The sequence below is a fragment of the Parasteatoda tepidariorum genome, chromosome 4, assembly GCF_043381705.1.
Source record: "Parasteatoda tepidariorum isolate YZ-2023 chromosome 4, CAS_Ptep_4.0, whole genome shotgun sequence".
Classification (NCBI taxonomy): Eukaryota; Metazoa; Arthropoda; class Arachnida; order Araneae; family Theridiidae; genus Parasteatoda; species Parasteatoda tepidariorum.
In genome coordinates this window covers 42,854,554-42,919,645 of record NC_092207.1, presented here as the reverse complement: position 1 = coordinate 42,919,645, position 65,092 = coordinate 42,854,554, and the positions used below count along the sequence as shown (strand labels likewise).

At 28.4% G+C, this 65,092-nt stretch overlaps 2 protein-coding genes and 1 long non-coding RNA gene across 3 annotated transcripts; 2 read left to right on the top strand and 1 right to left on the bottom strand.

Annotated features, from left to right (window-relative positions):
• Window positions 1–8,005: 8,005 nt before the first annotated feature.
• On the bottom strand, window positions 8,006–9,677 carry LOC107444561 (zinc finger protein 227). The gene has a single exon (XM_016058725.4). The coding sequence runs from the start codon at window positions 9,369–9,371 to the stop codon at window positions 8,301–8,303; it is 1,071 nt and encodes a 356-aa protein (XP_015914211.1). The 5' UTR covers window positions 9,372–9,677; the 3' UTR covers window positions 8,006–8,300.
• Window positions 9,678–9,873: 196 nt separating this feature from the next.
• On the top strand, window positions 9,874–36,239 carry LOC107444546 (protein odr-4 homolog). The gene is made up of 11 exons (XM_071179715.1): window positions 9,874–10,174; window positions 11,109–11,258; window positions 16,241–16,336; window positions 16,452–16,540; window positions 17,364–17,400; window positions 23,152–23,472; window positions 24,611–24,730; window positions 26,563–26,650; window positions 28,592–28,774; window positions 35,075–35,164; window positions 35,995–36,239. The coding sequence occupies exons 1-11, from the start codon at window positions 10,079–10,081 to the stop codon at window positions 36,066–36,068; spliced, it is 1,344 nt and encodes a 447-aa protein (XP_071035816.1). The 5' UTR covers window positions 9,874–10,078; the 3' UTR covers window positions 36,069–36,239.
• Window positions 36,240–41,920: 5,681 nt separating this feature from the next.
• Window positions 41,921–43,588, top strand: LOC139425498 (uncharacterized). The gene is made up of 2 exons (XR_011636692.1): window positions 41,921–42,223; window positions 43,329–43,588. It is a non-coding gene; the product is annotated as an uncharacterized lncRNA (long non-coding RNA).
• Window positions 43,589–65,092: the final 21,504 nt, after the last annotated feature.

Sequence of the window (65,092 nt, the reverse complement as noted above, 5' to 3'; positions counted from 1 at the left end):
CGCGAAGTCGATCACTTTACGGTAGAACAGTTTAACAAGGACCAATACCGCACACCCTCGGTCCCTACGCAGACTGATCCAAGTGGTCACCCACCCGGATCAGTCTGCGTAGGGACCGAGGGTGTGCGGTATTGGTCCTCGTACACCCTCGGTCCCCATGCTACGAGGAAAGTGGAAAGCACTCAAGCTTCTTAAAATGCTAATTTTAATTTGTGCATTTAACTTGAGTTATTGTTTAAGACGTATTTTTTTATACTAAATTCAATAAAACCAATCTTGAAATTATCTGATGAATAGCTTAGAAGATATAAAGGTTTTATTTTTAAAAAATGTACAAATTACGCAACTGACATTGTTATCTAAACAAATGATGTTTTATTTCTTTTGTATTTTTACACATTGAATCGAATGAGGCTATACACAAGTCACTAGATCGAGTAGCTCAAGGTTTAAAAGGATTGCGTATTAATAAAATACGTTTTTTACTTATGGACACTTTTTCATTGCTATTTAAGAGCTATCTGAGCGAGGAAGGTATATTTTCCTACGTAATTTTCTATGCTGAATTGATTGAGATAAAATAAGATTTAACAGGGTGCGCAGCCAAATTTTTCAACTAAAAATCAGCAAAAACCCCGTGATCAGCAAAAATTCGAGAGATTTTTCGGTTCTATTCCAGAGGGCAGAAAATGAAGTCTGAAATTGATAATATCTTGCAAAATGAAGCAGAGTTGCACATGTGAGACAAAACTCCTTCCCACTGAATCCAGCTCAGTATACGCAAATGTCGATCCGCAAGAATTTCCTCTAACATGTAATACGAATGGTGTTTTCAAACACTACGGACCGACGGTACGTCGATATAGGTTGGGGTTGAATTAATTGTGAAAACGTTGAAAAGGACGATGTCTTTTTGCATAATTCGTGGCGAAAATCAGCATGGTAAAGAAAAAATATCTCATTTTGGGAAAGGAAAAATAAGCACTTTTTAAAAACGCCCATTGGAAAAAGCACCTTTAAGGGCTTTTAAAAAACGAAAATCGAAAATAAGCATCTTTAAGCACTATTTAAAAACGCTGCGCACCCTGTTTAATAAGATGAATAGTTAAAAAGTCATAAGGGTTTTGTGTTAAAAAAAAATACAATCTTGTTCTTGCACTTATATGCGCATCTCATGTTGCTACACAGCAAGTGAGATATATTGTTTCCCATGCTTTTTTTCTTGCTTAATCGAATAAAAATAAGCGGAAATCAAAAATACTAATATTTCAGAAGACGCAATGTTTTTTTTCTCCATTTTTCATACAGAAAGTATTATTTTTTTGACTAATTTGAATATTTTTGACTAATTGATAAAGTACTATTTTGTGCTTATCAGAAAGAAATTTCTTATAATTTCAAAGCTATTTATCCCATCAACTTGAATTTTATTTCGGTTAATTCAGCATGAAAAGATGCATCGGAAAATGTTCTTTATATAGCCTCTAGGTAACAATATAAAAATTGTACATAAGTAAATAGTTCTTTTTACAACTAAAACACATTTAACTTTTTAACAAATCATCCTCTTGTATAGTCTCATCCAATTCAACATAAAAAGCTATCTAAGAAACAATCCCCTACTTGTTTAGGTAGCCAATACCATAGGCTTTTGAGCTGCACATTAGACGACGGTCTAGGAAGTATCTTCCAAAGACATATCACAATTTTGATCTGATATTAGAAACAAAAAATCAAATTAAAAGTCTTGAAACACATAAATAAATGTAAATTCAAATCAATATGAACTATCGCATACGTTCATGTGCTGAAATTTTGGTTATAAAAGAGGAATGGTAGCAATATTCACAAGGGTAATAGCGGCTATGGCTATTCGTGGTGATAAATTCTATAAGATTCACCAAAAATGGGCAATTAAATCCTTCTCTTATTAATAAATTTCTAATTTATGAAATTATGAGGGTCCCAAAAATGCTCTTAAAGTGGATCTAAATTGATTCTATTGTCATTGCTGCATAAAGACAACGTGCAGGTCAGAATCAATGTGGGGCAGCGAAATTGTGAAGGTAAGGGTTAAGCATGGGGCCACAAAACAATAACTTAGTGGATTGCACTTTAATTGTGCAATGCATTTATTTTGTTTTAATCCACTGTATGGTAATAAGGAGGGATCTGCAAAGCTGTGAGTCCACTCACGATTTTTATTTGAAATGTGTATTGAGAGACATGGAGGGCCGGTGAAAGAGGCTGGCAAGGTTATAATGTCCAGAAGCTCCCGGGGCGCTCTACCGCCGGCACAGCTGACATGATATCGGACTATCAAAGACAGTAAGATCAATGTGGAATCTCAAACTTGTGAATGCATGCCAGCGTGAGTGACACGTGAAAGTTGTGAATCAGATGTGCCACACAAGGGCAATTTGAAATAAAGATTTGTAAATTTTAAAATATATATGCCAAATACACTTTTAATTAAAAAAAATGCATAATATTTCTTTGACTCGAGTTTTTTGAAATTAGAAATAAATGTGGTGAAAGTCTCTTCCTTTAAAAAAAAATAATTTTCTTAATGTTCCAAATTATAATGTAATTCTATTATTTAAAAATTTTACATTTACCATTAGCCACATTATTTGCATTACTAAAACATATATTTGGCCAGGGTAGCCTGGTTGGTAAGGTGTTGGGCCCATGTCTAAAAGGTCATGGGTTCAATCCTCACCGGCCGAAGACTCCTCGTGTACTGACAGGTGCATGCTAAGTCTGTTGGGTTATAAAGTCCTCCATGGTCCCATAACAAATCATACCTCTGGGGGTACTGAATTGGAGATTAGTGTCTCTCATTCATTCTCTGGTTCAGGCCAAAATTACGATCTGTGGATGAATGAATGGTTCACCCTATAAAAGGGTTGTGAGTGGCTGATGTCGCATTCTTGGCGCCACTGAAAAACAAGAAACGCACCCTTTGCCATAAATTTGCTTGATTTTACCAGGAAAGCTTGCCACTTTTAGCAAAGTGGCATTAGAAACATCAATTTAACATATATTTTATATTTATCTGATTTGCTTTTATAAAATTCCCCTATAACTTATAATTAGAAATAACTTCAAATAGCTTACTATCAGGTTTGTGGAGTACTTTATAGGAGTTGTAAGCTTCCAATTTCTGAGGGGAGCGAAATTAAAATATCTAATTATAGTAGTTCATCAGATTTCCTACATCAGAAAAATTAACATCTTTTTCTTTCCTTCTATTACATATCAACAAAGAGATTAATTTTAATTTATTAACTTTTATATAACAATTTAAATCGCAGGTGATTCATGACTTTTGAAGATTCGTAATTATTGAAGGAGTCACATATCCACCATTACCCATGCCAATGACATTCACCAATAAATAAGAGTAAGAACATATTATTTATATTAAAAATTGCAATTGATCAATTAAATAAAGTAAAATTTTCCGGAGAACTAAATCTTTCTCACATTTTAATGGGCAAATTAGCTAAGAATTTTTTTATTTTTTTTTATGTTCAATGACATGTTGTGGTATATTTGAAAATCTCTGGGATAAAAAATTTTGATCCATAGTTTTGAAGTTACAGATAAACAAATTTTCCAGTTGCAGATATTGTTGAAATCATGTTTTCTTATGAAGGTAAACTAATATTGTATACATTATGTTTTTTGTGCAAAATAAAAGCTCTTGTTAGTTATGAATTTCGTATTTCATGCAGGGTAAAATAATAGTAATATTTGAAAGTTCCACCATTTTTTTATCACACTATCAACTAGGAATACTTTAGGCAGTTTTATACTACTTGTAAAAATTTCAAGCACTTCTCTATAAGCTAGAGAGAGCATAAAATTTTTACACTTGGTTCTTTGCTTAAAAAAATTGATGCATGGTATTTGAATACATTTTCGTTGCTCTCTCTATTCCTGTTCATTAAAAATTTCAAGGAAGCAACTGGGATAATTTTTAACACGCCAGATGTTTTTAATTGAAAACTTACCTCTAAAGTCAGCTTCTTGGAAATGTTTCCACAGTGGGTAGTAAATGGAACAAAAATATATTTAAAAAATTATTATTATCATAAATTATAACTATACAAGGTACTTATTAAATGGTTAGATTTTCCTTGCATAATTTTAGAAAATAACATAAAAGTTAGTACAAAATGTGATTTAAGAAAAAAATTCTTGACAAACCTTTAAAAAAAATGCATTATTGTTTATTTGTAGATACAATTTTAAAAGCAGCAGCAGTCTGAGAAAGACTAGATTCATCCTTTTTTTTAGAATAAGTGAACAACTTCTCTATGGTTCTCAGAAAACAAATGTTTGACAAAAGTAGATAAAAAAATGCCTCAAAGATTTTATCGTTAAATTTTGCAACCACTGTCTTCTGCTTTCAAGTTCCGGAATCTTTTATCACTTTTGATCTTTTGTTCCATTTCCATGATTCTTCTCCCTGGAAATGGTTAAATCAAGCAAAGAAATGTCTTAATTCTACAACCATATCCTTCCAACAGTTAATATATGTAACACAAATAAAAACAAGAAAAATTTACCGGTTATTGTTATGGGTTTCATAGATCATAGCTACTAACATACTCAAATTACTTAACACAGTCACTTATAAAAATAATTACTGCTAATAAACTATTCCTAAATGGAAACACTTCTGTCCCGATCTTGTCAACATTATGACCAACAACTCTTGATTTTTTACAGAGCTCTCAAAGGCTGATAAGTATTGCTATCTAATTTCTTTTTTAGACTCATCAAAGTAATCTCAATTGAAGGTACAGAATTGTGCTATATGAATCAGTGGCAAGCGATGGGTGAAAGAAAAGAATAATTTAAGTCCATTTTCACACCAATCCTCTTCAACAGCTCAAATTAGACTGATACAATTCCAACTTAAAGAACATGAGACTGATAAGTATTCTGTTACTTAAGACCTTTTTAAATTTTTTTTTTTAAAAATAGCAGGAAGTGCAATGAATAAAACTTTTAACAGCCTTCCATCTGAGCGATATTGCCTTGTCCACTAAACTCTCTTTCGTGTGGAGGTGGTGGGTTTGAAACCTGGATGTATCTTCACGCTGTCTTTCTTAGAATTGCGCAATCAGTTCTTCTACTTGACAAAAGCTTACAAGCCATACTTACGTAACAGAGCACATAAGCCTGCATACGTATGAGTACAAATAAGTAAATAAACATTCATATATCATGTTTAAGTAAATAAGAGCTTTAAAACCTCCTTTTAATATTACTTATTAAAAAGTTTTTTTTATTGCTTTTTAGCATGTCTTTTAAAAAATGCAAAATTTGTTAATTGAAATAAATAAAGACAGTTAAAAGAATACTTGATTTGAAAAATAATTCAGATTAAGCTAATAATTTTAATTGTTATCAATTTGTTCATTATTTTTTTAAATAGTTACTTTGTCTGTTAATGTATAAAAATTACAGAGGTTACAGTTGTATAATAAATTATATATTTCATTACAGGTTACAAAAATTATTATTAGTTACATTCCTACAGCTATTATAAATAATATTTGAACAAAATGGTTTTCAACAATAATTTAACAAAAAAATATTGATTAGAGAAGTAATATCTATGCTACTATTTAAGAAATAAAGTAATTCATAAAATAGTTTTTTTTTTTCTTTTCAAATGGGTATGACAAAATAAAAATTTATAAATTAATTCCAACAGCATTATTCTGGTTTTTGTCTATATTTCCTTTTATAATTGATCGAAATAATTATTTTAAATGCAAATAGAATAATTTTTTAAATAAAAATTTAGAGGTTTTACGATTGAAAGTAAATTTGAATAAAAGAAGATGATAGATATTATGCTAACAATTAAATATTTGTTATTTTCCCCGTACTCAGTTTTTAGAAAAATAACAAAGAAGAATCTTTCCATGAAAGATGAATATAAAGAAATTCTCAATTCCAGTGAACTATTAGTTGGGTGTCCTGAATAAAAAGCTGCTTTCTTCCAGACTGAGGTTAACTAGGAGTAAATGGATGTTAAAAATTCTAAATATGTATTAAATCAACTTAATTATCACAAATGCAGATGTTGGACAAGACTCTGCAGTATCTAATGAAACATGTAAAATACAAGATCATATAGCCAGCATTATTCTAGAATGTTAATTATCTTTTGTCTAAATTATTTTGACTTATACATTTCTACTAAATATTCTGTATCCATTTATCTGTCAAGATTTTTGATAATTTTCTGTTTGCGCACAATTTAAGTTTAGAGAATTTTTCAGCATCAACTCAATTGATTTTTTTCCAGTTTAAGTAATCGTTAAAATGAATATTTAAAAATATAAACACAGACAAATCTAGCTATTAAAATACCCCTGCAAAAGTACTAATCACAAAATTTTATTACTTTACAATTTTGAGAAAAAAAATCATAAAAATTTTTAAACTCTTCTTCTTTTAATCTAATTAAATGTCATTATTTTACACCTTTTATAGGTAGTGAAAACAATATTCTATCATTAAAAGTTTATGATCAAAGAAACATTGAGAAAACAGAAAAGTCTAATGTTTATCCCACGGTAGCAAAGAAAGAGGCCATTTAAGAATAAAAATCATAAAATGAAATTGATTTATGGTCTTTCCTTAAGAATGTTTTTTTTTTATATTGTTCCAATTTTCAAAGGATTTCATCTGTATTTTTCCAGACACAAAGAAATTTATTTTAAAATCCCTTAAATCAGTAGTTAAAACATTTATTTGTCATAAATCAGCCTTCTCTGCCCTTATTAAGTCAATTATGACTAAACATGTTTAATCTCACAGAAAATTGCCTGGTCGACATTATTATTTTATATATTAATAAAATTTCATACTTAAAAAGAGATTTTTCTGCAGAGGGGCTAGGTCTCTATTAATCATATCAGTGTTTAATAAAGACTTTCATTAAGTAGAGCATTGTTAAACAGACACTTAGCTGTATAGATATATACATAAAATATCAAGTTCTGTTTCAACTCTTAATACAAATAATGTACCTACTAAACTCAAAATCTTGTTGAATAGAACCCGAAGTTGTAACAATATACTCAATATTTTTTTCAGTGTTGCCCCTAGGAATAAAAAAGAGCAGGGTGCTTCTGCACAGAAAAGGGCATTCCCTCAGCACCGTAAAAATTCATCAAATGTGTAATATTATGCAATAACTGCATTGATCCTTAATAATTTTTTATGTGTATTTCAAAAAGTAATATTCACTCATTATCAAAATAGGAGAAAAATTTGTAGTTTATAAAAAAAATTTAAGACATCCAAAAAGACAATCACTGCACAAAATTCTTTAAAAAAGTAACCTATAAATTATGAAACATTGAACACTTAAAGGTGCATTTATTTTTTAAAAAAGGTATTCATTTAAAAAATATTAAAATTAGAAATCACTTAAAAATTCATTAATACACCCCACCTCCCGAAAATGAGAAATTTAAGCAGTTGATATACCAAAACAAATATTTGTAATTATAAACAGAATTAAACCTATAAAGACAGATAATTTTATCAATGTGTAATCATTATTTTAAGAGTGACTTAATTTCTTAAAAAATGGAATATGAATAAATAGGTACAGTTTTTAAGGGATGGCGGCTTATTTTTACAAAAAAGGCAAAGAGGGAGCTTCAAAGGGCTGGCCCTAAAAACACTTAGGGCAAATATTGTTTTTTTAAAAAAAGGCTTACTAACATTTTTTTATTTGTATAAAATTGTAAGAAAAAAAAAATTATCCGAAGTCTCTAATGAAAATATTTTCCCATTTTATGAACTATCTTGTCGCTTTGAAGTGCAAAATTTCTTATTGTAATTCTGTCCATTCCTCGAAAAAGAGAAGATAAAAAAAAAAAGAAAAGAAAATGGTACAAAATTATAAGAGTTAAAACATTATAAGGTTAAATATTTTTTAAGGTAATAAAAACGAAAGTAATAATTTAAGATTTTTAAGTTTTTATTCAACATGCACAATAACAGGCATTAAACAAATACAATAATTTTAAAGTCATTATAATTTAGATTAAAAAAACAACACCAATTCACAAATTTTACAATTCAATAATTCGTTTAATGTATGATTTTCAATATAAATAATTGACTAACATGAAAAAATACTGATTATATAATTTAGTAAATGAAATATTTGCAGTATTTAATAATTGAAAGCACAACTGGAAATTTTTTCTAAAACTCAAATCAATATTTACATAGTATAACTGGTATCTACATTATTAATTATCTACAACATTTTCAGAAAAGTAATTTTTAAGATGAACAAGCTCATGTTTCTCTAATTTATCTTCTCTAAGAAATTTTTTAGGACAATTCAAACAATAATGATATTTCTTCTCTTTCATATGAGTAGCATAATGCCTCCTAAGATTACTCTTTTGAGTAAAACCCCTAGAACAAATGTCACACACATGCTTTTCCCCAGTATGTATCAACCGATGAATTTGGAAAGTGTAATTATCAGCATAGCTTTTACCACAAATATCACAAACACATTTTTTTGTCGCGAAATGCAATCCATAATGCCTTTTTAAGTTGGACTTTTGTGTAAAACCTTGGAAGCAAACATCACAAATATATTTTTCCCCAGTATGGATAGCTAAATGAGTTTCTAACGTACATTTATCAGTAAATCGCTTTCCACAAACATTACAGCCATGAGGCCTATATGCTGAATGATTTGTATAATGCCGTTTCAAATTAGATTTTTGGGTGAATTCTCGAAAACATATATCACAAACATGCTTCTCTCCTTGATGAATCTGCTTGTGCATTTGGAATGTATATTTGTCAGCAAAGCCTTTATTGCATACTTCACAGACAAAAGGTTTTTCTGCACTATGAATTAACCTATGTCGTTGTAGATTGCTCTTATTAGCAAATCCTTTTAAGCATACTTCACAAATAAAAGGTTTTACTCCAGAATGGAGTAAATAATGCTCTTGAAATTTTTCTTCCGTTGCAAAACCTTTTTCACACACTTCGCATATTAATGTTTTTTCACGCACATTTTTGTTTTCTTTGGAACAAGTGGGAATATGGTCAGTATTACCTTTAGTGCCATTAAATGCTTGTATGGCTGCTGAATGCATAAGATAATGCTCTTGGAACTTATCTTCATTTGCAAAACATTTCTCACACATATCACATACAAAGGGTTTTTTACGGATAGCTCTCATCTGCCTTGAACAACTAGGCATATCATCTATATTTTCTTCCTTGACTATAATATCTCCCGGACCAACGACTTCTACAGCTACCTCTAAGCACATTTCTTGGGGTATAGACATGTTTACTTATTATTTTGCACACTTACAATTAATAATTTCTTAATTTTTTTATAAATCATGCACGCATACCATGCAAACGTTAAACCTGAAACGTTTCTCTGGATATAGTTTGTGTTTCGTAAACTCATAAAAAAATAGTGATTAACGGCAATTCAATTAGACAGTAAATTAAACTTGAAAAAAAGAGGGAATAAAAACAAACTTTTAACTTCAGTTCAATTTCAACAATACACACCTGATTTCAATTCAGTTCTTTCCACAAAAAACGCCATTAAATGCTTGAAGAGCAGTTTAGTTGTACTAGCCTCAACCTGTTTTGCAAATATTTTGCAAAATCAGTTAGATTGAAATACTTTCGTAAGCTCTAGAAGATAGTTTATATCTAAATAAAATTAAACTTGATTAACAATATCATGAATAAAAAATTCTGAGAATTGGTTTGCGCGGTTTTTTAATTGGTTCGCAAAATCATGAAAAACTTAAACAATACTTAACTGTACTCGATATCGATTTAAAAACAGGAAATTATCATTATTTGTTTTTGTTCCGCTTTCTCTTTTTATATCGTCTGTCGCCGCAACGTGTTGATAAACACGTTGACAGATTGTTTTTATTGATTATTATTAAAATTGATTTAGCATGAAATAATTATAAAATTTCCAACTATAGATCTATGATCTTTTAGCCTTTGATTTAAATAAAATACCATGGGGAGACTCATTACTTATGATAATGTTGTTCTAGAAAGTTTGAACACTTTGATTAAAAATAAAGTTGTTCAGACTGGATTGATAATTGGGCAGGTAAGTTAAATATTCATGGTTTTAAATGCATGCTAACCCCAAGTTTCTTCTTTACATGCCGTTTTTTGGTTACGGTAGCATCATTACTAAAATTTTTATGTATGATACTAATTGTAGTGATGTTAAACGCTTCAATGTGATTAATTCCTGGCAATGATCAATTATTTTTGGGGGAAGATTTCCGTGTCAGTATCTTTGCCTAAATGCTGGCCAAGTTTTGGTGACTTCTGGGCTCTGGACTGAAAGAAACTAAAAATAATAATAATATTACGGAAGTGGGCTAACTCGTAAACACTCCCAGGCAAACTACTACTTATTTTTTGAATTTTTGAAAGTTAAAAGATTCTTTGTCGTAGGTCGTAGACGCGAACTGATGCCGATGCAGAAATGATTTCCGTATCCTGATCTGTGGCAGAATAATCGTCAATTCTTGGAAACTTCCGGGCAATGGTCCCGCAAAAAACTAAAAAAAAGAAAAGAAAAACATCACAGAAAGAGACCAACTCGAAAGGTATAACTCGTAGCCACCCCCGGGCAAACATCTACATGTTTTTTTTTTTATTTTTAAAAATTGCAAGTTTAAAATCTATTTGGCACCTTGGCAATTGTAGTTGACGTGACAGATCATGGTACAGAAATATCCCTGTCCCCATTGATAATAGTAATTGTTTTAATATTTATTCATTGAAATTTTGACTCAATTGTATATTAAGGGTTTTTTACAGTCTTACTGTGAAAAAAAAAATGATTCTTTTGAATAAGTCAATGTGCTGGAAGTTTTGCATTCTTTTGCTCAGATGAATTTTAAAATAATTAAAATGTGTCTTATTAATTATTCCGTGATTGTATATATTATTAATATTTAAATTTAAATGTTCTCAAGTATTTCTTCCATGTACATTATTCTTTACTTATAACTATATAACCATTTTAGAGTACACCTCAAAAAGATATTGTTCTGCGGTTATGTCCAACTCCTATGAAAGATGAAATTGAGGGGGAAGAAGATAGCTTGCAAAAATCAAAACAGAAAACTGCTGCAAATGATATTGATGAGAGTTGGATTTGCCAGCATGCTAAACAGGTATGTTTATATTAGGGGTGCACAACCTTTTTGAGTGAAGGGCCACTTGCACAGCAGGTTGGCTAACGAAGGGCCGCACATGTATTTAGACATGTTAATGACAAATGTAGTAATGTTTATTTAAACATTCGCGCTCTATTTTTTTATCAATAAACTTAGTAATATATTTGTAAAAAATTAAAGGTGTTCCATTATTAGAAATCATTCAAAAGTAAAAAAACCTTAACTTTTTTTTTAACCAAAAAAAAAATTGCTATTTTTATCATATGAACAATAGATTTATCAAAATAAATAAACATTGAAGAAAAGAAATGGTTTTTTTATCATATCATGCAATACGAAAATTCATTTTAGAATTAAATTCTAATAAATAAAAAAAAACTGCAATGCCCACAAAATGAAAGTAGGAAATATTTAGTCATAATTAAGTAATATAAATTCAAATTAAATATTTTAATTGAAGAAAATTTATAGGTTTAAAATAAAAACAAAACTGTGATAGCTCAAGATAAAATTCAATGCTTATTTTGTAATGTACTTTATTATTTCATTTTATTAATTATTAAATTTTTAAATCGTAAACATTTTCCTTTTTTTCAATCGAAAAAGATCACTTAAGCAACAAAAAATTGAAATCTTAACTGCAAACGGTGAGCAGTTTAAAAATTCACGTTTTCCTCCATTTTATGAATTTCTCAAGTTGCAATAACATTGCATTTAAATTAGGGGTGTAACGAGTATTTGGCCCTTCTGTGAAAAATTCAGTTGGTTGAATGATCTGTCAAATATTCGGCAGAATATTTTTTAGAAATGTATTTTTCTAAGTTTTTTTTATTTTTGAATTTTTATAGATATTACTTTTTTTTAAATTTATAATCAGACAAGTCAATTTTGTCCTTTTTTCGATACTTTGAGAATTGAGAAGGATTTTTTTCCATATTTCGCTGTTTTTATTATAACCCAGCATTTTAACAGAACGTCTCATACTATTAATTTATTATCACTATTTCCCTGTACTGTAATATAAATAACCAGTAACATAGAAAAGTATGATTTTCAGTATTAAAGTTTTGTTTCAGGAACTAAGAAAAATTTGTTTTTTCTGTTTTTCTTTTTTTAGGTATTTTTAATATGACGTAGCATTTTCTTTGAAAATAAAGTTACTAATAAAATTTATTTTATAGCAATTTTGTTTCTTCTAAAATTATGGCAATGAGAAACATTTAAATTGAGATTTTCGGCATAAAATTTTCTTTTAAAAAATTAAGAACTTTTTTTTTTCTATCTTTTTGTTTTCTTTAAATAAAAAAAAACTTTTTTTAGACGTTTTCCTTATAACGCAGTAATTTTTAATAGCATTTCTGTTAACTTAATTCTTTTTTCTTGGCTTTTTCTGGTAATTGAAAAACTGAGATGTTCAGCTTTAAAATTTTTTTCCAAAAATTAAGATCGATTTTTATGTTCTCTGTTTCGCTTTTCAACATTTTCAAAAACATTCTTGATTGACCTTATTTTTTGGAGTTAATTTATGAATACATTTTTCCAGGAAATATTATTCTGAGAATTGAAATTTTAGTTTCAGTGTTGCTATGCTGCTAAAAGATTTTGCTATTTGGCCCCAAGTGTACTGCGTTCAGTCGATTTTTTGTTTGTTTGTTTGTTTTTTTTGCCGAATATTTGGTTTTTGACCAAATTGCAATTCATTACCACATTCGACCAAATCATATTAGTTGCGGGAAAAAAAGAAGGAAAAATAACTAGGATTTACGATAAAACTGTACCGAAATACCGTGTCAAAAAGTGATAATTTAATTGTGCGATTAACAATCACATGTCGTAATAACATCATAGTTAAATAACGGGATCATCAAAGTCATGTGGAAAAGTATAGAAATAATAGGTGGGAAATTACTTATATTTATGCTGAATTGAGCACGAATAAAGCTTGTCAAATGCACGATTTAAAATTTGCATGTCGTAATAGAATAATTGAAATTTTTTATTATACGTGGGAACGCATAGCAATAACTGCCGAAAAAAATTGTTGAAAAAAAGAATTTAAAGAAAAAAGATCAAAAATCACTTAGATTTAAGATGAAATCATCACAAATAAAGTGCACCAAAAAGTTATTATTTAAATGGGCGATCTGAAACTCGCATCGTAATAAAAATTCGAGATTTTCGAAATCACGTAGAAAAGTGGAAATAACTGTTAGAAAAAGAAATAAAGAAAGCGCTTTAAACGTACATTTACTAAAGAATCTGTTAAAATTGATTGTGTCAAAACGTGATGACTTAAAAGTGCGATTAAAATTTTAAAAATTTTAATCCCATTTTTAAATTTTTTTTATTGTGTTTAGAAGCTCTCGCGGGCCGCACTTCAGTAGTCGAAGGGCCGCATTTGGCCCGCGGGCCGCAGGTTGTGCACCCCTAGTTTATATAGTCAGAAATGTTGTCACACTATAGTAACTATCATAAATTTCATAATTTCCTGAAAGAATTATTTAAAATGACTAAAAAATGTCAGGCATACAACTGGAATTGTTTGACTTTTCTAAATATGTTCCTAGGTTTGCTCATTTACTCTATTATTGGTCTATATCTATTAGTAAAATGTGATAAAATGACTTAGCATTTTTTTTTGTATTAATGTGTAATTTTTTTGTTTTATCTAATTTATTCATTTTTTTTTAATTACAATTTAAATGAAGAATAAGTATACTCTTATTCAGAGTAATTTTGCCTGAATTAACTTATTTGATGTTTCATTTGTAAATTTTTTTTTATAAATCAAGCATCATCAAGCTATTTTTTTAAATAACATTAATAAATTTAGATAGTTATCTTGTATTAATCCAATAAAGAAAATTGTTTCTAATTTTCTCTGCTGCTTCCTTGTCAAAAAACATAGGATAAACTATTTTTTTTTTCCAGTAAAGTTTGAAAAAGCTAGGACTAATGCTTGGATTAAAAGATAATTTCTGATACCGAAAAAAAGATTTATAATCCCAAGGATGTGATTCTTCCGCGGATTCGTGGATTTCCGCTTTTTGTCAGATTTTCCTATTTTTCCCACTAATTTCCGCGGAAATTGTTTTTTAAACAAGTTAAAATATTTTATGAGGAATTTTTTTTTTTTGAAAATTCAGTCTTTGAAATAAAATAATTATATTTATTTACGATTTTCAAAGATAAACAGAAAATTCAAACTGTGTCCTAGCTGCTAATCCTTCCGTATTTTTACTTATTTTAGCTATTTTCTCCTCTTTTACACACAGAAAATAAGATTTTCCGTATTTTTATTCGTCCGCCGGATAGCTCGTATTTTCGCAATTCAGACGTCGTGACCCTGTTGTCTGGCGTAAAAGCAAACGAAAAAGAAAAAAAAATATATATAGACGTGGATTTGCGGTGAAAATATTTATTTGCTCATTCAATTAATCTTGAAAATTTCTATTTATTAGGTCTAAACAAAAACAATACTAACAAGCCTTTTAGAAATCCCAAGTCCAGACTCTGCAAATATCTCGATTGTTATTCACGCGATTTTAATATCAATCATCGATTTTCGTATTTACCTGATTTAAAAGTTGCGCATTGCGATCCTTATTTACGCTATTTAAACATCGTGCATTATGATTCTTATTTACGAGATTTGAAAATCCAATATCGCGTTTTGTATTTATGCATTTTTAAAATCGCGATTTTATTATCAAACATCGATTTTCGTATTTACCTGATTTGAAAGTTGAACGTTGCTATTCTTATTCAGCCGATTTAAATATCGTAAATTGCGATTCTTATTTACGAGATTTAAAAATCCAATATAGCGATTTGTATTTATACGCTTTTAAAACTCTATGTAGCGATTCGTATTCACGTGAGCTTAAAATCCAATGTCGTGATTCGCTATTGCGGTTGTAATATCAAACGTCGATTTTCGTAATTATACGTGCTTTAAAAATTAGACATTGTGATTTGTATTCACGCGATTCTAAAATTATGCATTGTGATTCGTATTTACGTGATCTAAAAATTACGCATCATGATTTGTATTTTCGCATTTTTTAAAAATCGATATAGAATTTCATATTCATACAATTTTAAAATTAATCGTCGAGATTTATAATCACATGGCTAAAATCGCACTTTTTTCGTCAAATNTAGTTATCTTGTGTTAATCCAATAAAGAAAATTGTTTCTAATTTTCTCTGCTGCTTCCTTGTCAAAAAACATAGGATAAACTATTTTTCTTCTTCCAGTAATGTTTGTAAAAGCTAGGACTAATGCTTGGATTAAAAGATAATTTCTGATACTGAAAAAAAAGATTTATAATCCCTATATGATTTAATTTTATACAGAAATTATGCTGTAATTAACTGTTTAGAATTAGGACTTATTTTAAACTATTTAATTTATTGCAGTTTTAACAGCAATTAAACACTGTTTAATATTTTGAGACTTTTAAATTTTTTTTTAAAGGGGCCACTTTATAGAGTTCCGTTTTGTGTATTTTTTTTTCATAATAGTTATGTTTACATCATGTGTGTAATAAATAGTTCACTATTCAAAAAAAAATATTTTTTTCTCTTTAAAACCATAAAGCTTATTTTTAAGTTAAATGGAAACTAATATTTTGGTGCAAATTTTATTGCTGTTGCTTACAACTAGATTTTCTGGTGTTACATCTGATTTGCTTTGTTCTCAAAACTTAGACATAATAAATAAATTTGCTGAAATTAAATCTGACGAAATTGAATGAAATGAAATTGGGTCATTATTCGACAATATTTTTATATTGCCTACATTATAAACATTGTAAAATGCATCCTGTATTCTATGAGTATTATTATAAAATATTATTACTTTCTCTGTGCATAATGTTTATTAAATTGTTAAATTATTCCTTTATTTTAATATTGAAACTTTACTTTAAATTGTCTTTTAAACTAATGACATATTTTATGCTGATATATTTACAGCTTGTTCGAGCTCTCCCAGGAGGATTAGATATATTAGGATTATATATTGTTGCCCCATCTGATTTTACAGTAAAAAATCAAGCACTTCTTCGTCAGGTAAACAATTTTATTTATCCAATTTTATCAAAGAATTAAAAAAATATTTATGTATGCCTTATTAGAATTACTAGTGTCAAAACTAAGAATGACTAATATGAATTGAATTTTACAGGTTCTTTTTGCTATATACAAAATTAAAAGCTTGAAAGGGAAAATCTTAAGAGAAAGAATTTTGTTAAATATTTGCTCTATAACTTCAAAGTATCCTTTTTTTATTACAGTTAAGTTTGATTAAGTACTTTAATTTCATAAAATCTTTATGTACATTGTCATCACAATATAAGTATTACGGATGAACATGCTTCCAATGCATTCATCTAATAAGACTTAATTTCCAGGATTGACATTACAATTCGTTAGCAGTGTAAAATTTGGCAGCTATTATCAGAAAAATGTCGAACATTCAACTCATTTCTTACTGAAAGTATAAGCAGCAAAGTTTTCATACCCTCCAGTTCTGATTTGAAATTTATCTTTAAAAATATTTTTCTGATTAACAATTGACACTACTTTCCTTATAAGCAAGATAGAGCAATAAAGATTGTCATAAAATATGGTAGTTAACAGCAAAGAATGAAACTATTAGAATTACTAACAACATTACTAATAGAAAGTTTTTTGATTGGTTATATCACTAAACTTTTTTAGGAATAATTAATACAGAATAATACTAAATACAGAAAGTTTGTTTTAAAATATATCTGATATTTTTATGATACCATGTTTATGAATACACTCTTATTTCAATCTGTTAAAACAAATATATTTTTTAAAAATTAATACTTGATTGTTCATTGTTTGATTGTCCATATCATGATTTAATTAGAATGTTACATTTGTCTTTAATAAGTTTATTTTGTATTTAACTTTAGTGTAGTATATTCAGCTTTAATGTATAAGTATGTGGCAGAAGAATTTTTTGTTATATATATTTTTTTGTATTGTTTTTATTTTGTATATATGTATATTTTCACTTCAATGCTTCTTCCAAATTTTTAAGCAGTTTTTCCTTGATTCATTCAAGAATTTTGTGCCGAACATTCGATGTCTCAGATTATAAGGTATTTTATTTTTTAATCTTTTTAAAATTATCAATTTGTTTAAAAATTATTTTAATTTGTTGCCAAAAAGGTGATGGAAAAAAGGATTATATTGAAAGAAGGATTGAACCTTATCTTCCATTACCAAAAAAAAAAAAAACTTCGCTGCAGATAATTTTGAGGCACTCTTTAATAAAAAATTTGGCATAATAATAGTTTTGGAATTTATTTTTTACATTATAAATCAAAAAGTGAACTATAAACATTTTTTAAAATTTTGTTTTTCAACTCAGTATCTGCAAGGAATATTGCATATGCATTTTTGTTTCTGTCATGCAAATAATGTTGTCTTGTCTATGGCAGCTCTAAATATTTCTAAAAGTTTAAAGAATGAGTTTTGTGAGTTCTGGTGCCTAAAGACTGTATAGGATGTCCTCTGGTGGTGAGCTGAGTTCAAAAAGTTTAGCCAGAATGGCTTGTCATTTGAAAATGCGTTTTGGCGTTAATTGGGTTTGAGAGCAATGTCTGCATATGGAATATAATCTGGTCTTGTCTGAAGAATTCTTCAATGAATGAATTCTTCTTGAAATGGCCCATACAGAGTCTTACTATTGCTGATGAGAGGTTTCTATTACAATTAAGATCCAGAATGGAGAACATAAAATGATGCATATGCATAAAATGATTTATTATTTGCATAAAAAAACAACAGTAAAGGTAGTAATTCATTGCAGATTCTCGTTTGACAAATAAAATTATAAATCTTAGAAATATTTGTTTTTAAATTAAAAAAATTTGTTTCCAGGTTATTATTTTCTTCCTCTAAAATTACTGAAAAATGGAAAAGAAGTTAAAGCTAGAGTTATTCAATATATTAATGCCTTATGATTCTTATTTTACATAATGATGTATTTTTTTACAAATGAAAATATTAATTGAAAATATTTAATAAATAATTGATGCTAAGTAATTAATTTTCTATGAAATAATATTAAAGATAAAATATGAATACATAAAAAACTATCACATTACTTATGTATTAAAAATGTATTATGTACTTATTGTAATGTATCTGCTTATATGTGGTGATTAAAAGTACATACATCTCTAAAATATTCTACTGTTTCTCACTGTTGAAGCAGTATCATGCCTAATGTTTAATTTTGAAGTATTATTCTACTTGTACTTATCTTTACATTTCATATTATGATCGGTGATGCAGGATATATTGTTTACACATCAAAAACTGTAGACAGATGCAAAAATGAAGTTATGATGTGTCCTCTACTCATGCATACATTACATATTCCTATTCACTCCGAATTGGAGCTAGGGCTTCTATCATAGCTTTTCACTGCACTCTATTTGTGGCCAGAAATTTTGCCTCTCCTCATGTCTTTAATGGTGTTATTGTTTTCAATTCGTTTTTTTCAGTTCATTCTGTGCCAAGTGTTTTTAGGTTTTTCTCTTTTTTCTATTGCCCTGCGGCTTCCAATCAGAAACTTGTTTTGTTTTAAATTTTCAGGTTTATGTAGAACATGACTAATCCATTTCCATATATGTTTTTTTCCCCTGGGAGGCATAATTTTCCACAGCAGAAACAAATGAAATGAGTAGTGCCACAGAATTATTTGTGCAAAATTAACCAAACTAGTACAAAAAATGTTCTCCCCTCCCTAACACCAGATGGATAAAATAATTCAGTATTTATATAATTGCTTTTCCTTGGTGCAGTTGCATAGGTGCCACTCTTCAATCCTGAGAACTGAAATAAGTCTTGAGAAAAAGATCAGTATCCCAAATTCCTTCCCTCAATTAGTATTTCTTTCCAAATTAATTTTTTAAAATTTATTTTTTAAAAAAGTTAAAATTTTCACTTTTTTCTTTGAAAAATATCGCAAGTATTTTGTATTAAAACTAAATTACTTTTTAATTAAAACACTTATTTTTATTCATTATTGTGAAATTATCAAACAATGGTGTTACACTGCAATAAATAAAAGAATGGAATTGACTGTACTGGAGCATCTTTGCTTATGGAAGCAAAATTTGTATCGCTGAATCTGTTTTAGATTACATTTTTTCTTGATATTTTGAAATGCTGGGCGAAGTTACGTAAAAATTATTTTTAAAAAAAATGAAATTTATAGTTAGGTCAAATCATTAATGATGATGAATTGAAAAATAAAGTTATGAATGACTCCTTGGAAAAGTTAGTGTTGTATTTATTATGCAACGATTGGTGTAAAAAATATATGAGGGTTATTTTTGTTTTGTTTGCTGTAAAATATAAACTAAGACAATAAAAATTCATAATTGTTTTGTAGAAAAAATAATCAAGTCATTGATATAATATGTGGGCTATTCTCATGAAAAGGTACAATTTTCAGTCAGTAAACTATAAGTTTCTGTTAATTATAGTAAGCAGTGTTAATTGGGCAAGAATAAGCTGTCATGAAATTTTTTTAGAGTAGTTTCCAGTGTGTCTGATGATTTTATGTAATCAACAGCCTTGATGCTTGAGCCTAGAAAACTATGTATGTATATAGTTTTTTTGTTTTGTTTTATCTATAAATAGATGGAATGCCCATAAAAGTGTATTGATTAGAGGTAGAGATTTTATTTTCTGCTCAATATCTCAAATCACTTGTATGCTTTAAAAAAAAAAATATTTTTGTATACTTCCTCACCCCTTTTTCTATGTTTTAATTTTTAAAACATGGTTCGAATCGAATTTTTATTTTATTTCACTTAAAAATTTGGAATTTATGAAGATTTAGAAGGTTTTGGTAGGAAAAAAAACATCTTTAAACAATTTAAACATCAAATATTTACTCTTTATATGTATTCTTAAAATGGGGATTTATGCTGTTTTTTATTGGGAACTGCTTTTGATAACAGAGGACCTAGAAATTTAAGTCTTGGGTCCCGAGGAACCATAGTTTTCAAAATCTAGTGGAATCACTAATGATTAATCAAAAATAAAATATGTAATTTTTACAAATAATTTTTATAACTTAAATCTATGCAATATTATACTGAACTGTACAGTTAAATTTAGTTGTGAGGATACTAATAATGTTAAAAAGGGGGAGTATTTATTTCTCTACTTTATTTTCTAATTTCGTAAATTATAATTATAAAGCTTATGAACTTCATTATTTCTTCGCAAGCTCTACAGCCTGCTGCAGGCCAGGGCTCTGCAAGTTTTCTCCTTCTAATTCTATCTGGGGCTATGGCTCTTCATTTTTTATAATTCACTCTAATAATATCTTTTAGTTATGTGTATAGAAATAAATGATACTTAAGAGTCCTATATGTAACCAATCAGCCTCTTATATGTGGCCAACTCTTAGTATAAGTATCTTATATCAACTCTGGTATTTATATATATATGTATAACTCTTTTATGTAGCTAACATGAGATCCACATATTCTCTTTCCGTGTTAGAAAATTCCCTAGGTTCCCCTTCCATACTTGGAAATTCTCTTTCTATCTTAAAATGACTCAATGAACACCAAATATTCAAACAAGGGGGTCATTTGTAAGTTATTGTACTGTAAATCCATAAATGTTTTTTAATGTGTTGTTTGTAACTGAATGTCAAAAGTTATACTATATTATCTGAAGTTGTGGGAAATAACCTTAACATGACCTTGAGGCATAAAATAGGCTTCATGTTTATACAGATTAGATAATGCAGTTAATACTGTATTATAATTCTTATGGAATTAATGAGCAAGCACTTATAACATTGTTTAAAATTTACTGATTTATTTTTACTAATGTATTTTTATTGGTTAAAAAAATTAAAAAAAATATGGAAAAAGACATAAATATTTAAAAAAAAAAAGATAGATATTTAAGAAAAAAATACCAGCAAACTAAGTAATGAAAAGATATAATCTCGTCATCAGCTCACACAATGACAAGATTATAATTTTTCCTTTTTTTTCCTTTTTCTTTTGAATTTTTGAAATATTTTTTTTAAAATTCTTTTTCCTTTAAAAAAATTTTTGCATCTTATTTTATGAGTTCTATATAATTACAGCCTTAACACAGTAAATACCACTTGTATTTCTTAGTTTTCCTCCTTAATCTCTTTTTTTTTTTATCCCTACCTTAAAAATTATTAATAATGAAGTCAAAATTTTCGTGGTGAAATAATGTTCTGAAACTTACATATCATTTTTTATATAGAACAGGTAATTTTACAAATTTATATAATCATTAAAAGTAAATAATTTAATATTAGTTTATTTGTTTGAAACATTTGTAGTAAAATGTAGTAAATATTCCAATAAATTATGTTATTCTAATTATTATAAATTAAAATATCAAAAGAAACATAGAATTCATTTCTAATGTGCAGTATGTCAATGAATTATAAATTAATATCTTTTTGCACATTTCATGTACTTGTATAGTTTTGCCAATTTTAGCTAACATGATTATCAGAGTGATATTATTTCTATTGTGAATGTATATATAATATATTTAGTTTTAATTCAGTTCCCCATATATTATTTTAGTCATCAGCAACTCCCGCTGAATGGAAAAGTCAGAATGGTCCTCAAAAATGGCATCGTCTTCGCTGTCATCTTGCAGTTGATGTGAAATTCCCCCATAAGAAAGCTGAAATTAATAATTTGAGCCTGCTGACGCAAATGGAGTTGTCTTTGAAGAACTTTTTTGAAAACATACAAAATGCAGTNAAACAAGGGGGTCATTTGTTAGTTATTTTACTGTAAATCCATAAATGTTTTTTAATGTGTTGTTTGTAACTAAATGTCAAAGTGATTAAATTTTAAGTTACACAATATCATCTGAAGTGTTGGGAAACAACCTTAACATGACCTTCAGGCAAAAAATAAGCTTCACGTTTATGCAGATTAGATAATGTAGTTAATACTGTATTATAAAATTTTTTAAATGAGCAAGCACTTATTCCGTTGTTTGAAATTTCCTGATTTATTTTTACTAATATATTTTTATTAGTTAAAAAAATATGGAAATCTTGGAAATAAAGATTTTTTTTATTTTTTGAAAAAGATGATAATAACTTACAAAACAATTTTTAAAAAATTAAAAAAATAAAATAAAAACCCAGGAAAACTAAATAGCGAAAAGATAAAATCTCATAGTTTTTCCCTTTTTCTTCTTTTTTTTTAAATTTTTGAAATATTTAAAAAAAATTTTTTTTCCTTTAAAATTTTTTTTTGCATCTCTTTCCATTTTTCTGTATTTTTAAACTTATTTTATGAGTTCTATATATTTACAGCTTAATCACAGTAAATAGCACTTATATTTATTAGTTTTCCTCATTAATCTCTTTTTTTATCCCTTCCTTAAAAATTATTAATAGTCCCTATAAATATTAAAGTCAAACTTTTTGCGGTGAAATAATGATCTGAAACTTATATATCATATTTTATACAGAACAGATAATTTTACAATACTATCTAATCATTAGAAGTAAATAATTTAATATTAGTCTATTTGTTTAAAGCATTTGTAGTAAAATGTAGTAAATATTCCAATAAATTATGTTATTTTAATTATTATAAATTAAAATATCAAAAGAAACATAAAATTCATTTCCAATGTGCAGTATGTCAATTAATTATAAATTAATATCTTTCTACACATTTCACGTACTTGAACAGTTTTGCCAATTTTAGCTATCATGATTATCAGAGTGATATTATTTCTATTGTGAATGTATATATAACATATTTAGTTTTACTTCAGTTCCCCATATATTATTTTAGTCATCAGCAACTCCCGCTGAATGGAAAAGTCAGAATGGTCCTCAAAAATGGCATCGTCTTCGCTGTCATCTTGCAGTTGATGTGAAATTCCCCCATGAGAAAGCTGAAATTAATAATTTAAGCTTGCAGACACAAATGGAGTTGTCTTTGAAGAACTTTTTTGAAAACATACAAAATGCAGTTTTACTTTTCAATGGACAAAAAAGGAATATGGATGATGCTTTGGCCATCTCTGTAGAAGGAAAAAGGTCTAAAAAGAAACAGTCTGAAAGAACTGAACATTTATCGGAATGGTTTGATGTTGAGTTGTTCATTCCCCTTGTAAGTTCAAAAACAAATTTTTAATTGCAGTTTATACTTAGATGTTTTTGTAATTTTTAATACTGATTTTTTGACAGGTTTATACTAAATGTGTTTGGAATTTATAAATTCAGTTTATTTCATTATTTTGTAAAAATATAATTGACTATTCAATTTAGTTGTTTAAAATTAAATTTATTATTATGTGGAACTTCATGATTAAATAAATTAAACTCTTAATTTTATGAGTTGAATTTTATAATCATGAATTTTAATAAGATATTTATTTTGTTATTTTTTGCTACTTATTTTAAAGTATAGAAATAAAATTTATTAATATTTTACAGAATTGTGCATTTATAATTCCAGTAGTATAGTTCCAGTAGTTAAATCTTATTAATATTTTCAATTTAACTTTTAAAAGTGTTTAAATTTTATTAAGGGTTATCAGTAAAACTTGGTCCAAAAATCAGAGTTGACAAATATTAATTTATATTGTTATAAATTTGTTATATTAATTTATATTGCTTTTCAGTAAATGACATTTCATAAATAACATTACATAAATAACTGTATAGATAAACAGTATTGATTGTTTTATTATCATTAGATGTTTCACATGTTTATGTCTTATTTATGTTGTTTTCTCCTAAAGAAGAGATAATAAATGCCATTTTCACTAAGACACATATCTTAAATTATCCATTAATAAGTTAAAACCTATAAGCAAGTAATAATTGTATACTTTATTTTTTAATGTTGTTTTATAAAGTTTAATGTTGTTCTTTAGAAACACAATCAAAGTTGTTCTCCTGTAACAAAGAAGACCCAGTCATGTGGCTTTTTAATTCAAGGTGCTAGTTAAACCCCTTAAAGATGGACAAAATATAGCAATCATAAATAAATGTTAGAAATTTATAACAGTTATAAAAATAGCATGTGATTTACTAAAAACTGTTATTTTTTTTTGTGACCACAGAACCTTTCATGAACAGCCTTAAATGTCTTAATTTGTAATGTTTATTACTATTTGATGACCATAATAATACAAATCTATAACAAAAATTTCTTTAGTGTAGAGTATGTACTGCTCAGTTTGAAATTAATGCATCGATATTGGTACAGATGATGTATCTAACTTAAAAATACACTTTTTTAGGGAAATGATGTTATTTCAAGCCCAGAAATCTTTACTGCCACCTCTATGATGACATTCAGGGGTATCATGCAGTGTAGAGCTTATATACATGCTAAAGCTACAGTCCAAGAGGCAGTTGATGTAAATGTTTTTTATTTTACGTTTTCTTAAATGAATTTTCCGCTTCAGTTTAGTTATTTTTTATTTTATGTTTTCCTAAATCAATGTTCAGTTTCAATATGGTATAAATACAATTACTTTTAAATATAATTATTTTTAAATAAATTTTTTTTGTTGTTGTTTTCACTTTTGTTTTAATACTTTTTATTAATGCATAGACATTGTCTTGATGTTATTATTATTAGTATGACTTTAAAATACTCTACTATTTGTATTTCTGTAGTAATAAATTTTGCTTTAGTTTTTCAATTTTCAATTCAAATTTTTATTTTTTTATTATCACTGGAGAACAACACACACACACGCATGCACACACACACAGACAGTGTTTGTTTTCTGTTGCATGAGACTTTTTAACTGATCTCTGATATACTTTCATGTTGCTGATTTCAAATCTGCTACTGCTTTCTCTCTTTAATTAGCAACAGTTTTTTCAATGACATTTGTAGTCATTTTTTGTCCAAATGTTTAAGTTTAAAAATTTTATACATAATAGTATGTTATACGTATTGCTGAGAAAAATTTATAGGGGAGTTTGGACACATCATTAGGATTAAAATTGCATAGGAATCCTTGCCCAGAAATGTCATCATATGTCGTTAGGAGCACTTCTCTATTATAAATTGTTTCTTCGTGTGCTTCTGAACAGGTCATGTTAAGGATGTGCCCATATTTCCGAGTATCGGTTTTGTATGCAGTTTTAATCCTGTTGATGTGCTGTAACTCCCTAACTAAGTTTCTCACTACATTTATGCAACCCTCTGTTATATATAACATTAATTCCCATATCTGGATTAGGTATGGTCAAGTATTTGTATAAATGCCAAAAGTTATTTGTTCTTCAGTGCTATTTATTGACCCAAAATGCAAAAATTAAGTTTTGAAGCCTATGCCTGTATTGTTTTTCAATTTTATTAAATCATTAATATATCAGAGCAAGTATTTTTTTATTAGTTTTAAATTTAAATGAATTTTTATCATTAAAGTTATGTTTTAATTTATAGTCGTATGGTTTTATTTTTTCTACTATTTAAACGAACCTGCCAACCTGAAAGTTTTATCGTTACAGAATGCTAAAAGTGGTCAAGAAATAGCAATTAAATAATGTAATAGTTTTTTTTAAAATTTCATCTGCGTTTTTTTAAAAAAACATCTCATGCAATAGTGTTATTTATATAAATTATTAAAATATTTAATTATGGTGGTTGTAAATATTATTTTTATTCAGACATAAAATCATCACAATATTCTTCTGCTTTATTTAAGAAAAATTTCCTGCAAAAGCCTAAAAATTGGTATATCTGGATATGACATTGTAATTTTAAATAAGAGTAAGTTATGCTGACATACTAAACTATACTGGCTGGTCTGACTAAACTATATAGAAGTACTCTTATGCTGACTGTATTAAAAAAAACATTCATCTTTATATACACTTTTTTGCAAGGTTCATGCTTTTTTTTTAATATGTAGTATTCCCAATGGATAAAATTTTTTTTCTGTTGAATTAAATAATTATTAGTAATAATAAAACTGTTTGGGTAGAAAATTGCCCTTAAAAATGCTCTGTAACGAAAACTATTACTAATTTGTTAACTGTCTATCCTGGTTTGAGTTTTGGGTCAAGCCTTGTTACTTTCTGGCAAAGGGAATTAGTTTGTGTTATAAAAAGAAAAAAACTCTGCTCAATCGAAAAATTTCACCAAATTTGCCTAAGTAATGTGACAGTTTAGGAGTTAACAAATGTTTATTATAAGTTCCTTTTCTATTATGATTTGAAATTTTCTTGATAGGCCATAAAGCAAGATATTGCAAGAAGCCTTATTTCTCGATGTGAGATTCATTGTGAAGATTTATTATTAATTGAAGAAGAACAAAGTGGTAAGGTTGTTTTCATTCGTCTATTGTTTGTCATTTAATTTTTAAATATCTCCTTTCTTCTACTTACCTTGTTTCACAATTAGAGCTGATATTTTCTGATTTTGTCTATTAATGTTACATTACCAAAGTTTATTTTAACTCAATAAATTAAACTTTTTTTATGTAGAAATTAATTACTGCATAATATAAGCATACATGAGTTTTATAATAAAAAATAATAAGAACTAAAATTGTTTGTATATTAAATTTTGTACTGTATTAAAGTGTAAAAAAAAAAAAAAAACTATGACATTTTAAGTAATACAGTACCATAGTGCAATGATTTATAAATGAAAAAAGTAAGTAATACTATTAATGGTTATAGCAATTTTTAAAAAGTTGGAATTTAAAATAATTTTAATATTATTTTTAATATTGAAAGTGTATTATAAATGGACAAATTCAATATTGCACTTCATTTTATTAACACTTTGCATGCTGACACAATATTTCATACTTTTAGACAATTAGCAGGCAAAATCAAATTTTTTATGTGGTATTCAACAAAATAATAAATAGATACTGTTGATGTGATATAACTTTGCAAATAAAATATTGACTAATTTTATAGAATTTTTTAATTCGACACCAATATCTAATAATAAGTTTTTTTTTAAGCCTAAAAATCTAATATTAAAAAATAATAAGAACTGTTGATGTGATATAACTTTGCAAATAAAATATTGACTAGTTTTATAGATTTTTTTAATTCGACACCAATATCTAATAATAAGTTTTTTTTTAAACCTAAAAATCTAATATTAAGCTGTTGTCTTATTACGTAACTGAAATTACAAACTGAATTTAATATTTGTTCCGTTTTGCTTATCTTTTGTCTTTTCTGGCATGTTTATGTTACATGTTTATAATCATGTAATATACTTTTTGTTTCATTGCTGTATAACAATTTATTTTAAATGGTTGTATATTAAAAATCAAAATTAAAATTCTTTGCTGATCCTGTTTGTTGCAATCAAATTGCATTTATCTTCAAAAGAACTAGTTTTTAGTGATAGCTAGAAATAAAGTGAAAGCAAGCTCAGACAACGTTTGTTTCTATATGCCATGGTTATTAAGAGTCAATCAATTTTTCTTAATTTTTCTCTCATAGTTTTTTCTGCCTAAACTCAACTGTTTTCTTTTTCCCCCCTCTTTATATCTAATGTAAAACATGATTTATAATTGAGTGAGCTATATATATAATTATAAATTAAGAGTACTGTAATGGAGTCAGATAAGCCATTTAAAAAAAAAAGTTCCAAAAATAAGTCTAGTACAATATTTATTTTAATGTTGTAATTGTTTAGAAAATAAATCTCTTTTTTTATATTAGTTTCGACATTTTTCTAGTACATATATCACTTTTGAGTTTCATTTTTATGTGTTGCATCATTATTAAAAACATTGTTTTCCTCTTTGAGTGTTTTTGTAGTGTCTAGTTGTAAACACATATGGGTATATGCAAAGGTATATATAGCCCATATGGTTGAATGCTTTCTTATCTGAAAATTGCTAAATGTAGCCAAACTTTATTTTTATTCACTTAATAACATAATACTAGCTCATTTAAAAAACAGTGCTAGTGCCTTAAAATTTTGTAAATTTTTTTCATATGCACTTTTAATGTTATAGTAATGTAATGTTTTAATGTCCCTTAACTTTCAAAAAGGTTTGAGAAATTTTGTTGAAAAATTAATGGAGTTTTTAATTAATAATTCAAAAATTAATGGACTGTTTTATGAGCAGGAAAGAACCTAAGTTCTACCTCAATTCTAATATTGAATTGTATGTTGAAGAATTATTAGATATTATACTATCATACACATACTAGTATTATAATAAAATGAAATTATTTGCTTTTCTAACATCCTTACTACAATTCTGCATTTGCTTCTCTCACAGATCCTTTGGTAGTGCATGAACTACCTAGGCGAGTGTTTGCTCCCTTGCCCCAAATGGATGTTTGTGTTTGTGATTACCAGTTTCACAATGATGCTGCGAGCGATTCTCTTGATGCATTTAAAGAATTACTTAATTTAGAACTCACAGAGGAAGACATTGATACATCTTGCGAAGTTTCACCAAGTAAGTAACAAGAAGAGAGGAAAAAATGATGCATTTGTAGCTATTTCAAAATAGCACACTTGATTTGCTTTGCAAACTAAGTGAATAATCACACAAGGATAAATATTGCTAACAAATTGACTTCGGAAATTGTTTTTATATTTTCAGAATAGTTTCTAAATATAGTTGGGTTCCTTAAATAATTTCTCTCTGTGAGACTTGAAAAAAAAATGGCTATCTTTGGATTCTGCTAGATTTTTGTCTAAATTGTTAAATTGTTTGTAAGATTGTTTTCTTTAGATTAACTCTTCAGAACAAACAAACTTATTGTATATTATTATTTTTTAATTTTATTTTCAAATTTTTGTTATTGTTTAATTTTTATAATATTATATTAGGCACTGGTTTCTTAGAAGTGAGGAAATTGGCATTTGTTGACCCAATTGAAATTTTCAACTGAAAATGTTAAAATAAATATTGTTTTATTAGAGTCTATGATACAGTTTTTTTGTTGAAGGTGGGGTATAATAATGTGGTGACTACTGCCTTCACAAGGCATGCTTTCATCTAACATTATTGAAATAGAGAAATTTTTTTTAAAATTAATTAAATTTTTTGAATATCATTGGCACACGATTCTCTAAAGTCCGAGAAATGTCCTTAAAAAATTCCTTGCTTGTTCCACCATTACTTTGTATATTTGAGGGCTTCTATTACCTATTCCATATAGTAAATATGTATTATATATATTTTCTATACTTAAGTAACTGTAATTGATTTGAGAGTCTATATCTCTCTCTATGGTAATGTGGTCAGCATTGAGTACAAACCGCTTTTCTTTTACGTAGCAACTGCTACCCATTCAGCCGTTACTGGTCACTTTTTTTTTACAGAGAATATATAATAAATTTGATGAAATTAAGTCTCTGGAATAGGTTAAGTAAACATTCCCTTGTATAACAAAAATTCTAAATTCCATTTCATTGCAATATCACATTTAGTGGCTATTTAACTACATATATTTTGCTCTTTTGAAATATGAATTCATCATGAAATAAGGTTGAATAATTCTATAAAAGTTATATTAATCTGAAATACATATTTTATTATTTTCAAAAGAATATTATTTTTTCTTTTTGTATTGGTATATTGTGCATGAAATGTTTATGTTTAAAGATATGCTCATAAATAATGTTATATTTAAAACTATCTATAAAAATATCTTGTTAGTCCGCATGACTTTTACACTAAAAATTAAAATTGTTCGAATTTAATTCCAAAAGAGTCTTTATTTGGTTAATTTATTATATTTTTTTTTCTTCACAATCATAAAATCTGTTAAACTAAAATTATTTTCATTTCATAATGAATGCTCGAACGAAACCGGTATGATTCCTCTATGTTAAGTGATATAATATGTAGGTTTTAAAATTGTTATAATACAGAAATAGTTATTATTTTTTTTAAAAGCAGATGCAAAAAACTTCTTTCTGATAATATAATAAATTTAATTTGATTAAATTTATGGTACACTTATTGCTAAATAATTGTACTGATTATTTTTAGTTTCTTCAATTTTGACCACTTTTCTCTGTTAAGTTTCTTTGACAAGTGCAATATTTTGCACTTGTTTTTTCATGGTTTTCTTTGACTATTACTAGTATTAAGGAATAAATGAAGCCAAGCGACTTTCATTTGTCTAAATTTAACCTTTAATCTATTAACAATAAGTTTAATTATAAATTTGAAATTAGTTTCACTTACTAAATTTAGCTTTCTGATTGAAAATCATTGTATTCTATTGTATGTTTATGCTTTTAATACTATAAAAAACTGAAAAATTTATATTTCTTTTCTTATGAAGTATACATTCTCTTACTGTACTTAATTTACTACTGTTATAAAGACTTCTAGGTTCTAACATCACATTAAGCATTAAACGGTGGAGACTTTAACAGTTTACAGTGAAGAATCACATAAAGCATATTTAGTATCATTCCTCAAATTTTTATTTCGTAAATAGTTTAATTATAGTTGATCTATGTTACATTTCTCAATTAATATAGTTGCTTATACTGAATAGACGTTTTGTTTTGCAAAAAGTCATCTATAATTTTTACATAAAAATTAGTTTAAGATGCCTAATATGTCAATTATCAACTATTCCTCTATTTCCAAATATATCACTGAAACTAATTTTATATTATTTTATAACATTTTGAGTTTTTAAAATTTATGCTTTAGAAAAATTGCTAGTAAAGACCAAAATGTTTTGTTAATTCTTTTGATTCTGTTTTAATAATTTTGTGAAAATTTAAATGAATTTATTTTAGGAATAAATCAATTGATAGACACTTTTTTTACACACCTAAGAATAAAATTATTGTTAGAGCTATCAAAATTATATTTTGATAATTCATATTTTAAAGGAATATTTTTTCACTAACTAATGTTTCAGATGAAAATTTTCTCAAATATTGCTAATATTTATCTAAAAATAATTTGAATAATCATTATATTAAACTTGGCCAAAAGATTTTTTCCATTAGCAAATCAAAGTATATAAATTGTTTATTACTTAAAAATCTATCCAATTACAGNTTCACAAGACATGCTTTCATTTAACATTATTGAAATAGAGAAAATTTTTTTTTAGTTAATTAAATTTTTTGAATATCATTGGCACACGATTCTCTAAAGTCCGAGAAATGTCCTTAAAAAATTCCTTGCTTGTTCCACCATTACTTTGTATATTTGAGGGCTTCTATTACCTATTCCATATAGTAAATATGTATTATATATATTTTCTATACTTAAGTAACTGTAATTGATTTGAGAGTCTATATCTCTCTCTATGGTAATGTGGTCAGCATTGAGTACAAACCGCTTTTCTTTTACGTAGCAACTGCTACCCATTCAGCCGTTACTAGTCACTTTTTTTTTACAGAGAATATATAATAAATTTGATGAAATTAAGTCTCTGGAATAGGTTAAGTAAACATTCCCTTGTATAACAAAAATTCTAAATTCCATTTCATTGCAATATCACTCTAGTGGCTATTTAACTACATATATTTTGCTCTTTTGAAATATGAATTCATCAAGAAATAAGGTTGAATAATTCTATAAAAGTTATATTAATCTGAAATACATATTTTATTATTTTCAAAAGAATATTATGATTTTTTCTTTTTGTATTGGTATATTGTGCATGAAATGTTTATGTTTAAAGATATGTTCATAAATAATGTTATATTTAAAACTATCTATAAAAATTTTCCATCTTGTTAGTCCACATGACTTTTACACTAAAAATTAAAATTGTTTGAATTTAATTTGAAAGGAGTTTTTATTTGTTAATTTATTATTTTTTCCCTCAAAATCATAAAATCTGTTTAACTAAAAGTGAATTCATTTCAAAAGTACTTTTAATATAAGGTTTTATATTATGTTCAAAAGATTTTACATCATATTTCTCACATAAATTTTATTGCAGAAACTAAAATTGAAGTAAATCACCTAAAATTTCTTCAAGAATTTTTTATGGATTCATTTATTTTGTGCTTATTGTACTTAAATGTATTGTATTGTATTTCTTAATGCTAGATTAAATGCTTACTACATAAATGCTGAATCTTAAAATCAAGTGTGTAACAGATTTGGCTATCATTGAAAGGAATAAAAACTTGCCATATACACTCAATTGTTACTGTATTTACATTAAGAAATTTACTTAATAGCTTAAGAAAATGTGCTTGTATTGTCTGGGTGCGCAGGACAAAGACTTGTAAAGATAGTTAACTAGGTTTTAATCAAGTTATATTAACTAGGTCTTTTTGTTTATTATAAAAGGTTAATTTGACATTGTTTCAAGAGTTTTAATGTTACACACATAAATCAATTACAAAATTTTTTGACAGTATTATTTTTATTAGATTAGCTACTTTTTTGTATTTTATCACTTTTTCAGAGAAGCATTTATGACGCCATAGATTTGAATATAGCTATATGTTTTTATATAAATGTGACAGTATTTATTTTTTTAAAGTTTTTTCAAGTAATTATTGAGAAAATAAAACACAGGAAAATAAAATTAATATAATTTAATTTACACATATATTATCCCCTTTATGCTTAAAACTGATGTAGCATATTTTACTTTTATTTACTTATATTTATTTTTAGTATATTACTCTTTTTATTTAAAAGAAAATAATGTATTTAAAATTCTTTGTATTTTGCATAATGTGTGGTGCCTTTTATAGCCGAAATATAAGTGTGCAAATTTCCAAAAATTTAGTAAATTTCATTTGAATACTTTCTGAGAAATTCCATCTTAAATACCTGTCAGTTTTAAACTCCTTGGTTGGTGGAATCAGTTGCTTAATGAGAACAAAGAATTCAATCATTTATATGTGATAACATTTAAATTTGTTCAGTTATTAGACTCACTACCTCCATAAATATGAATCAAAACTTATTGATTGCACAGAAATTTATTAAAAGTGGGATGGCGCCCAGGATGGAAGTTTCTTCCTCAGTGGGAAAAACTATCTGTTAAAACTATGGTAAAAGCAACCTTGGAAGGAATAGGTTTCTTCCAGCCTATATAGGAGAATTCTTTTCATAAACAGTTTCTTTTTGCATTTTAATTTATATAATAGTATTTCTCAGCTATTTAATGTATAATTTTTAAATAAGTGAAAACGGTAAATAAAAATATATTTAATGATTTACTTATGAAATTGCGCTGTTACAAATTTCATATCAAATTTACAATTACAAATTACATGCTGATTCTAATAATTAAATGTTGCCAAATATGAATGCTCAAACCAAGCCGATATGATTCCTCTATGTTAAGTGATATGATATGTAGGTTTTTAAATTGTTATAATACAAAAATAGTTATTTTTTTTAAAAAAGAGGAGATAAAAAACTTCTTTCCGGTAATATATTAAATTCAATTTGTTTAAATTTAAGATACACTTATTGCGAAATATACTGATTATTGTAATTATACTGATTATTTTAAGTTTCTTCCATTTGGTCAACTTTTTTCTGTTTTTTTCCCAAGATTTTTTGAGTGTCCTGTAAGAAATAGGTTTTTTCTGGACAAAATGCCAACTCTTGATAGAGCATTATAGAGTTATAGGATTAGAAGTGCTTAGAGGCAATGTTTTGCACTCGATTTTTTAGGAGGTTTTCTTTGACTATTACTAGTAGTATTAAGGGATGAATGAAGCAAAACGTCTTCATTTGTCGAAATTTTATCTACTATTTAATCTATTAATAATAAATGTAACTATAAATTTGAAATTAATTAATTTCACTTACTTAAATTGGCTTTCTGATTGAAAATTATTGTATCCTATTGCATGTTCATGCTCATAATGCTGCAAGGAACTAAAAAATTACTGTCTTATTTCTTATGAAGTATGCATTCTCTTATTGTACTTAAATTGCTATTGTAATAAGAACTTCTAGCTTCTAACATCATATTAAACATTAAATGATGGAGACTTATATAGTTTAATGTGAACTATCACATGAAGCATATTGAACATAATTCCTCAAATTTTTATTTCGTAAAAAATGTCATTATTGTTCATCCGTGTTACATATCACTATTGATATAGTTGATTATACTGAATAGACAAATCTTTTCCAACAATACATTTATAATTTGTAAATAAAAATTCTTTTCAGGTGCCTAATATATCAATTATCAAATGTTCCACTATTTCCAAGTATATCAGTGAAACTAATTTTATGTTATCTTATAATATTTTAATTCTTTAAAATGTATGCTTTAGAAAAATTGCCAGTAAAACCCAAAATGTTTTGTTAATTCTGTGGATTCTGTTTTAATAATTTTATGAAAATTTAAATAAATTTATTTTAGAAAACAATCAATGGGATCTTTTTTTGCAAGGCTAAAAATAAAATTATTGTTAGAGCTATCAAAATGATATTTTCATAATTCATTTTTTAAAGGAATGTTTTTTTACTGACTAATATTTCAGTTGCAAATTTTCTCATATATTGACAATGTTTATCTAAAAATAATTTGAATAATCATTATATTAAACTTGGTCAAAAGATTTTTTCTGTTAGCAAATCAAAATATATAAATTGTTTATTACTTAAAAATGTATCCAATTACAGGTCTGTTCCCACTGTACAATTATTTTTAATCTATTAGATATTATGTATGAAATGTAATGTATGAAACTATTAGATATTAGGCAAGTTTATTTTTTACTAATTTAATATCCCTATTTTTTTATAAGTTTTCATGTTTTGTTATAATATTTTTAGCTACCAGAGCTTTGATTTTGCCTGATGCAGCTGAAGATAAATTATCAGAGTTTGGAGATGCACCTGTTCAAAGCTCATCTATGAGGCTTGGTAAGTTCTGTAAAAATTTTTGTAATAATGATTCCTTTTTCCTAACTGATTCTTGTTAACTGATTTAACAATTCTGTATTGTCTATCTATTGTTTAATTTTTCAACCTTTGGCTAAACTCTTAATTTGTGAATCTTTTTTTTCTACTTCAGAGCTTTATTTTACTATAATAAACCACCAAAAATGTTTAACTGAACATTAATATTTTTTAACTTATCATGATTGTAATAAAACTGTATTATGTAATATAATTAAAAATACCCTTATAACATAATTTTCTATTTAAGAACCGTATTTGTAGTCTAATAAATTCATTTTTTTTTTTACTTTTTTGCAAATAAGTATAAAATACATGCTTTATTAAGTTTACTGAATAAATGATACATTTTATATTTATTTGTATTTATGTATCATCTTTTTTATTTCTGCATTTTTATTTGTATCTATTTGCCATATTTTGTAAGCTTTTTTCAATGTCTTCAAGATTATTCCTTTTAATTAAAATGCTATGTTTAATAAATTTTTTGTTTTACTCATTAGTTTTTAAAAGTTGAAAATTTCTATGTAAACTTACCTCAGATTAATTTGTCATACTGAATATTCCATATCATTTAAAAAAATTTCCTGTATCATATGAACAATTAAAGTAATTTTAATTAGATTACAAACAAAGTTAAAAAATGTAGACCGATACATTTTCTTAATAGGGCTTTGGCATTGATACACAAATTTTAATTTGTTAAAAAGAAAGAGTGCTTACATATTTTAACATTAGTTGTTTTTGTATGTATGTTAACATTTAAATTTAATATTTTTCTTTTTTTTCTGTAGCTCCAATTATTGGTGTCGTTTCAACAATAGCTGTAGGTCTTACTGCATATGTTATCAAGACTCAATGGAGCTAAGAAACATTAGTTACAGAATATTATAATCCGTGTTCAATACATTGTAAAAGTTAATATATTGTGTGTTGATATATTTGCAGCCTAAATTATTCTTATAATAAATTATTTATTTTTTATAATTTGTAAGTACACTATTATTTTAATTATGTAAATACACTATTTGTTAAATGATTGAGTGCAGTATTTTTTCTTCATCTTTCTTCTTTGAAAATTGTTTCTTCATCTCATCTTTCTTCGAAAATTTTACACAACCTAATCTTAATTAATCATTTCATTGCTTTTATTTTTTAAGTACTATGTTTTATATGTTAGCCTTACAATGAAAGGCTAACAATTATGTAATTTGCCTTTGATTTTTGTTTGTTTATAAAATATTTGTCTTAAAAATAAGTTTTGATTTAGGTGGGTAAAAAAAGGCTCAATATGTGATAGTAAAATTGTTATTTTTTTTAGTTTTTTAAAATTTATTTAGAACATTTCACTATGAAACTTATATATTTTTTAATGAAATGTTTTCAACTCATATCCGTTTTTACTTTATATTTTGCTTCGTATCTGTCAGTATCTCTGAAAATTGCTGTGAAAAATTAGTGAAAAATTGACTCAGTATATGATGTTAAAATGCTTACTTTAAAAAAAAGAAAAGAAAAGAAATAAGAAAAAAATCAATACAGAACTTTTTTGCATAATTTTCCACTCGAATCGATCTGGTGACTTACATTTTACTTCAGTTTCAAAAATAGAAGCAAATGTATGAAAATAGGAGCTCATTATGTGATGATAAAATAGACACTTTAACAATTTATTAAAACAAAATTTCCATATGAAATTTTTTAATATAAGCATTTTCCACTCCTGTTCATCTTTAAAAAATTACTTTAAATTTTGATCTGATCTGTTAGTTTCTCCTGGTCTCAAAAATGAGCATTGACGTCAGTTTGAAAGGAGTTACCTTTATATATTTATTAAATAAATTTGCATCATGGAACTTATGTTTTTTTGGCACATATATTTTCTGCTCTTGTTCATCATTGAAATGGCATGTTACATTTTCTTTATCATTAGTACGTTTCTCTGAATAAGGAATCAAAAATAGCCATTGATTTTAGTAAAAATTGGCTTGACTCATTGTCCGCCTTTATGTAAATTGTCAATAATTTTTGAAACTTTTTAAGAACAATTGAGTTAAATAATATGCAACTTAACCTTTCAACTGAAGACTGAAAAACCTCTTAATTTTCCCTCCCTTTAGACATTGAAATCATCTTCCTGACAAACATAAAGTAGAAAAAAAAAAAATTGAAATATAAAAGAACTTAATAATTTTTTTTTCGAATCCTCATTTCCTGTGATATACGACCTGTAAGCATACTTAATGCTGGATAATTTTTAATTTAATACGCTACTAGCTATTTTTTTTATTTTTATAAAAATTTACATCCAGTTTGTTTTTAACCACTTTCTATGAAATGGTTTAATGGTTCTATGAAAAAGTAGTTTATAGAACTATGAAAAAGTAGTGGGTCTTTGATATAGGTAGCATATTTTCGATGCATGGTATACTTCCTTGATCCAATGTACCTCTGAGCTATGCAAAAATATTTTGAATGTAAGTTTCTCTTAAAATGGGAATCAAAATTAAATTTTGAAGTATGGGAAAATAGGACTTAATATTTAATGATAAAATGAACAATTTGGCAATCTATGAAATAATGTTGCTTTGCGGAATTTTTTTTTGTTTGTTTTGGCATGAATGTTTTATACTCTTGTTGATCCTTGAAATATTTCTTTACATTTTTCTTCTGATTTGTCTGGTCGGGTCATAACTAAGGGTTGATATCAAAGAAAAAGGTACTTAAAATGGTAACGATGAAATGGACACAAAATTTTTTTACTATGAAACTTCTTATTTTTGTCTTAAACATTTTTTTAAATATTATGTTAAATAATTTAATAATATTACTTTTATTATTTAAAACATTACTTTATATGGATTTCTGGTTTTTAAAGTTACTCCGAAATATGACTCTATATCAAAGCCTACAAGGGTTCAATATAGAAATTAATATTGGTCCTATATTCAAAACCATTCGAGGACCAATATTAAAAAATTTAGACACTCCAATAGTGACCACATATTGTAAACGTCCTACATAAAAATAAATATTTGGCTAGAATATAAAGCCATTCTAGGACTTATTATTACATAACTTATACACCTCAATCTCGGTCCGATATCGAAAGCCATTCTAAGACCATTGTCTAAAAATATATAAGACCATTATGGACTTTCAGTTAAGGACCAGTTTTGTATTTACATCTATTGAACCTGGAAAGACTGAAAATATTTTAATAATATCCATTTCTATATCTAGTTCCTTAATAAGTGATTTACAATACAAACAAATCTATCTGTAATAGATTTTTCTTTTTTGCTAATAAGACGTTTTTAGTGGTCATAACTATGGGAGGTTTTCCTCTCCATTCAATGCAAATGCGGGTTAGTTCCATCAAAAAGATCTCCACGAAGCCTAATTTCTCCCAATACTTGATACAGGAGTTCCCTTGTCTTCTGGATTAGGTTCAAAATTACAAGTTTACGGAGTTGAACATTGGTAGTCTTAAACACAGAATTGCGTTGGGTGTTCAGCGGCTGTATAAAATAAAATATTTACCTTGTTCAAAATGACAAGTTCTGATAGTAGAAATTCTAGTTGCCAAGAGCATTTTATGTTTTTAATTTTATTGTAAAAGTATCACTAAAGTTATATTGATGGATATCCGCCCATGAGATTTGAAAACAACTAATTATGATTTTAGAGAAAAGCATTTATTACTTTACCTTTTAGATTTTATTTAACAGCTATAAAATACCGGGTTAATCGGCCAATTTTAAATAGGGTTTACATTGGATGAATAACGTCTTTAAAATATCGGGTCAATCGAACAATTTTAAGTAGGGTTTATATTGGCTAAATAACGGCTATAAAACATCGGTTCCGTGGGACACTTCTTTATCAAACTGACATAAGCTAAATAACGGCTATAAAATATCGGCTGAATTTCAGAAATCGGTATAGTGCCGATATTACAGAAATACGGGCAATAAAATATCGGATTAATTGTACAATTCTATACAAGTGAACTTTGACTGAATAGTGGCTATAAAATATCGGGTGAATTGAAAAATTCTATATATGGCCTATATTGGTTGAATAACGACTAAAAAATATCAGGTCAATTGGATAATTGCAAATAGGGTCTATATTGGCTGAGTCTGACACTTCTATATCGAACAGATATAGGCTGAATAACGGCTTTAAAATATCGAGTGAACTTTACAAATCTGTATAGGGCCAGTATTGGATAAATAAGGGAAATAAAATATCCGGTGAAATTGACAATTTTATATAGGATTAACATCTGCTGAATAGTGGCTATAAAATATCGGGTGAATCGAAAATGTCTATATTAGTCCACTATTGGCAAAATAATGGCCCTATAAAACCTTGTTGAACCAAGGTTGGTGAATATTGACCCAATGTGTTCCCAAGTTATTTTGCTGCTAGGGATGTGATGATAAATTGTAAACTTAATAAAAAAACTTTTTTTAAAATCGCACCCCTCACGTTCCTTTTGATTCATAATTTTCTCTGAAAATGTGAAACAAAAATAAGCGTTGGTGTTTCTTGCGCACAACGGAACTTTAGTTTTTGACAAAAAATCTTTTAAACTGCTTCTGTCCATCTTTAAAACATAACCTTGCATTTTTCTTCTCATCTGTTCATTTCTCTGGTCCCGCAGTGGACTGATCGTTAAGACACGGTTTACCAGCAGATCACCGAAGTCAAGCATCACTGTCTGCAGTCAGTGTGCGGGTGGGTGATCACTTGGATCAGTCTGAGTAGGGACCAAGGATGTGCGGTATTGGTTCTCGTTAAACTGTTCTACCGTAACGTGCTCAACTTCTCGTGTAGGTCGTTGGGCTACCGAAGCGGGAGTGCCACCCCCTCTGCAGAGGATCAAAATTGTGATGGCATGTTTTCGGATCATCCGCAGGGATGTTTCCCAGACCGTCGCCAATAGCCCATTGTGCAGCTCTAGTGCGACGTAAATGAACTACAACAACCATTTCTCTGAATATAAAGGTCAAAATTGAGTGTTGACGTAATGAAAACGTGGCTTAGTATGGGGGGGGGGGGGTTATAAAATGGTCAATTAAAAAATTATTAGAAAACTTCACAGTGAAACTTACACTGTTTTTTTTTAAAGCAAATATTTTCTACTCATGATCATTTTTGAAGTAGTATCTTATGCTTTACTACTGATTTATTACTTTCTCGGAAATTGGAGATCTAAGTGTGACGTTGGTCAAGAAGTGAAGTAATATATGTTTATAAAATGCGCTGTTAATTTTTTTTTAATCCTTTGTACCGCGACACTTTTTACAGTTCTCAAGTTTTTTTTACATGAATGTTTTCTTTTTATGTCTATCTTTCATCCTTTTGTTAAGGCAGTCCTCTGCGCAGAAGTAATGCCACTGCGCTTCAAAATGTACACATTGCTTGTCGATAAGTTCTTACGTTTGGGTTTTCTTTTTTAAATGTTACATAACAATATATTTGGAGATTTTAAAAGAAAATGCAATCGACTTACAAAACATATTAGGCACTTTCGAAATAAGTGGTTTTAACCCTTTGCACTCTGAGTGCTTTAAAATGGTGTTCGAGCTATCGTGAGCACTGAATCATTTATACGTAATACAGTACTTTTATATAATTTTTTACATTCTTAAATTAATGTGGTTACTAATTATTAAGTTTTAATATTGTTTAATTTTAGAGTGGTGACTGTTTATGGTGTCTCAGAAGGAATAGAAAAGGGTTAAACAATGTATGTCAATGAAATATTGGCCAGTGGTTATAAAAGCATCGACACGTGATCGTTGTAACAAAAAACAGAAAACTTACTTAATCGTAACTTAGAATATAGTCAGAAAAAAACATTACGGTGCTTTTCTCATGTTTGCCTACAGAAAGGTTTTTGTTATCAAACTGTTGTTGTTGTAGTTCCAGAAAGTTAAGAATTACAAACATGTATCAGATGTGGTCTTGTTGGAGAATGGCATTTGCACCACAAAATTATTATTTTTTTACCTAACTGTTTTCTACTCATATCCATCTCCGTTGTTGTTGTTGTTTCTAATGCTACTTGCCACACGGGCAAGCCTGCTTGGTGAAACCGAGCAAATTTAAGGCAGAGTGTGCGTTTCTTGTTTTCAGTGGCGCCATCTATGGCCAAGAATTCGACTTCCGCCGCACCATACGTCGCACCCGTTTATAGGGCGGAGCCATTCATACATCCACTCATCCACAGATCGTAATTTTGACCTGAATCAGAGAACGATCGATCTCCAATCCAGTACCCCCAGAGGTTTTGATTTGTTATCGGAACATTGAGGACTTTTGCGACTCGACAGATTTAACGTGCATCAGTCACTTTACTTACGTCTTCGGCCAGCGGGGTTCGAACCCACGAATTGTCGGACATGGGCCCAGTGGCCTACCGATCAGGCTATCCCGGCCATATATCCTTCTCTAATATGATGTACTTTGCTTTTGATTTGTACTTTTCTTTATAATGTGGAAAAATATGCACTGCAAAATTTTTGTTTTTTAACAAAAAATATTTTCTACTCTTGCTCATCTTTAAAATGGTATCTTACATTTTACTTGACTTCTGATATTTTAATTTGTTAAAAAATGGTCTTCTAATGATGAATGGACAGTTCCAAAATTTATTATGAAAAAATATTTGCATTGCTAATTTTTTTGTTTGTTGACATTCTTATATTTTGCTCGTACTCGTCTTGGCACCTTACATTTTGTTTCTGATTCGGAAGTTTCCTCAAAAGTGGGAGTCAAAAGTAAGTTTTTGCTTTTGGTAAGAAATAGCGAAGTTGATGATTATGTAGTGGAGATGATTTCGGACTGAATTTTAAAGGTTAGAGCCATAAGAATTAAAATTAGTGCCTACTCCTGTCTGAGATCGGGGTATTCTTTTATGTTGGAGCCTTTTGTCTGTAATTTGGTATGCTACATAAAGGCCAAAACTCCAGATGCTATCAATGCAAAATTCGCATAAAGAAAAGTCAAGTAACATAAGTTATTATTATTTATTTACAGTTCAATATTTCTTAATATTTTACATCTAATAATTTTTACATTATTATTTTACTATTAATTACTGAATTAAACGAAATTTTGAACATTGTTTAGTGTGAAAATGGTATGCAATTTGTAAAATATTTTTCTGCAAGAGCCTATAGGCTTCTTGCAACTAACAAGCCCAAGCCTGTTTCGAGCTTCTTATCTCTACTATTCAGTACGCATTTAAAAGAAAATTCTCATTACAGAACGTGGAATAAAAATTTCTTGGTCGCAAAAAGTTTTTAAAATTTTTCATTACCTTTTGTTTTTCATTTTTATAGGTTATCAAGTTAATAAATAAATTTTTATAATCAGAAGACTTTTACGTTGAAATGATACAAAAAAAAAACTACAACAGTCATTTTTACAAAAAAATACAAAAATGATCTTTTAAAACGAACTCCTTTCTAATTTAATATTTTGTGAAATTTCTTGTAATCCTCCGCACTATGCAATAAATATTTGAATTTTTTTATTAACTTTGAATTAAAAATAATTTCTGGTACTTCCTATTTCTTTTTGCCAGATTTGAAGAAAACGTCATAGGTTATACGTATATGTCTAAATTTGTAGCCCCCCCCCCAAAAAAAAAATCTCAGCGAATGATTTAATTAAATCAAAAATGAATATAGAAAATTAAAAAAGGTTGCATTATCTTCTCTCGAAAAATTTTATTTGAAAGTTTTTATTTTGTTTAAAATACTTGTTAAAGTTTTTTTTAATCATTAGAAAGATTAAATCATAATCTCGGTTGATTGATTTATTAAATTTTAACTATGCAGTTTTGTAGTTTTTTGTGCTTCGTCTCTTTGCTCAATAAATTAGCATTTGACCATTGAAATCAAATGTGTTTTATTCTGAGAGAAAAGTCTTAATTCAAATTTTAAAAAAGAAAACGTAGTGTGGGTCTGAGCACATATCATATTGGCGATAAGGAAAAACGCCAAAAAAACTGAGTGGCTCCTTGGCAACCTATACTAAAACTACGAAGGATTATTTATCTTATTTGCTTAATGTTGAGACAAACTTTGACCTTAGAAATTTCTTGCAGATTGTAGGAGGTCTGGTGAGGAATTTATGAAGTATAACGATGTATCCTGTCTTTCACCCGGTGATAAAACGAGTAAGACTAAAATTCGCTTTTGATCTCAATACACCAATAATATATTTTTCCTTCTCTATAAGACGCCGGAAAAGAATTTGGCTGAAGAGCAAAAAATTTTTGAAGAAAAGATTCTTTCATAAGTAACCTTTATACTTAAATTTCCTAGCATTTTTCATGTTTTGAATGAATAAATTATTTTTAAGCGATTGTCTTTCTTGAACGAATCTTGAATCCTTAAAAAAAAACTTATTGAAAATACCTTTCATTAAAGCACTAGCTGAATATTCGTTCTTCGTACTGGTTGAAAAAAGTAAATCATCAATAAATAAATCGGATCGGTATTTATCAAAACTACGATATGATGCACAAAACTGGAAGACTTATACCGGCGCACTTAATTAAGATAAAATAATTCAAACTATTTTTATTTTTTGTCCTTACCGTAAGTTATTAGAAAGGAAAGCACAATTTCAGAATTTCCTCCCATCTAAAGATCAACTGTTTTTAGTATCATCTGGCATGGTGTCCCAGGTCGAGGCCAACTCATAATATTCAAAATTTACCACAATCGTGCAATTTTCTTCTATAGATATCCCTTTTATGATGAAAGGGGAGGGACATTTCCTATTTATTATGGATTCAGCCTACTTATTTAGTACGAAGCTTTAATATTTTTGTTTTTATAATAACGTCGTGAGATTCAAGGTTTTTTCTTTCCAGTACTATTCTGTAAAATATCGCCAAACTAGTGTGGCACTTTTTTTTAAAAATTAAATAAAGAAATAATATAAGTCTTAAATTTAAGCAACTAATATTTTATTTATATTTAAATCCTTTAAGCAATAATATTAAATTTGAAGCAACTTATCATTTTAACATTAATTCTTACGTGATTTTAGAATAGACGGACTTACCAAGTTTAGTCATGGTTTCGGTATCAGCCTTTGACACACTCTGACTGATTGTTCGCCTTAACCCTTTCCTTCGGCTGCCTATATATCGTATTTTTTGAGTGATAAAAAGTTACAAATTTGAGGAAAGGTCAGGTCCAAAAGTTATTGTTGTTTTCGAGTTAGTCCCATGATGGGGGTGACATTGTAAGATTTTAACCTAATTGTTTATTTGAATTACTTTATCCGTATTTAATTTACTATTTTGCCGATGGATATTTCCCACGGTAGTTTTATTTAATCGAAGACTTTGAAATGTTCTAGAAATCTTATTTTAGCCTTTTCTCTTGATTTTAATTTTGAGTGACAGTAAGCGTCACACTAGTATTGACGCCAATGGTATTTAATTTTGGCAATAAGTTCTGTTGTTGTAACTGTCTAATATACTAGTTTAGGTATAAATTGTAATAAGTTTTTTTAGGGCCTCTTTAGCAAAGTCGTAAGTTTAGTAAGTAAAGGCTAAGGCGTAAATTCGGAGGCATTTTGGTTTGACGATAATTTTTGCTGAAACCTCTTTTCTGGTTACCGTGGTATTTTTTTGTTGTTGTCTTAGCTTTCAATGACGTCACCTTCAGATCATCACAACTTTGGTTTACCGTAAAAGAACAATTTTCGAAAAATAAAAATTTTGCTCCCTCTCGCACGCCTTACTATTACCAAGTCGTAATTGTAATTCTTGAAAATAATCACGGTACTACTTCATTTTGGAAAGCTCTAAGAAATTTAAAAATTAGATCCTAATCTTGAAAGGGTTAAAAAATTTTAATATCCTTTCGATAAAGTAGACTAGAAATATCGTTAAAAAGTCAGTAGATTTAGGAGCAAAATTAATTTAAGATTTGATATCCTCACACCCGAATTAGGATATATGAAGTTTTTTTTTAAAATTTTTTTTTTGAACAGCAGACCCAATTGTTTGGATTTACGACTACTGATATTCAACTCAGTAGCCTTGTAATTTTGAACCCAATCCAGAAGACAAGGGAGCTCCTGGATCAAGTATTGAGAGAAATCTGCCTTCGCGGAGGAAGTTTTGATGGAACTAACCCGCATCTTCTGTACTCTTGTTCTTCTCCCCGGTTTACTTTTTGTTTCTATCATCGTTTATTATTATTATTTTTATTACCTTGAATACGCTTTACAATATACAGGTTTATTCATAATTCCCTCCGGGGTTTCGAAGCGTTATAGTAAAAATACGAAGACGAATATGGCAAAAAAGAAATTATGAAATTATTCCGAAAGTATTCAAGTTTTAATTTAAACAGTTGCCGGTAGATGGCAGTAACTTGTACCACTGAAGCCAGTTGTAGTAAAGAAAAATGGCGTTTACAGGCGGAGGGAATTAGGAATAACCCTGTATATTGTTTTTAAAATTACATTCAGTTTGGCTTAGAATAGTCGCATCTGGCTTCTGTGAACACATGTAAAATGATTTTCCTAAGTGTTTGTTCGAAAGTACTGTCATTTTAGTAGGACGACATTAATTAATATTGTGGTAAAAATATTGATTAAGAATTACCCTGTGGAACATATGTTACAACAAGATTTCAAATATTTTTATGAAAATGACACATCAAATTCCTTCGAATCCTGTTTTAATTTTTCCGACTCGTTATGACCATGTCTGCTGATATTAAACATGCATAATACATTCTTACGAGTGTTATGTTAAGTTAGGGAGTGAGCCAAGCGGCAAAGTACCACAAACGAGCCGAATTAAAACGGTATAATCGAGTGGTTTCAGTCGGAAGTGATCGCTTTTCCACTTTGAAGATGGCTGAAGGAAAGAGAGAGATTTGAATAAATAATCGACTGATTAGCGAAGTGCGTTTGAATATTTCAGGAAACGGGGAATGCCCCGTGTAGAAAATCCCCTCTCTCCTGTCGGAAGGTATAAATGCGGAAAATGAAATCCTCTTCATTTTAAATCTTCTTAAAATCGTCGCTTGCCGACCTTTCCTCCCCAATTATTCCACCTGCTTCGCTGGTCATTTGAATTGGAATTAGTCTCGCCAGCGATTGATGACTCTTCTTTTGTTGGAATTGTTTCGAATTGGAATGTTGCTGGAAGATTAACAATGCTTGGAAATCATATTGAAATGCACTGCTTTTAAGAAAGCAAAATATTCTGAAGTGAAGCCTTTTTGGCTCATCAAATTGTTTCAGTGAATGTGTACAAATGTAATATACTGAAAGATTTCTACGAACGAAGGTAATTTTTTAAAAGCAGTATTTTAAAATATCCCTAAGGTTTTTGATTTAGTTGCTCACAAAATATTGTTAAAAAAATTAAATGTTTTACGAGGTAAATTCCACTACTTTTTAAATCTTATTTATCTAATCGCAAACATGTAAAATTCAATAATGCTTTTAGTTTTAGTTGTTATATGAAGCAAGGGGTATTTTAGGGTTCAATTTTAAGACCACCGCTATTTCTAATTTTTATAATGATTTATGTAACTTAAAATTATATCTTAAAATCATAACTTTTACAAGACACTTGTACTCATCAAACTATTTAAGAAATCTGGAAAGCGAATTCAACGACGATTTTTACAAAATCCGAGATTGGTTTATTTCTTGGTTGGTTGATGGATTTGGACATAAATATCTACAAAACAAAATTTGTGATTTTCCAAATCCTTAATAACAATGAAATAAACTTCAATATAATTTATCACTCAAATACTTTCGTAAAGGAATTAAGATGCAAATTTAGGAAATTTGAATTTGTGACCATGGTAAAATACTTGAGTGAAATACATTAAGGTGACAAAAGTCATGGGATATCTCTTAATATTGTATCGGAGCTCCATCAACTCTACGAAGTGCAACAACTGGACGTGGCACGGACTCAACAAGTAATTGGAAGTGTCTTGTAGGAATATTCAGCCACGTCAGTTCATTAGATGTCCAGTGTTGCGAATGCTGAATTTTGTCCATGAAATGACTTGTCTATTATATGCCATAAATGTTCGATGGGATTCATGTCTGGTGATCTAGGTGGCCATGTCATTAGCTGGAATTGTTCAGAATGTCTTTCAAGCCAGTCCTGAACAATTAAAGCCCAGTGACATAGGGCACTGTCATCCATAACAAGTCCATCATCGTTTGAATACACGAAGTCCATGAGTGACTGCAAGTGGTCTCTAAGTAGCTGAACATAACCATTTCCAGTCAATGATTGGTGCAATCGGACTATAGGATCCAGTACATGCCATAAAGAAAGCTGCTCACACCATTATGAAACCATCACCAGATTGCTCAGTGCCTTGTTGCGACTTGGGCCTAATGACTTTGTGGGGTTTGAGCTTTACTTCCATCAGATCTGACCACCTAAAATCGTGACTCATCTAACTAAACTGTAGTTTTTCAGTCATCTAGGGTCGGGTCCAACCGATAAGGTCAAGAGCCCAGGAAAGGCGCTGGACTTGATGTTGTGCTGTTAATAAAGGACACTCGAATCGGTCGTCTGCTGCCATATCGTATTACAGCCAAATTTTGCCGGACTAACGGATATGTCCATTTCACTTCCTGCATTGATGCTTGCTGCAATTTTATGCAATAATCATGCTCGCTTGTCTGTTAACACTGGAAATGATACACGCACGCCGACGGTCGTGGTCAATAAGTATAGGCAGTCGTCCACTAAGTTGTTGATGTAGGGAGGTTATACCTGTAATGACATTAGGTATTCTCGGCACACTCTTGACACTATATATCTAGAAATGTTGAATTTTCTCATAATTTCCGAAATGGAATATTCCATGCGTCTAACTCCAACTACCATTCCATGCTCAAAGAGTGTTAATTCTCGTCTTATGATCATAATTACACTAGAAGTATTCTCAGATTAACAACTCGATCACCAATAAAAGTCCTACTAATGCACTACCCATATAAACATTTTATACTACTGCCATCTGTATATTTGCATATTATTCTCCCATAACTTTTAAAATGGAAAATCCATGTAAATTGCATAATACGAAAATTAAGATTTATTTTGAGATTATTCTATAAGAAAAAAATACTACTATCTAAAATATACGACATATAAAATTACTACTATCTAAATAGTAGTAATTTTTCTCTAACTTTAAATTATGAATGGCTACACTCTTATTTTTACCATGGCTTGTCAGTTTAGGATGGGGATTACACAACTTACTTAAATAAACTACGGAACATCCAAGACAACTTTTTTTTAAAATTCTTACTGTATAAAAATGAATGAATTAGCCCAAACCCTTACCAGTTAGTCAACATATTACCAATCCGTAAGTTATTTTTTTTTACGAACTATGTTTACATCTTTTAAAAATCAAAATCAAAATAATATTTTTAAAAGCCACGTTTTTGTAGTGAAGAATAATAATTAAAAAACAAAAATTTGAAAAACGAAAAACGTGGGGTGCATGAAATACATAAAGGTAACAGTATGTGTGCTCATGAGAATATGTGTATGTATATTTGTAATTGCATCTGAATGTGTATGAGTAAGAAAATGTGTATATGTATGTGTATATGTACTGTTATGTATTTCATGCGCCCCACGTTTTTCGTTTTTCAAATTTTCGCTTTTTAATTATTACTACAAAAACGTGGTTTTTTAAAATATTATTTAAATTTTTTTTTGTACTCACTTCCAAAATCTCAATTTTTTCCCTCACTGTACGAAAAACTTTTCAACTGACATGTGACACTAATTTGAATTAATCTATTCGACAACAAAAGACAATTGCCAAAATATTAATTTTTCTTTGATTTTAATTTTATTCTACTTTGTATGTCTTTTTTCTCTTCATTTTCATGCATTGTTATCCAATTCTGAACTATGTGCCAAATTTGAAGTCTGTAGCTAGTCGGGAAGTTAGTTTAAAATCGATTACAAAATTCCACCAGAACAGACATACACGAAGGCAAAGTTAATATAATCGTGGTAAAAAACCCTATCACTTATGTAATAAAAAAGAAACAACTGGCATTAGAAGACCTAAACAAATTTAATTCATACCCAAGCCTAATAAGAACATTTCATGTAAAAGCTTTCAGCATTCGTTAAATGATATTTAAAATGCAAATAACTTAAATAATTTTAAAATTGTTTAAGTTAAATATTGTAATAATTGTTTATAATAGTTATAATTGTTTTCTCTACTTAATGTTGAAAATATTTTGTCATAGTTATTCTATACACGCTTTCTCTTTCTTTGTATATTTTTCAATTTATATTCGTGAGATTTTATGACTGATTTAACGTGCTTTAAACCAGACACTCCAGCTTGCCAAACTTTAAACTTAGAATTATATCTGCATTTTTTTAAAAACTCTTTGATGGTTTTATAATTTGTAAACTCATTTTTGTAGTCACTGACAAGGACTTAGAGATCTAAAGGTGATGCGTTCAATTTATTTCTTCTGTGTCTGCTTGTATGTTTCTTGTTTGTTTTTTTTAAATTTTGTATTGTATTGTATTCAATTAATAAATGTGTTTCATTCATCAAAAAAAGTTTATTGAATAACCGGATTTTCCCTTTTTATTAGATACAATATTAACAATGATTTGAGGAGAGCACTTTAAATGTGCTATTTAATTAAACCCGGACTATAGTTTAGGTTAACAAATGAAATACAAAAAAAAATCTTATTATTTCTGAATACGTACTGCAACATATTGTTTTTAGCAATTTCTGAATGTTTCCCTCTCAAAGTTCCTAGCAACTTGGAAAATGTACCAATAGTTAGTTTTTCGATGTTCCTTCGTATTAATATTTTTGCTCTGTTTGTTTTCCAAGATTAAAATGTGTAAGTCGTGGTCTAATTAAGCTGGTTACAATACTTTTAATCTAGAGTAACGAGATAATATTTTATATTTTAATAATATTTTCAATTTCCCCCCCTGTTGTTTGTTGTTGCTGTTTCTAATGCCCCTTGCCAATATCAGCAAGTCTGCTTGGTCAAACCAAGCGAATTTGAGACAGAGGGTGCGTTTCTTGTTTTTCAGTGGCGCAATCTATGGCCAAAAATACAACTTCAGCCACACACTCATCGAGGCCCGTTTATAGAGCGGACCCATTCATAGATCCATTCATTCATCCCCAGACCCTAATTTTGACCTGAACGAGAGAGCGATCAATCTCCAGTTCAGTACCCCCAGAATTGTAATTTGTCATGGGAACATGGAGGACTTTGCGACCCAACAGATTTAACTTGCACCTGTCACCATTTTCTACACGACGAGTCTTCATCCGGTGGGGATCGAATTCATGACTTCTGGGATATGGGCTCGACATCCTATTAATCAGGCTATCCCAGCCTATTTTCCTCCCTGCTTAAACGTAGATCGACTCGATTTTTGGCTTCATTTGTGACAAATAATTTAAAAATACGTATTACAAAACACCCCTAATTTGCTGGAATTGCAAATTTTCTTCTGGAACATAAGACGTTGAAAACCCATTTTCGAATGACTTATTTTGCTGCAGCTACCTTTCGGAAAATGGATATTTAGTAGTACGCATTCATAACTTTTAAATCTGTTTAGAATTCCTTTTGCTTCAATATTTTCAAAAAGCATTTATGCAAGTTGGTAAAGACTTGCACGCAGACCTCGCAAATAAAGCATCAGTAAATTAAATAGCTTTCTCATTTTGGTACCAGTAGAAAATTAAGAAGTAAGCTGCCTAATCTCGTACAAAGAACACTTAAGGCAGAAAATGGCGAGGGTATTTAACATTGAATCAGCGTTCTTTTCTTCTAATCGGAGGGCAAACGACCGTGAGATGACTTTCCTGTTACGATTACACGTTCTTGGCAATGGAAAGAAAAAGAACACCCACTGCACCCCTCCAGAAGAAAAGCAAGTATTTGGGCATGCAATTAATGAGCAAGAAATAAAAAGGGGAGGTGGGAGGCGACCAAATGGCACAATTACGATAAAAGCTTCACAATTTGATTACGCGATGCGAGGACTGGATGATGGAGTAGCGGTAAACATTCGCAATGCCGACTATTCTTCATTCACCCAACTTTTTCTTGGAAGAATAGGTCAAAGAATATGTGGGTCAGCAGGAATTTTATGGGACAAAGATTTTAATTATAACATCATTAATCTAATCTCGCATAAGCTTTAATTAAGATTTGAAAGACGTTTGTGTAAGGTCATATTTTACATTTATTACAATAATTCAGAGTTTAGACACCTTAACACTAAAGATTGATTTGCAATAATATGGTTCCGAAGTTGAGTGGAAATTTTTGAGCACCAAAGCTTTAAATTTGTGAATACATGCTGATAATTTTTCCCCCAAACTTCTGTTTCTTTGAAAAACTATCTGGGTGGTTCCTTGGATGGAATGGAAAAAAAACGTAAATAATTAATGCAATGGCGTTAATGAACATTATGTATTCATACAGAAAACTGAATCAAAACGCTTACAGAAAACTGAACTTTTATTATTATGTGTTGTTCTCACAAAGATTTTACAATTTTAGATTATTAAAAACTCGGAAACTCATCGCAGAAAAAATAATTACACAGTTAGCAATATTCGGCACTATAAACAATACTGTTAAACGTGATCAACCCCCGATAGTCAAGGTTTATCACAATCTAATAATTTTTTCTATGAATTTTCCCTTTAGTCACTTTAGTACATATTTTTTATATTTTTGTTAGTTCGGAATTAAAATTATTTAATTAATAAAAATGTGTTTCAAAAGCGTTAGCGTAAACGAAAATGAACGCGTTTTTTTAGATAGCTTTCAAAATATTAAGTTGGTGATGTAATCGCCCATTAAACTGTCCTCGTTGATTTTATTTGTGTTTACCTGACATAATAAATCGAAGATGAATAATAATTAAAGAACATGCTATAATCACCCAATGAAATTTGTTCTTTTTTGTGGAATAGAGTTGTAAGCTAGCTATCATTGCATCACTGATGCTATCTTTTAAATAACTGAAAAAGAAAGCAGAATTGCCTACAATTTGTGCCTAACAATATGAATGTTAATCCGATGAGAAAAATTCTTTTTATAGCATCCCTCTTGAACATGCTAATTTTTGAACAATTTTTAAGGTTAGGGACTGGAATTATTGTTCACACACGCTGTCCCAACTTCAGGACTCGAGCATAAAATGGTTCTAAAGTTGTAAGAGACACAGAAACAGACACACTCTCCTATCTATCAATATGAAATATATTGAAATGTGGTGTTTTATAAATCAATATTTCAAGAAGATCTTTTCCTCACAGGATAATGGACAAAACATATAACACTGATCCAATTTGTGGATTCCTAGAATGAGTAGGCCTTGTATACTTGAGCACAAACCAGGTTCACAAATAGCTTTCGCTAATATCTTCAATTAATGCGGACTACTTACAAATACTATAAATACATCTATTAGTACTTCGTCCTGTTACGGATAATACAGATAAAAGGCGCCAGTTATCTGAAAAGAACTGAACAAGAAGTTCAGAGAATTGAGGAAGAATACGAAGCAGGTAGTAAAAACTAATTAAAATCAGCTATGAAATCTATTGCACATTCATTTCATCTTCATTTTATTGTTTATAAACAAACATTGTTTATAAACATTCATTCCTCTACATTTCATTGTTGATAAAGAAACTTGAGGAAAAAAGTATTACTGAAATTAGCTAAAGGATATAAATTGAACTTCGTCTGCAATTTCTAGTGTTAGCGAGTAGCCGATGAAGTCCCCTAGTTTAAAAAAATCTGTTCGACTTATTAAATTATTTTAGTACACATTGTTGTAACATACATTTTAAATAAAAATTGATTTAAATAATTCTGAATAATAGTAAAAGTAATAAAAAACAAACAAATCATTAAACATGTTCCATTTATTGTACTTAGTGTTAATTTTACACGCATATAATAAGTAAATAAATAAAGAACTTGCAATCATAGGTGGTTATTTCTGTTATCATACTGTTATCACCTGTGAGTCTCACAATCATTAAATGCATTCGTTTGTAGTAACATATTCCAAATTTTTCGTTCAGTTTGAGTGTCTTGAGACTATAGTAATATTTAGGAAATGTCAAAGTCGGGAATTGTCAAAGTCTGGAATTGTCACAGACGGGAATTGTCACAGTCGGGAATTGTCACAATCGGGAAAAGTCACAATCGGGAAAAGTCACAGTCAGGAAAAGTCACAGTCGGGAAAAGTCACAGTCGGGAAAAGTCAAAGTCGGGAAAAGTCACAAATTTGAGACATTTTGTCTATTTCGGTAGTCCTAAGTCGGGAAATGTCTAGTTTTGGGTTCAGTCAGTTTTTTAATATTTCCGCATGAAACACCCAGTAAATAGGCGTCTCACATAGTAACGGAAACTTTTCCTCTCTTTCTTTCTGGCCATTTCTCTTTGCTTAACAAAATCTGGATTTTGGGCCAATTTTTCTTCCAGAATTTTTGTCAAACGAGAGATATCTCCACATCTGTAAAATATAATTCGTCGTTAAACAATCTACAAGAAAGTTATTTATGTACTTAAATTTATATCAGATTTTAATTATTTTGTTTATAAATCATGAAAGTTAAAGAATTGCAACAAATATCGTTAAAAAAATGAATTTTATTAATAATTAATTAATAAGTTTGACAAGGAATTTGTAGGAGGAACGTTACATTATTTCTTATTATAACTAAATCCAAAGTTTTTTTAATCTAATCTTGACCTTATTCTTAATTATTGAAATAACTTATTATTGTCATAAATATTTTTTTAATGTTACAATCGCAGTAAATTTGATTTTATTATTCAAAATCAAAGAATCTAACAAATTGGAAAACCGCAATAAATTATACAATTAAATACAAAGTAATTTAAAGAAAGAAAATTTATTCATGAAAAAAAGCTGCGTACCTTGATGTTTTATTTTTGTAGACTAACGGAAAATGTCACAATTAGTAATGAAACATTCTTATATATTGCAGTTTCTTATTTTGAATACACTAATTATTTAGTTCCATTCAGTACTTGAAATTGCTTTGAAAAGCGTCCTTTCTCTGAATTAACTTAAACTCTTTTGGACAGATTTGAATTTTTTTTTAAGAAAATGAATAGTGTCAATATATGTAACAAATTTTTTTTCTAAGCTTTTGCTCGTATTGCCAGTTTATACTACTTAAAAACATATTTAATTACCATTTTATATTTCTTGAGTTTAAACAGAAGACGTGGAATTAAATAAATAAGTTATGAAATATACTTTCAAAGCACATAGAAAAGCATATTAGTGCTTTAAATTTGCACTAAAAGAAATGAACTTATTTAAATAAGATCGATAGCAATTAATATATACCTTTTTAATCCAACAACAATGTCCACTGATTCCTTTACTTTATTAGTCTTGGCCAGTATTTTCTTTTCCCTAGCATCAATCTCGAACCACTCACATTGGCCACTTCTATCACTACTAAAATTAAAGAAGAAAATTTATAAAATTAATTTAATATTAAAATTTATGTGGTTATAAGGTTATGAAATCAGATATGAAAATGTTTATTTACATGTATTTCTTATGACTTAATAGGAACCTTTATTTCTATAAGAGGGATAGGGGTAATTTCAGACAATTTATTCAAAAGTTTATTTTATGCAAAATATTATTTTTTGCAATGAATTATTATTTTTAATAACACAAATGGTTTAAACTTTTTGAATTTTTTTTGAAAGGATATTTTTAACGAAATTTCATCTAAAAATGTTAAAAGACAAAACACAGAAATTGAAAGAATTAATTGAATAGCTCTTAAAAAAATAAAAATTTAAAATATGAACTCCTTGAGATTGTAAAATTTGCAAGAAGTAAAGCTAACTTGAAGGTATAAAAGCTCTCAACAGCTTTTTTTGATCGAAACAAAACTGATCTATTGAGACCATGTTCTTTAGATTGTGAGGTCATTTGTGATTACAATCCTTATTTTGTATAATGAAGTAGATAAATTGATAAAACATTCTTATATAAAAAATATACTTATATTAAACGGAATTGCATTCAATAACTAAAATAAAATTATGAGCATTTATGGACAGTAAGAAGGAGTTACACAAAACTACGTACGTGCAGAAAATCAGATTTTGAATTTTGGATTAAAATACTTCTACTATTTAGGAGAAATCTCATGAAAATGGAAAATTTCCATTCTATTTGAAGATGTGTGAAGTAGAATGTAGGTTATTTGTATCTCAAGGAAAATAGTTTAAGGAATACGAATAAAATAAAATTATAATTTTGGATCTTAATTTAAGTCTGGTGTATTAACTAATTGAAGACTCATTTTATGTATGATTAAAATATGATTTTAGTTACCCATCCATAGCAACACTCTCTTTATCCAGAATCATTTGTGACTCATTAGGCTCAATATCAGCCTGCAATTCCTCTGTTCCTTCGCTAAAAATAAAAATAAAAAGAAATTAGTGCATGGAATATATTACCTCAAGTGCATTCCCTGTTGAAATGAGTTTCTGAAATTTATGAAGAAATGCGATAGAATAGCTTTAAAAAAATATTTAATTGAAACTGAAACCTCTACGTATAGTGGCCTGCTCAGATGAACAAGCTATGAGAACTCATCTTAATTTGTAAATAAACATGGCGATTAAGTAGAAAAGTGTTTATTACCGATCTAAAAACAATTTTTACTCGAGAAATAATTTTAGAACGTAGGTAAGTGCAGTAAACTTTTATCAAATCAGATGCTTTCTTCGATTATTTAATCGTTATAAACTAATAAAGTTTAAATTTTGTCACGATGCATCAAAATTAATATACACATCGAGCATGCCTTTATACCCAATATTTTGAATGCTTGAGTTTTCCAATTCGACTATATTTATTTCGGAGTAATCTTGAGAAATAAATTTTTTAAACAGTATTTGCTTGAAATATTTACGCATCAAAAAGTAAAATTGTTAGTTTTTTAAAACCATTTCATGCCTTCTACGTTTATGCTTCATATTACATTTTTGTAATTCATTTAGGTCTGATCAGAAGAAATTCATTTAGTTTGAACTTTTTAAATAAATTCGAAATGTATATGTCCTATTCATTCCACTACGAAAGTTTATGTGCAAAAAAGTAGCATGTGCTTTCAAAAATTACAAAGGGTATAAAAGTTTGTTTTAAATACTTAATCTCAATAATATTGAAACTGTTAAAATTACCTATTCACTATAGCAACATCTTCATCATCAGAGGAAGATGACTCTTTTGGCTCTATTTCAGCCCTCAACTCTACGAAGTCATCTCTAAAGATAAAAAAAAAAAAAATTACCGTAGTATATAGTTAACAAGTGAAGCTTAACATGCGCTTAACATGTAGGATAATAGCATGTCTTTTATTATAAGAATTAAATCATATTTTATGAATTTTGTTCAATTTATTTTGAAACATTAAGGTCTGATTATTATAAATTATTTCAATATGCATTTCTTAAAAAGAATTTAACACAATTATCTTCTAAAGTTTCCACGATGAAAATCAGAATGCAAAAGTAACAACATGAATACTATTCAATATATAATACCTAAAATTGCTAAATATTTAAAATCTTACTAAAGACAATTAATGCAATAATAATGAACTAAAAGCTAAATAGATTACCTATCCAAAATTTCAACGTCTTCCTCATCAGTTTCAGATGACTCAGAGTGCTCTATTTCAGCACTCAGCTCTTCCATATCATCGCTGAAGGTAAAAAATGAAATTACCACATTATATTGCTGCTTCAATTTTAAGACATGATTTCGCTTAATACATTTAATCGTAAAAATGTTGAATATTTAGTGTAGTTTAAAATACAAATAATATGATCTCTTAAAGATAATAATCTATATAGTACCTATCATTAGCTTCCTCCTCCTCCTCCTCATCAGAAGTCAAATTTGACTCCTCACTCACTAACTCACCCTCAATCTCCAGCATTTCGTAGCTGAAAAAAGAAAGAAAATAATATATTTATAGATAAGATATTTATAGACAGAATATTTAATTATCTCAAGATGGTCATCTTTCACCAGTTTTTTGCTGAACTCATATTTAGGCCATTACAAAGACTAGTTAATATTAATGAAATAAATTTTGTTAAAAACAACCCTTAACATATTTTTCATTCTTATATTAGCATTTTATATCGATTTTCACAGTTAACATTTTTTCACCATATTACATGTTCTAAGTACAAAATCTAATTCAATATTTTTTTCCATATAATTACATTCAAACAAAATTTTTTAAGCAAGACAGTTTCTTTGCACTTCTTCCAAAGGATTTTTTTCCTTATATTTCTATATTTTTTATTTATTTGTTTGTTTTTTATTCATTTATGCCTTCAACATTAAAAAAGTACCCTTTTTCTCCTAAAAGAAATAACATTGTTTGTTAATCTAAATCAAATACTTACCCATCTGTTTCAGATGAACTACTGCTGGTGTCCTCTGCAAGAAATCCAGGAGCTAAAAATAGATTGTAAATTAAATTTTAATTTACCTTGTTTTTGACTAAATTTTAATTTGAGTAACAAAAATGTTTTATGATTATTAAACATATATTAACGGGATAATCAACCAGAAACTGAATAATTGCAATTTAATTTTCAAACACAAACGGAATAATAGTAACTGAATAACCGAGCTCATTTTATTAAAAAACAAATTATTTAATATAGTTTTTAACTTCCTATATAATTCAAATATTATAGTTATTCTAATAATATATAGTATAATATTATAGTATTGTTATAATATTATAGTATAGTTCGAATGAAATGCATAACAATGTAATGATTTATGTAAATTCATTCAAAAGTAAAGAATCTTTTTTATGAAAGCTCATGCTACAGCATTTTCTTTCTAAACATCATATTGATGAGCTTAATTTTGTTTTAAAACTTCGTTTCACAGAGACAAAATTCTTTACTTAATGTTTAATAATTTAATAGTTTTTCTAATAAACACTTTAGAAATACTTCTATTATTTGAGTTTGGGGATCTCAAACATATCGCCTAACTATTATTTATACCAATTATGCTTAAAGTGTTACTATGTAAATTTATTTTTACATGCCTAACCTGACAGAAAAAGTTTTTAATCAGACATACTTTAAAATACCGATAAAGAACACTTTGAAGTTTTGGCTAAGATGCCACATTGTATTAAAAGAAATCTTTAACGTGGGCACAAATAACAATATAATTATGATTTCAAATTCTGGTGGAAGAAGGCATAAAATAACTCAAATTAGGTTTTTTGATGCCTTATTGCAAACAATTTCTCACTGAATAATCATTTCCTTCGTTTTTTGTTTAAATATTGTTTAAATGCTGATTTTTTAATAAAATTTGTTCTTATCTAGTTAGATATTTTTTTTTCTTACAAAGAAAATGCAGGAAATTTATTAGAAAATGAACTGCTTTAATAGTTTTTTTTCTTTCAATCGCTTGCTTAGAAATCCAATAAAGTTATGTTGGTATTTCCTTCGAAAATTCTCTTTTGGCCTTAAATATTTCCTGTGTCTGATTCCAGTCGTTTTAATTAGAATACCTTACACAAATTAACTTCGTAGTCTCTATTTTTGTGTAAATCGCAAAATATTAAAGAAAATACAATCCAAGCCAGATCCACATGTTTCTAAATGCAAGCACAGCTGAAAATACTTTTGAATTACAAGTATTGTTTGTTTTTAAAGAATCACAGTTGTATTACTGAATCTGATTCAAACCGTTAAGTCTTATCTACACTGGTTATCATAAATTAAGGAAAAATCACAAAAATAGCGATAACTCTTTCAAAAGTAAGCCAAACCGTGCAAAATTTGCATATGTTGTCCACTAAGAGTAGCTGAGTAAAATTGCAATATGCAAATTAGTGGCGCTGCACTCGGCTTACGTCATCTGCCTGGAGCATAAAAGTCCAAGTTTGAGAGAAAGCACACAAATTTTACTGTGATTGCGACATTGAAAATCTGAGATAGCCAATTCGTAATAATGACCTCTAGGCATCATTTGCCTGAAGAACTACGATGGAGAGCCATCGGGAGACTAGAGGCAGGGCAGAGTCAATCAGAAGTGGCCAGATGGCTAAATGTGAGTCCATCTGTGGTTCATAGACTTTGGAGGCAATTTCAAACCACAGATTCGGCATCTAGGAGGTTCAGTCAAGGACGGCCAACTGTTACGACCAGTGCCGATGACCGATATTTGACATTAAGTGCACGCAGGAATAGAACCGCTACTCCGACACATCTTAGATCCTCTCTTGCTGCAGCCACCGGAAGGTTGGTGTCAACGTCAACTGTGCGCAGAAGGCTCCACGAAGGTGGTCTGTATGCGAGACGACCAGCCATTTGCGTGCCGCTCACATCACGCCATAGGAGAGACCGTTTGCAGTGGGCCCGACAACATGTCCACTGGACGTCAGATCAATGGAGGCCTGTTCTCTTTACGGATGAGTCCAGGTTTAGTCTAGAAAGTGACAGTAGACGTTATTTGATATGGAGAGAACCTGGGACCCGTTATCATCCATCAAACATCCGTGAAAGAGATGCATACGGAAGAGGCAGTGTCTGTGTTTGGGGAGGCATATCCTTAGGAGGGCGCACATACCTCCATGTCTTTCCAAGGGGAACCGTGAATGCTCAGGTTTATCGAGACAACATCCTTGATGCTTATGTGCGCCCATATGCCGGGGCAATTGGTGATTGCTTCCTGTTACAGGACGATAATGCAAGACCACACAGAGCTCGCATTGTTGATGATTATCTTCAACAGGAAACAATTACTCGCATGGAGTGGCCAGCTCGATCCCCGGACTTGAATCCTATCGAGCACGTTTGGGATGCTCTAGGGAGGCGTGTATCTGCCATCAATCCGCCCCCTCAGACCCTTGCCACGCTTGCAACTGCTTTACAAGAGCAATGGCTCTCACTTCCTATTGAACTGATAGACCGCATAATTGAAAGCATCACACATCGCTGTTTGTGCTGTATTGCTTCTAGAGGCAATCATATTCCATATTAAAGGTACTTTTTCTATTGCAAACCGATACTTCCAATTTGTTTATTTTATACATGTGCTAATTTCTATACTACTATTAATGTCTGATAATTTCTTTTTATGTTGTTTAATACCTTACTATGTGTTGTATATTGTGGGTAAGTTTCATAAAATTCCATGTGTAATTTCTTGAGTTATCGCGATTTTTGTGAATTTTCCTTAATTTATGATAACCAGTGTATAATAATTTTCATTTATTTAACATATCACTCCTCATATTCTTTTTTAAAAAAACGTGTTATTCTAGTAAACACTAATACGGGTGTTTTTTTGAAGCAAAAATATGAAATATTATGTCGGAAAATATTCTTGAGAAAAAAAAAAAACAAATTTCAAACCGATTAGACAAATTTAAGCAAATTCAGTGTAAAATAACTTCAAAATTAAATTTTGAAATTTGGTAAATCGAAGAAGAAAAAAAAAGACTTGATTCAAAATAAATATTAGTTTTATACTCTTTTTTGATTGTTTAAGGTTTGATTAAAATATCGTTTTTGACGAAAGGTCATAGGACAACATAATTAGGTGATAATTATTATAGTTAAGTGTGACAAAATGTCATTTTTCATTAAAATGGCGAATTGCTTTCATATATTTAATTTCATTAATAAAATAAAAATATCTCTTTTAACTGATAAAAGCATGTATATAAACTGTTATATAATCAAATAAATCATATGCTTTTTTTTGTGAAAGTAATAACATTCTTTCTACCCTGAAAAATGCCGAATAAAATTACGATACAAAGTAGCAGCACTTCGGGTGCATCATCCGTAAAACACATGTTACTGTGAAATATTATGCTGTTCTTTTTACAGTAATATTTATTTAATTTGAAAGATTCAGTGATTTACGAAAAAAATTAATGTAAAAATATTTTGTTCCGTTACATGTTCCAGTAGAAATGAATTTCACGGTAAAAAGTTTCGTCATTCATGTTGCCATGTGTTTTACATATGATGCACCCAAAGTGCCGACACTTTTCACCTTAATTTGATCTGAGATGACTTACAGTGTCTTGCAATATGGTGTTGCAACCATTAAAACCTTTGTGACAATGCAATATGAAATTGATTTCTAATAAAGGAAAAAATATGTTACAGCTTTAGAATATTATTTTCACTCTTCAGAATAAGAAATACATATATAAATTACAGAAATTAGTAATTGTCTCATATAAAACAATAGACATCTAATATTGTATATCACCAAATTCTATTTATCTCCAAAAAGGTTTTTATTGATCTTAATCAGGATTTGGTCACATTTTGAAATTTATCTTTAACTTAAAAAAAAATATAAAACAAATTGTTTCATAATTACGATAAGGCCTTGGATTCCTTTTCAACTCTCTTTGCCAGTGATTAAGCACAGCAAAACGAAATAATTCACTCATTTTCACAAATTATAAGTCACTTGTCAAAAAAGACGTTATTCACTTATAAAAGTTCAAATAAGAATGAGGAATTAATATTTTTTGTTACTTTGTTGGTGTGAACAACAAAGGCATATTTTTGGCAACAATGTTTTAAGAACCATTAAAACAATGTACTAAAATGAAAAAAATATTAAATTTTGTGAAGTATTGTTGCTTAGAAGTAATTAAAAGAAAAGACAACAATAACAAGCAAGTTTGAAACCTCAGAAGGCAGTAACAATGGAAGTTAACTAAATAGTTTAAGAAATTATATTTTTATGAGAAATTAGCATAAATCAACTAATTTTTACGAAAATTTAGATAGAACGTATTGACATTAGGCTAAAATGCTTAATATTACGCGAAGCTGGATTACTTGAGTCTCACATATGGATATTTAATTTTTTATGGATATTAATGAGGGAAAAAAACTATTCGAAAAATAAAATCACTCTTGTATGGTAAAATTATTTCTGATAGAAAATGAAAACCATAAAGGATTTTCTGGGGATAAACACCAAAATTTGAAGCATTTGAACAATTTATTTGATAATTCTTTCTGTTCGTTGCAGTAATGGTTCATTGGAATTTTTCGGTTTAAAATTATCATTCTCATTGTCACACATTTAGTAATGACACATCGTTGAAAAGTGAATTTAACAAAAAGAGTTTTTAACTTGTGGCTTGAGGTCTACTTGTGGTTTACCGATTTATATCAATTAGTTTACGTAGATTTGCAACAATTAAATTAAAAAAGCTATAAAGATAAATATTTTGACGATAATTTGAATTCAAAACCCACGGATGATATTTATAAAAAGCGTTTGCTTGATGTTTTCAGACCGTTTTTAGTAATAAGGGATAAAATCTTGCCTCGATTTGCCCAGTTCTACTTTTTAAAGCTATCTAAACAATGTGATTTTAAGTAAGCAAGCTGTTTTGAAGGAAGTTAATGTAAGTAGAGCAAGGAAATGACCAATGATTTCTCAGTGTGTCTAGTGTTATAAGATATGTTGAATTAATTAAAGTTATGCTAATCATTTTCGAAGTATTTCGTTTTTGAATGTTATCAACTATCTCATGCAACATCAAAATGCGTTATTATATAGTAGAAAATATTTGGATTCGATGGACATTTCGGGGGTGAAAAGTTGTGGAATCAAAAGTGAAACTAAGTTGATAATGACCTTTGTTTTCATCAGAAAATAAAGTTTGAGTAATTATGAGTAAACAAATAAGACAGTAAGCAACCCAAAGATAGTAATCATAAGACAGTAAGCAACCCAAAACAAATAACATTATTATTTATGTTAGGAAATGCAGTTCTACATTTTCTTAATTTTTACGAGTTCAGTAAATGGTATGGAAGTCAAGAGAATTATTCTAAAAAAATGACGATTTATTAATAGAAAGCAAAACTGTTACATTTATTTGAAAATTGAAACAAATTTATAAGGCGATAAAATTATTATGCCTCAGATTTGAAGAAAGTGTGTTGTTTAATTATATTCTTTATTATTTAAATTAATTAAAATTAAAAACAAATTTACATTTAAAGGGTAACACATTTTAACATCATTTTAAAGTACGAAATTTTGTATGACAAAATACAGAATTTGATTGAAATTGGTCGAATAGTTAGGGAATTATCAAATTTTAAATGTCGTATTTTTAAAAAAAAAATTTCTCGAGAATCATTTACACAAGTAACGAAAATTGAATCAAGAAACGAGAACTTTTTCTCGAAAACTAAATATTATTTGATAAAAAAATGTATTTAAATTTTGAAAACTATAAATTTAATTAATATGCTACTCTATGAAATAGCATACTATATTAATGTAGTCACTATGGAATCAAATTAAATATGACTTTTTTAGCCAATAATGGTGATGCGTTAAATGAAAATTTCTAAGTCCAAATAAAATAATTTCATTATATGAATGTTCTGATTTCAATCTTGAGTATTAATATTCTTAATAACATGTATTTGATTTTGGATATATGATAAAGATCTCTGTACTAACGCAAAAAATTCTTGAAAATGTTTGTGTAATTCAACTCTTTTATTAAAGCACCAATTTATTTTGTTCCTGTATCTGTAATATATTTCTAAAAGATTGGAAACAAATTCTATTTGCTGCCTCAGAGATAAAAACTACCATATTTTCTGGCTAATGCAAAATTGACTACTGGAAATATTTTAACTTACCAAAATTTAAAAAGAAATTTTTTTTAACAAAATATTTTTTAATTTTTTAAACTATCTTCTGGGTAATGATATTCTTCCGTATTTCTTAAATGAATACAATAATGTAAAGTAAAATACATAAAGACTTAATTAAACTAATTAAGTGAAGTATTTAACAGTAAAATTTAATGTTAAGATATAAAGCAACTTTTGTTATAAGGTTCTAGAGATTAAAAAAACATTTTTACTTCAGGTAAATTTGTAGAACAGATAATTATTTTCTATAAATGGATTTTTTAGTATTTCTAATAAAGAAACGACATAATATATTTTGAAACGATTACACCATTATAACATTTCAAAAAGATAACTTTTGAAAAATTAAATTAGTTAACAAAATTTTTTTTAGCTATTTATTAATTGAGAAAGTGCAGTTATTACATTTTGCATTTTTATGATTTTGTATTAAAATTAAATACAGAAGCTAAATATATTTAGTTATTGAGTCGGCATGCATCAATATTAGTATCAATTTGTGGGGAGAAACTAAAAAGACATAAAAATTCTACTTTAGGGTAAATATTGTGCTTCCAATGGTGCCTATTTTTCTAATAAAATGATTAGTGCAAAATAGAACATAAATAGCTAAATTTTAAACGACAAAAAAGAGTTGTAGGGTAAAACATATTTTAAGTGTAGAAATGATGAACAGTAAAAGGAGAAGCCAACGAAAAAAAAATATATTGACTGAAAACACAGGGTGATGGAATATTTTTTTTTTTTTTAATTGTGAAATAAAAGTGAAGTCCTTGTGAAGAATTCAACTGACGAAAATTAAAAGCTAGATAATTTTGTAACACAATGAAAGAATGCTTGGGTTCATTATTTTGATTTGGCCAGGTATATTTAATCTGGTGCATGAATATGTGTTTTATCTTTGTTTATAAACTACATATATTTCTTTTCCCCATCATACATTAAGAATACTTTGTGTATTTCCTTTATATTAAGAATTAACTAATTAAAGAAGTTTTGTTTGTTAACTAAAATTGC

Bases quoted from the DNA above. Each gene is read 5' to 3' on its own strand.
- LOC107444561 (XM_016058725.4), bottom strand. From the start codon at position 9,371: ATGTCTATACCCCAAGAAATGTGCTTAGAGGTAGCTGTAGAAGTCGTT.
- LOC107444546 (XM_071179715.1), top strand. From the start codon at position 10,079: ATGGGGAGACTCATTACTTATGATAATGTTGTTCTAGAAAGTTTGAAC. The intron at 16,541-17,363 runs GTATCCTTTTTT...GATTCATTCAAG, and splicing joins ATTTGCTCTATAACTTCAAA to AATTTTGTGCCGAACATTCG. The intron at 26,651-28,591 runs GTAAGGTTGTTT...CTTCTCTCACAG, and splicing joins AATTGAAGAAGAACAAAGTG to ATCCTTTGGTAGTGCATGAA.